A 72,089-nucleotide genomic window follows, 5' to 3' on the forward strand; every position below is an offset into this window, starting at 1 on the left:
AAAATTACTATAGGTTGAAGTTCCATTTTTTGGATCTTTCAGGAAATACAGTACCATTTTTTTAGTTATGGGTTCAACTTTTAGAGTTTGAATCTTTAGGATTTCTTGTTGCTACTGTAGATTGCGCCCCTGGAATCTGAATGACCGGGATGGATTTCATACGGAATCTGGGACGAAATCTGCAAGTGGAGAGGAAGAGATTTCGACAACATAATTTTCTCCAACTTCACAGAAATGTACATGCATTTCTTAGAAATGTTAGTTCAAACATTTTAACAAAAATGCGTGTACAACTAAAAAAGGTGTTCACGTATATATAAAAAAAATACCCATGTAGAACTAAAAATGTTCATTTAATTAAAATGTGTTCATCTATTTTGAATAAAATACATGTACTTTAAAGAAATATTCACATATTTTATGAAGTGCTCATATACTTTCAAAACATGTTCATGCATTTCCTATGCAAACGATCATGTTATTAATGAAAGTATTCGTCCATTAGAGAAACTGTTAATGTAATTAAAAAGTTTTTCACCCATTTGAAAAGTATTCATGTAATTTTAAAATAGTGTGATATTCATGTATTTTTAAAATTCCATATTTTCTATATCTTAGTGTATTTTCAAAATAAAAAATGAAACTTAAAATATAACAGAAAAAGGACAACCAAACACGAAAATGAAAAGGAATGAAACACAAAACAAAAAAGAAACAAAAAATAGGAAAAAAGAAGAAGAGGTAAAACCAGCACAAAAAAAACGACAAAAGAAAGTAGGAAAAAGCAACTGAAACCGGTCCGCTCCACAGAAGTTTGCCATAGCTGGTATGAATCACTCTTCTCATTTGAGTAGTGTTTTTGGAAACCTTTGGTTACTTAAAATTGCAGTATCACAGATCTACAATTTCAATTGAATGTCCGTGTAATTTTTATTGGAGAAACATCACAGTACATTCGATTTGATTTCGTAGCATGCATCCAATATTGCAGATGCGAAGGCTGCAAGTCACACGGGCATACAAAACCTGAAAAGGCCAATGAAGCTTTCTTGGTTGATATAGCCAGGGGAGGCGTTTTGGCTCCGGGTGCATTTGCACCAGTGTAGCAAGGATGATTGACAATTTTCATGCGAAGCGGGGCAGCAGTGTTTCGTCAGTGAAAAAACAAATTTAATTGTGACATTTTGGGGTATCACTTGATGTTCTGTTTTTTTTTTGCATGGGCCAAATGCTTTACATTTTTGCCTAAAAATTTTCAAGTAGCATTTGAATGTGACAAAGAACACGTGATGTTCTTACTGGCATCATGCAATGCTAAAACTCGAGAAGCAGCTAAAGAAATGTAGCAGCAACAGAACGTGCTAATGCGAGGCAGGCTTCTATCATCCCAGTACAGCCTAAGATTATTTCACTTCACCTTTGAACCACTTTCCAGTACAGACGAAGTCACCACCAACGAATTTCGACAGAACTAAGTTGGAACCGATTTCACCGAGCATCTTAACCATCTTCTGCTACCGCCTAGCTAAACTGGTGGTCCACTGACATCCCAGCGTTTTTACCCCTGGTGTGGGGTGGGTTTATATACACAATCTGGGCTATGAAACAACAGGAACCAGGATTCATCGTTTTACAAGGCGGACGTGAGCGCGCATGCGCAACTGTGCGAGGTAATTCAGCCATGCCTGATGGACCAACCCAGCATTTCCCCTGCCATCATCATCGTAAGTGCAAGAAGAGCTAGTTGGATGGAGGTCCAGATCCACCCATGCGCCTCCTGAGCCGGCCCCGAGTCAACCGAATAGCCTCCTGGATGAGCGTCTCCTCGTCTTCAGGCATTGTTGGGCGGAGTGGCACGTTGCTTGTCGATGGCCCAGATTGATCAACCAGCATGTCTTCACTGTTTGGGGGGCTGTTGCCGGTGACAGGCCCAGGACCGGAAGGTGTTTGTTGCTGCACAGGAGGCACTGCGCCAGGAGGGGCAACTGGAACTGGGCCCTTATCTTGCACCTGCATCCTTGGTGGAGTAGGAGGAACTTGGGCGGGCTGTGGTGGCATCGGTGGTGCCGTTGGTGCAGGAACAGGTGGTGGTGCAGGATTCGCCATCCGAGTCCGTGGAGGTGGTGGACGCTGCTGCTGTTGCTGTGCCTGTATAGAGAGAGACCGTAAAGTAAGTACATGAGACATACAGCTGACACTGACACCCACCCACCCACAAGCACACAATACTAGATAAGTCATAAGTTAATGAGTTCAAAAAAACCATCTGACCCTGAATCCTACAACTGCAAACAGAAAGCCCATACTGCACTCTCAGAAAATGCACGCAGAACTTCTGGACATGAATAATCCTAACCCTTCCTAACAAATGGTATGACGAAATGGTGCAGCAGTTGTCACATTCCAATATGGAAATTATATATTATACGTGCTTCTCAGGACACTAACTCTAACAAAGGATGTAACAAGAAAGGAAGTGCTATTCATGCAAGGTGATACAAACTATGTGGAACTATAGATCAAACTTCGCTAGAAGTACAAGGGGCATGGGGCAAAACAAAATTGTAGGTCGCCAACTTGATCACTGTCAGTTCAGTAAACGATCAAATATCTATGCTGTCTTCAACAAGATATGTAGAGCATCAAGCATGACAAGGTAATTCTAGACAAGTTTGCTTTTGTATGTGTGCCCAAACGAATAAGAGCTTAGCAACCTAGAGGTCGAGGACACCATGAATAATCCTATTGTGATAATTCTTGCAAGAAAATTGGTACAGAAGTATGGTAGATGAATGACATGATACTACAAAATCATTGTTAGCTAACTTTGTCCACGCAAATGCCACAATTAACCACAACTCAGGCTCCTAAGCTGTAAAATAAACTAGAGAAACAAATGCATTTCCTACCAAGTACCAACAGAGATTACTGAATACTGATAAATCCAGGTACAATCGTAAGCCAGTTTGACTTGGTAGAACAATTGGGTTTGACTAAACTGCGTCCTAACTGATGAAAGGAAAAAAGGGATAGTGTTATAATGCAACTAGATGGTGATGAGTTGATGACATGGCAGAACTTGTGCGACACACAAATTCTTCCAAAGGGTGCAACCAGGACATACACACAAATTCTTACAGAGAGTGCACACAAGCAAGGTAGAATATTCAACTGAACACTAGGGGAAAATATTTCTAGAATTTCACAATCTGGTGTGAAAACACTCTTCAGTAGTAGTGCTCCTAGAAGACCAGAGCAAATTTCCCAACCTATCGATAATTCTCAGAAATTCTCAAAACTAGGAAAAATTAGATGCATATTCTCTCTATTATAAATGGAAGGTAAATGCATATGCCAAAATTTTGGAGCAATATATGATCTCTGAGCGCCATACTATATTTCTTTTACCCAAACATAGGAGTATTATTTAACTCCAATTGTAACTACAAAAAAAAATCAGAGATGAGAGGCTGGATGTAAAAAGAAGTGTTGCGTAAAGGAACATAGAAATGGGTATTATTCATGTTTTTCTAACTTCCACTAGAAATCAGGACATCAATGTGAATTTAAGAACATTTTAACATAAAGAAACATGTGGTGGTAGGATGCAATACATGCACCGTTATCAATACAACATGTGAATAAATTCATGGCCTAGCATTTAAAATTCTACTACAGCCTACAACATTGGGCTCAAATAGAAGAAAATCCAAATAGCACTACCATTATGGAACAAGCCACCAGATTATATCATATACAAACTATATAAGTTCAGTACATCATATAGTGGGTAGTGTTACACTTCTTGCTAAAATGGACATCATAGCAGCACAAAAAGACTATCAAGCAAGCTTTAAAGTTTTGGAAGTACCTGAGAACGAGATCTTTGTGATTGAGAAGCAACATATTGCAAGATCTCATGGAACCTTGACTGGCTGTAGTCTGCAACCTTGTGGAAGTAAGTAACAGCCATATCACTAGCCCTTGTCCTCAACTCAAGAAGATTGCGATCAATCTCAGATTCATGTTTTGCGATATACGGCTTGAAGAACGACTCATACACATATGAAGTCCCCTGGAATAACCCTTTGTTAGAGACAAGCCATAAGACATAACATGTTAGGGCAACACAAAAAGCAGGAAACCAAACCTGTGTCTTAGGATACCACAAATACACAATAAAAGCCAGCTTTGCTTCACTATACATTGGCAACCTGTATGAAAATGGAACTATCAACCATCAAGCAGATGAAGTCCCCCAACTGTAATCACCCCAAATCCTAATTCAAATAAGTCACATTACCATGATATGAAATTATCCCCAACTCTCTCGAAAACAGTAAGCATTGCAAGTAAAATCCTGCAAAACCATGGTCATGCATGTGAGACCAAGCAAAAACAAAGAATGATAGCCCAAATAAAATGGAATGGTGTCAAGGACATACCAGTACTGACACCAGAACCGCAACTGCTCAATCTCAGGCCTATTCAGCTCCACTGTCTTGTAACAATCATAAGCCGGATATGCATATCCAAGAACAAGTCTGCAAAACAGATAAATAACAGAAACATTGTGAATGTAAACAAGAAAATCACATCATTTCTGTGATTAAATAAGAACTGGGTTCCTGCTTACATCAAAGCTCTGGTAATGAATGATCCAACAACCATCTTGACCCCTACACCACAGAAAACAATTACATATGTTGTCAATTGCCAAAAGCAACATTGATAAATGTCCTATGAGGGTCAAATCACAACATGCTAGCAGCCATTATGCCATAGCCTTCCACAAGCTCCTTCACATCAGCAAAACAAGACATAAAAAGATGGAAATAGGTACTGCATGCCAAATTAAGCCTTTATCTTGCTGATTACTTCAGCCATCGAACATCTAAAAAGCGTTATCCAAACATGCTAGCACCATAAGTTCATAGGTGATACCAAACCATGTTGCTATAGTTCGGTTTTGTTATAACAGAGGCTACACTAGAGGAAACCTAACGACTACCTATTCTGGCCAGACCAAACAAAACTTCTGTTAAAGTTGGGTCTAGATAAGAACAGGGGGCACATCAAGCATCATAAGTTCATGTGAGTCCGTTTTGCTAGAGTTTGATTTTTTCACAACAAACACTACACAGAATAGGGGGGAATCCAAACAATTACTTGTTCCCAGTCAGACCAAACAATTTACTGTTACATTTCGGCTTTAGTATATGATATCAGAAGGTAGACCTCCTCTGCTCTAAGAAAATGACCAAGCAACTCAATCTGAACATGAACTGGGAATAAAACTGAATGGAGGCACCCGATACGGATCAATTCAGACGAGCAGCCAAAAGTACGCCTATGCTCTCAGAAGAAGACCAACCAGATTAATCTAAACATGAACTTGGGAAGCAAAAAAATAAAAATAAACGGAGGCACCAGGTACAAAATCAATTCATACAAGCAGCCGAAAGCACCTCGCGGAAACCCAACCAGATCAGTCTCAACCTACCACGAAACTAAAATTAACACGGCACAGGGGAACCGCTACATCCGACTCGCAAATCCCTCCAAATGCGAGCGGCCCGCAACCCCTGGGCGCCACGCACCGCGCGGTTGCGGCCCCCGAACGGCACCGCGAGCAGCAGCGGCAGCGCGGAGAATCGAACGGGGCACGGGACGCGACAACCGCAGCCTAATCCATACCCGAAACAACCTAACAGCATATCCGTAGCGCGTGCGGGGAGAAGGGCACCCCTGGCGGAGACGAAACGGGGAGGGGGCGGCGCCGCTGCTGCCGCCCCTGCAGAAGGACCAAATCGAAGCAAAGCGGGGCGGGGAACGAATACCTTTCCTCCCGCTGCAAGCAACGGGCCGAGAGCGCGAGGTGCTGGTGGCTGCTGCGGCGGCGGCGACGCGGGCTCTCGCCGGAGCAGGGGAGGGAGCCGCGGAAGCTTCCAGAAGGTTCCGGGAGGGAGGGGGAGGGGGGCCTCCGTCCCGGGCCGGGTCGGCGGCGAGGCGGCCGAGGGGAAGGGGAGGGAGGGAATTCAAAAGAGGGGTTTGCCTTCGGGTTTGGGGATAGAAAGGGGCGTGGAAATCACCGGGGGAAACCGCCGCATAGCGTCCCACGCTCACGGTGGGGCCTACCCGTATGCTACGCTGATAGATGGGCCCGGTGGTGGGCTGGTCCTACCTGTCTACTGGGCTTAGCTTGCTGCTGTCGGCTAGGGTGGGTGGAAGCGGCCTGGAGGTGTGCGGTGCCGTTTTGCCGTTCTGGTCTGCGGGGGTGTGCGGGGGTGTGCGGCGCACGCGTCGGCTCTTGTACCCGTGCGGAGTCGGGTTAGCTCGGGTGCGGTGGGCCGCAGTGTCAGTGGGTGGCGTCGGGTGGATAAGAGCGCGCGGAGGTTAAGTAAAGAATTGTGCTGCGTTTGGGTGCGAGGGGCAAGGAATATGTGCACGCCGGGAGGAGGGGATGGGATCCCGGCCCGTCTGACAACCCCCCCTCTCTCTCTCCCTTCGACAAGCTTCTCAAGTGTTGCAGCATCTTTTTAATTTTCCAATGTATTGAAAAAAATATACTCCACAATTCATAACAAGTGTTGCAGTTTTGAACTCAGATTAGGAGTATTTATCGTGCTCGCTCCAGCTACAAAGAGGGCATAAATTATGTGTTGATCGCTTATGAATGCTTTCATTCCATAAAGAAGCGAACACATGGCTCAAATGGTATTTCTGCGGTTAAGCTGGACATGCTGAAAGCATATGACAGAGTAGAATGGGAATTCATGCGGCGGATGATGATGAGGATGGGGTTTCATGCACAATGGATTGAGCTTATCATGGAGTGCGTCTCTTTGGTCAAATATCAGATCAGATTTAATGATACAGAGACAGACGAATTTACACCAACTAGGGGCCTAAGACAGGGTGATCCCCTATCTCCTTATCTCTTTTTGATCTGTTCTGAAGGATTATCAAGCATGTTGTCTCATGAAGAAGAAGTTGGTGGTATTCAAGGAATAAAGGTGTCAAGGAATGCTCCCTCGATATCTCACCTTTTGTTTGCGGATGATTCTTTGATCCTCATGAGAGCTACGGTACAGAATGCAAGTACATTGAAGAGGGTCCTAGATACATATTGTGAGAGTTCAGGGCAGCGTGTAAGTACTCCAAAATCCAGTATCTTCTTCAGTCCTAATACTAGAGTAAATGAAAGGGAGAATGTATGTGGAATGTTGAATATACTAACAGAAGCTTTATCTGACAAGTATTTGGGGCTACAACTATTGTCGGTGTTGATCGTAGTGACTGTTTTCAACATCTTGTTGATAGAGTTTGTCAGAGATTGAAGGGGTGGAAGCAAAAATTTCTATCAGTCCAAGGTAAAGAAATCCTTTTAAAGGCAGTAGCTCAGGCAATTCCATCTTATGCTATGTCTGTTTTTAAGTTACCAAAAGGGATATGCAAGTCAATCACTGATGAAATATCGAGCTTCTGGTGGGGTGATGGAGAGGAGAAAAGGAAAATGCATTGGTTTGCATGGTGGAAGATGCGTGTTCCGAAGAAGAAGGGAGGTATGAGATTTAGAGACCTTCATAGCTTTAACCTTGCTATATTAGCAAAGCAGTGTTGGCGACTGATCCAGAATCCTGACTCTTTGTGTGCACGTGTTCTAAGTGCAAAATACTATCCTGATGGTAATGTTCTGAGAGCTGCCCAGAGAAAGGCTCCTCGTTTACATGGCAAAGTTGGGTTGCTGGGATACAAACTTTCAAGAGGGGATGTATTTGGCGAGTGGGCACTGGTTCACAGATTAACATTTTGGATGATCCATGGCTCCCATCAAGTCCAACAAGGAAGATTATCACCCCTAGAGGTGGAATCATGTTGTCAAAAGTGCAAGATATAATTGACCCTCATACGGGTCAGTGGGACGAGGCACTAATTCAGAGCGTGTTCTCACCAGTTGATGTACGCAGAATACTACAAATTCCACTACATGTTGCAGCACTAGAAGATTTTGTGGCATGGCACTATACAAAGTATGGAACCACTACAAAAAAAGACACATCCATGACATTTTGGGCCGAACGAATTTTTTTTCTGTCATACATATGACACTTCTATGACGATAATTGTGACAAAACCCGGTATCATCATAGATGTGGTGGGCTCCTACTTCTATGACAAAAAATCATGACAGAAAATGGGCTTTTCGTCCTGGGCGGGCCGGAGATGCAGCTGCATGACATTCTTTGGACCGTCCATGACGGAAAAACCGTGGTAGAAGCGAGGGGGAGGAAAATTTCGGGGAGTTCCCGGTTATGGTGGGAGGTCAGGGGCCGAGCGATGCGCGCTTCTCTCGTACACGTACGCGCGTGTGTGCGAGGCATTGGCTCTAAATGAACCCGAGCGAGGCGTTGGGCTCTAACTGAACCCGAGCGATTGCACTGCAGGCTACGCGTTACTGAACCCGGGCGATCGATCGATGGCTGTTAACTGAACCCGATCGAGCGATTCCTTCGCTACTGCTGCTAACTGAAGCCGATCGATACTACCTCTGGATGAACAGTGAGCATTGCCGGGGGGGTTTGGATGAACAGTTCCCGGTGGGGGTGGATGAACAGGACCCCGTGGTGTTGCCTCTGGATGAACAGGACCCCGATCGATCGAGCCGGTTGGGGCTGGATGAACAGGACCCCATGGAGGGCTGGATGAACAGGACCACCCCATGGAGGGCTGGATGAACAGTAGACGGTGGAGGGCAGGATGAACAGTAGCCCGTGGAGGGGTGGTTGAACAGGAGCCCGTGGAGAGGGCTGGTTGAATAGTAGCTGGTGGAGTAGCGCGCGGTGGAGGCTAGATGAACAGGAGCCCGTGGATGAACAGTCGCAGGTGGAGGCTGGAGGAGGTCGACGGTGGATGAACAATAGCTCGTGGAGGCTGGAGGGGGTCGATGGTGGAGATGAACAGTATCACGTGGAGTCCCGTTTTGCGGTACGCCACACCCCTCCCGATGAACAGGACCCCCGTTTCGACCGTAGCGCTCCAACACAAGTCTGTTTCCTCCGTTTTGCGGTACGCCACACCCCTCCCGATGAACAAGACCCCCGTTTCGACCATAGGAGGTCCGTTTCCTCCGTTTTGCGGTACGCCAGACCCCTCCCGATCAATAGGATCCCGTTTCAAACGTGGCCGGTAAAACACAAGGACGTTTCCTCCGTTCTGCGATATGCCAGGCCTCGTTTCCATCATCTGTTCCGTCCAAGCCCTCCCGATGAACACGACGCATTCCGTTGCCTCCCGATGAACACGACGCATTCCGTTGCCTCCACATGAACACGACGCATTCCGTTGCCTCCTCATGAACACGACGAAGATGCTGTTTCTCCATTTCGACCCAGCCATGTACATGAGCCCTGGCCGTACGTATGCGCGAGTAGGCGTTCGAGACCCCGCCCGTATGTACACATACGTGGCCGTATTTTCTTTCTTGCACCCTGGCCGCTGTACGTACGTGTACATGCTACGTGCGCGCCTCTACTACGACACGTGCACGCCTCTACATCCACCAGTATATATATACATACACGTTCATGACCAGAATGACAACGCTACGTATGCTTCGACCAGGTGGGTCCCGACTGTCAGGCACTTCCTTGCGTGCGAAGATATAGCTGGTGGGTCCCAGCAGTCAGGGGCAAACGTTTTTTTCGTGAAATACGGTGGCCCGTCAGGTGGGTCCCCGCTGTCAGGTGGAGGAATAATTATTTTGCACGTAATAAGGAGGCACTTCCTTGCTGCGGCCGTGGACCCAGCTGTCAGCCTCTCCACATACAGTCCACGTCTGATGGAAGCCGTTTCTTGACTGTTGGGGAACGTTGCAGAAAACAAAAAAAATTCCTACGTTTCGCCAAGATCAATCTATGAGTTCATCTAGCAACGAGTGATCGGATGCATCTACATACCTTTGTAGATCGCGAGCGGAAGCGTTCAAAGAACGGGGATGAGGGAGTCGCACTCGTCGTGATCCAAATCACCGGAGATCCTAGCGCCGAACGGACGGCACCTCCACGTTCAACACACGTACGGTCAGCGTGACGTCTCCTCCTTCTTGATCCAGCAAGGGGGAAGGAGAGGTTGATGAAGATCCAGCAGCACGACGGCGTGGTGGTGGATGCAGCAATCACCGCAGCAGGGCTTCGCCAAGCTTCTGCAAGAGGGAGAGGTGTAGCAGGGGAGAGGGAGGCGCCAAGGCTTGAGGTGCGGCTGCCCTCCCTTCCCCCTTTATATAGGCCCCATAGGGGGGTGCGCCGGCCCTAGGAGATGGGATCTCCTAGGGGGGGCGGCCAAGGGGGTGGAGTAGCCCCCAAGGCAAGTGGAGGCGCCCCCTCCCCTAGGGTTCCCAACCCTAGGCGCATGGGGGGCCCAAGGGGGGTGCACCAGCCCACTATGGGCTGGTTCCCCTCCCCACTTCAGCCCATGGGGCCCTCTGGGATGGGTGGCCCCACCCGGTGGACCCCTGGGACCCATCCGATGGTCCCGGTACAATACCGGTGACCCCGAAACTTTCCTGATGGCCGAAACTACACTTCCTATATATAATTCTTCACCTCCGTACAATTACGGAACTCCTCGTGACGTCCAGGATCTCATCCGGGACTCCGAACAACTTTCGGATTACTGCATACTCATATCTATACAACCCTAGCGTCACCGAACCTTAAGTGTGTAGACCCTATGGGTTCGGGAGACATGTAGACATGACCGAGACGATTTTTCGGTCAATAACCAACAGCGGGATCTGGATACCCATGTTGGCTCCCACATGCTCCTCGATGATCTCATCGGATGAACCACCATGTCGAGGATTCAAGCAACCCCGTATACAATTCCCTTTGTCAATCGGTACGTTACTTGCCCGAGATTCGATCGTCGGTATCCCAATACCTCGTTCAATCTCGTTACCGTAAAGTCACTTTACTCGTACCGTAATGCATGATCCCGTGACCAGACACTTGGTCACTTTGAGCTCATTATGATGATGCATTACCGAGTGGGCCCAGAGATACCTCTCCGTCATACGGAGTGACAAATCCCAGTCTCGATTCGTGCCAACCCAACAGACACTTCCGGAGATACCTGCAATGTACCTTTATAGTCACCCAGTTACTTTGTGACGTTTGGTACACCCAAAGCACTCCTACGGTATCCGGGAGTTACACGATCTCATGGTCTAAGGAAAAGATACTTGACATTGGAAAAACTCTAGCAAACGAACTATACGATCTTGTGCTATGTTTAGGATTGGGTCTTGTCCATCACATCATTCTCCTAATGATGTGATCTCGTTATCAATGACATCCAATGTCCATAGTTAGGAAACCATGACTATCTGTTGATCAACGAGCTAGTCAACTAGAGGCTTACTAGGGACATGTTGGTGTCTATGTATTCACACATGTATTACGATTTTCGGATAACACAATTATAGCATGAATGAAAGACAATTATCATGAACAAGGAAATATAATAATAATCCTTTTATTATTGCCTCTAGGGCATATTTCCAACATTGACCACGTTGACCACGCCGCGCCGAGAGCACCAGGGCGGTGGACGATCGCGAGGCCTAGGAAGGGGACGACACGGAGCCGGGGAAGACGCGGAAGTGGATGCCCACGCGGAGAGGAGTACGAGGGTTCACTGGTTCGGCTGCGCTGCCATCGCCGCAGAACAACAGGGGGTGTGGGTGAGTGGAGTGGAGGGATGGCCTGGCCAGCGGCGGGAGTAGTATGGGGGCGGTGAGGCCTCCGCGGCAGCACAGCCGGCCACGGGAGGCAGGAGCAGGCGGCACGACCGGCGCTGCTTTGGGCGGCTGGAGCAAGAAGACCAGAGGTTGAAGAAGCACTACGGCCGTTGGATGGACATCGTACGATCAATCGAGCTAGAATCGTGCATATTGACTAAGTTGACAAAGCCCTTCGTCCCCGTCAACTTAGTAGGCCCACTATACTGGGTCCCAGCTAGCAGGGGGAGTATTCATTTTTTTGTGCGTAATAAGGAGACACTTCCTTGCGTGTGAAGATATAGCTGGTGGGTCCGAGCTGTCAGCGGTGGTAACATTTTTTTCACGAAATACAGAGGCCGTTCGGTGGGTCCCAGATGTCAGGTGAAGGAAATCATTATTTTATGTGTAATAAGAAGGCATTTCCTTGCGTGCGGCCGTGGACCCAGCTGTCAGCCTCTCCACGTACAGTCCACTTCAGATGCATGTTGGTCGTTGACCATGCTGACCACGCCACGCCGAGAGCACCAGGGTGGTGGACGACGGCGAGGCCTAGGAAGGAAACGACATGGAGGCAGGGAAGACTCGGCCATTGTTTTTATTTCCCACGCGGAGGGGAGTACGACCGTACGAGGGTTTACTAGTTCGTCTACTGTCGCCGGAGAATAACAGCAGGTGTGGTGAGTAGAGGGATGGCTAGGCCAGCGATGGGAGTACGGTGGGGCGGTGAGGCCTGCACGGCAGCACAGCCGACCGCGGGGAGGGAGCAGGCAGTCCCGCCGGCACTTGTTTGAGCGGCTGGAGCAGGAAGAGCAGAGATTGAAGAAGCACGACGGCTGTTGGATGGACATGCAACAGTATAGAGGCCATCTGTGGAAAGCCTCAAATCTGTGGAAAATAGCATACAGCCCATCTGCCATTATTTCAAATAATTTAGAGCCCATTTGCTAATTCTTACGGGTTTTTTGAAGCTCATATTCTTTATGTTAGCATTACAGCCCATACTGTGGCCACGGTTAAAAAATTATACGAAATTTTGTATATGTCGGTGCAGTCTGCACTGTTTTTAATTCCGAAATTTCGAGTCACATTCAGACTGATTTTAAAAATAAATGTATATCAATATAAAATCCAATAAATTGTCCACGCATAAAAATCAATGTAATTTAAAATCTCGAAATGAAAAAAAGATATTTGAAAATAATTGCCGGTTTGATGTGTTTTAAAAATGTACAGCCCATTTCTCATTACTGATAGGCCATTTTCTCGGCCAGCCGAATGAAGCTCTCCTCGTCTTGAAAGATTTGCAGCCCAACACGCCTGATAAAACAGCTTACTTGACAAATCACAAAAGAACTGGGCTAGCCATTTTCAGAAAGAAAAAAAAAACTACTGGGCTGGTCTGTGGTAAACATAAAAGAAAAGGCTATCTAGACAGGCCAGAGTGTCCCACACAGCCCAGTTGACACACTGCTTCCATCTCAAAAACAAATTAGATAAATGCCAATCCAATTATGGCGATTCATAAAAATGCCACTGCAAGTTCCAAAATTTGAAAAATGCCACTGCAATTTTTGCAAACTTTGAAAAACACCACTGCAGTTTGCAAACTTTGAAAAATGCCACTCCAGACTTCGAAAAATGCCACTAGAAATGGCATGAAATGGCATTTTTCAAAGTTTGGAAATTGCAGTGGCATTTCTCGGATACACCAGATTTGGAGTGGCATTTATCAAATTAACCCAAAACAAAAATAACTGGGCGAGCTGCTGGGTCCCTGGTGTCAGCCGCTCGTTGTGCAATTCTCTCGTTTATTGACTACGTTGACAATGGCATGGGACCCAGATGTCAGAAATCCACTAGGAGGGGACATTTTTTATTGGCTTGAAATAAGGAGGCACTTGTTTGCGTACTGCCATGACCTTGGCGGGTCCCTGCTGTCATCCTCTCCACGTACAGTGCCAGTTAGTCGTGCTTCAAAACTGATCGGCACGCCATTAAAAAAATAAAGGTCGATAACTAATGCGGCACCTCGGGCCAACGTGGCCAGATCGCATTTTGCACGAGAAATTACACACCATGTTTCGTTGACATGTGGTCCCGTTTCAACATATCAGTGAGACGACGGCGAGTAGTAGGAGTATTTCCGAACGGACGTGTAGGCCGGGGCGCCTCTTCGTGAACCGTGGCAAACTCGCAACCGTCCACCGACTCTTCGCCTTTCCCTCTCGATTTGGAACTGCTGTCGCACGCTCTTCCTCTCCCTGCTCCATTTTCCTTCAGCCCTTCACCCTTTCTTCTGCCATTGTTCGATCGTCTTCTTCATGGAGGGAATAGGCCGGAAACGACCCCGTTATTCTTGCCACGATCTGAAAGATGATGTGGTGGAGGAACTCATTGATCGGTGCGACGTCATCAGCTCGGCTAGCATGGCAGGTTCGTTCAAGCCCATTCTTGACTCAACTAATAACATCATTGCAAGGAACCCAAGAGTCAATGAGCGGTTTGATCTCCCCTATCTTCTTCGCCGTGACCCTGATGACTGGCGCCGGCACGACGGAGGCCTCGCCCTGTGCAAGTTGATGCCGCTTGATAATGATACGTATGATGTTAAGATGCCATCGCTTGAGGGCAAGGCTTGGGCGGGCGCAAATGGAGATTGGGTTGTTTACATTTGGTCCAACTGCGAGTGGGAACTTGTGAATGTGTACACTCGTCACCGGGTTCCACTTCCAAAAATCTCAGCACACTGCCCAGAGGTTGAGCACACCGGTAATGTACGCACGTTCAAATACGATCATGGTGACTGTCTTCTACGGAAGATAGCAATTTGTCGAGTTCCCAACCGCTCTTGGAATTACAACAACTATCAAGTTGTTGCTATCTTCGACAAGCTTGTTGCCGTCCTTCGTGGTTCGACTCGATGGATATTGCTCAAAAATCAGTTTCTGTACACGGATGAGTACTGTGATGCAATTCAATACGAGGGCCTTGTGTTTGCTGCCACCACGTGTCACTGTTTTTGCATGGCATCCTAGTAGTTTCGGTATGTTTGTCTTCCATCGTAATTATAATTGTTTCATCCACATGCATGCGGGTTAGCAAGTTTCCCTTTACTAATTAACCTTCTTCTTGTGTTTCCAAGGTCCTGTGAATATCCCACCACCTATACTTACAAAAATTTATAACCAAGGGGGAGATGCCGATGGTGATGATCACGAGCAGCGCCCATATACTCTGTGGCGCCTGGCAACTAATTCCGATGGATCACCTCTTCTTGTGTGTATACAGCCCACTAATGATGTTACTGCTAAGGAAGCAGGTGTCTCCCATGGTCGCACTCTCCGGACCTATTCCAACACCCGTTGCATGGTATTCGGGATGGATACTAGTGTGCTAGCACCAACTCCTTCTCCCTGGCACAGAATTGATAGTCTTGGAGAAAACTCGCTCTTCCTTGGACAAAACTATCCGATGATGGTGAAAGGCGATCCAACTATTGTTGACACATTTATGAGAAGCAACTGTGTCTATACCTCGGAATTTGGGTGGTTCCCTACCCTGGTACTGATATAATAGGCCGCTTCAGCCTGGATGATTAGTCCTGCGTTGGTCTCCAGATCGACAACGGATGGCCCGTCCCAGAGAATCACTTGTGGTTCAAAGCAAGCGTTTCCAACGCCGCGGAATGGTTGAGTTGAAGTTCATTTCATGGCTTGTTATTTGTTGTGTGGTGAAAACTTTAGTATTTATAATGTATCCTCGTTTTTGATGTGGGTTGATGACCTGTTGTATGTAATAAAATGATATGCCTATGATAAACTTACTAAATTTATGAATGGATTTCGATTCGCTTCTCTGAGTGAGTGGTGCGACGAGGCAAAAAAGTATTTTCCGAATACATAATTGTACGTGCATTGCAACAGGTTATCGGATGAGTCCAATCAACAATAGTACACGCCACTACCACGACATCCATCTGACACCATATTATTTCTTGGAGTCCGTGCTAGAGCAATCTCTTCAACCTCGTCGTTTCTCTAACTTCAGCCATCGCGCGGTGGGCGAGGTGGGGGTTTGCCGATAGTCGGTTTCCTTAACTGTGGTCCCACTTGTAAGGCCAACTCCAACGCACGACCCCAAATGCACCTCCGTTTTGCACGAACTCCAATGATAATTTTGACTAGAAAAGCAAGACCAAAGAAAACAAGAACCACAAGAATACATTTTACTACTCCTGTAAGTTGGATTAGTGCCTTCTCGATGCATTCATTGTTGATCTGCGGAGGCTCGATCTTGCGTCTGTGCTAGCTAAAAGTTGATAGAACATCTCCTAAATTGCGTTCTATCAATATATGGATGTACTCTTCTTCCCAATACAAAAACTTGCATCCATTCTACTCCCTCTGTTGCACAATACATGCCTTCTATTTGTCAAAATATATATGTATCTAGACATGTCTTAGTATATAGGTACATCCATTTTTGGACAAATGGAAGTCAAGTATTTTAGAACGGAGGGAGTACACAATAAAATTTTTAAGTTAGCACAACTAGTCTAATTCGAGAGCAGAACCGAAGATTTGGTCAGGTTCTTCCTCCTTTTGCCGACTCGTGGGACATCCAGCATCCAGATCGTGTCATGAAAGAAAATAGAGTGGTAGTTGAAGCCACGAGATGTGCATCTTGGGTTAAACTGTAAATAGAATCTTACTACTCTTGAGTAACTCCAAAAGCGGCCACCGAAGATCTTTATTGGATTTGTTTTTCATCACCAGCACGTCGAGGTGAAAGATGTGCAGGTTCAGTGGGTCCTCTTGCGTTTTCACTGACATGTGGGGCCGCATGTGAGCAAACAGACGATGGGCTCCGCGCATCCGCTGACTGGCTGAGAAGAGAGATAGAGGAGGGCTGAGCACGGACTGCGGGAATTTTTTTACGTACCTCGATATAGGCTCGATATAGTGGGGTGGCATGGGCCATAACTAGCATTCACGTCTAGCAGTACGGCACACGCCACCCACACGAGTCCCATCCGACACCAATTTTCTTGGAGTCCGTGCTACAGCCATCTCTTCTCCCTCCTGTTTTCTCAGCCATCGAGTGGTGGGCAGGGTGGGGGTTTGCCGATAGTCGGTTTGCTCAACTGCGGTCCCACTTGTAAGTGAAAATGCAACACCGCACGCATTCCCGCTTGAGCGGCGTGCCGGACCAATCGTGTGGGGGTGCGACGCGAACACGGCAGACTTTTCCTTTTAAACTCGTAACTTGTAAAATTTGGTTCTGCTCCATGGCGCGACCGATAGATAGAAAATAACGATCTTGCCTAGAGTAATGAGAAGTTTGGTTCTGGCGCCGTTCATGCATGGAGTACATACGAAAATTATGAAGTTGATGCGAAAGGTAAGATAATTATTGTAGTATCATATACTACTACATGGATTTGACGGAAAGATAAAAATACATACGGATCCATCAACGTTCAACAACATCCTCACGCCCTACTGCGCTGGGTCACCAACCGACGTGTGAGGAGCAGCGGTGTTGGCAGCGAGCTCAACGTGCTTCTGAACAGTGCCGTCCAAGGTTGCCCTGCGCTCCAAGAAGGCCAGCATCCCATCGTCCTCCTCTTGCATGTAGTAGTCCTTGTGGATGATTTGCGCGTAGACGTGGGTGATTATGTCGATGGTGTCTTGCTGCGCCAGGCGCTGCGCAGCGAGCGCGACCTGAGGTGGACATTCTCCGGCGCGACAGCGGGCAGTCGCAGGGACACCAGTGCGTCGAAGAGGTTGTTACCATAGTGGCCGTTGAGGGTGGCGGGCATCGCAGAGCCTGGGCGCATCGGCTAGAGGCTTACGTCAAAGTCGTCCGCAAGCTTCTTGACGACGGTGAACTTGTCGAGGAAACCGACGAGGATCTCGTCAAACAAGGAGACGAAGCTGTCGTCCAAGCGGCCCCTCGCCCTGGTGGCCTCAAGCAATACTACCTGGAGACGTTCCTTAGTGCCGGGCTGCAGGCCGGCATCGTGGACCATCTGGCACAGCCGGCTGATGCTCGCGCTCATCGCCTCCCTGGGTCTAGCGTAGCTTCTAGTCAACTGATCTTGCGATTCGAGTGATCACTCGACCCTTGGTTAGCGTGCGTAGGTGCATAGGATTTCGTACTACTCCTCGGCCCTCTACTGCACCTGCCTTTGGCTGTATGATAGGTGGGCCAGCCAGCCCCTGGGGCCACGTGTCATTCACCCAAAGGCAGTTGTCGTAAGTCAATGAAGCTGCGTCTCCCTCTGTGCTGGTGCAGTATAGTCATCTTACCGGACCTCTAGTTGGGGCCAAACGAGAGAAGTTTGATATTTACTGGTTTATTGGTCCCCTTTGCATTTTGCGCCAAGTTTTGACCTTTGATTTAACTAATAAAATGTTAATGCATGTAAACAAAAATGTTGTGTAAGTCACCTTACGAAAACCAAATAATCCCAAAATACTTAGGCACGGTGCATTAACTCCCTCCTTGTTTCTTATTTCGTGACATATCAACCAATGAGAGATGTGGGCCGTGCATGCTTTCAATGACTTGAGACTACCAAATATGACATGCAGTGTTTAGTTCATTGCATGTAATCCTATTAGTACTCTAGTTAGGAGTAGCAAAAAAACATTAAGTTCTCTCGCCGATAGGAATAAAACACCATGTATTTATTTACAGAGGGAGTAGTACATTTTTGGTGACATGCATTACTAGATATTGCTAGTCAAATACTAAAATCCAGATGGACATGGTAGTACTCCTAAATCCAGACGGTGGTGCTACTAGTACTAGTAGTAGTACTACCAATGTAGTAGTAGGAGTACTAGCAGTGTACTACCCGTTGGTCAAATTATTACGTGCTGCTCCTCACAGTGAAGTGACAAGACCCTGCACCGGAGATGACACCTGAGTATAGGCGCCGTGTTCGGCATACCATAGTCAGCCCCACCGTCTGCAATCACTATCATCATGGCTGTAGAGCTAGCCTGCTTACAACTAGCCCTGTTCGACATAATTTCCCGTGCGTAAATGCCCGTGCATTGCACGGAACACCAAGATTGGGGGTGGACGGCTCCGGCAGCGGCCATTGCGCCAGATTTTTCCACGGTCTTCTACTCCTAGATGTGGTGGGGAGGAGATGAGGCTGATTGTGAGAGACAAGGAGTTGTTTGTAAATAGGGAACAAGTGCGGGCATCTTTTTGCAAAAATGGAGAAGCTTGGTTTGTATGCGTCAGATCTAGATCCGACGGCTATTGGTGAAAGATGGGAGGCACAACATCATCACCAACTCAGGACCTGTTTGATTCGTAGGATTTTGAAAACGCAGGAATAGGACACGGCAATATTATAAGTTTCAAACTGATATTACAAATGTTAGGAGTAATGCTGCACCTACGAAGAGGGAATTACTAGGAAGTTTACGTAAGAATTTTCGTTACTTTAGGTGGATGCAGAATTATCGTACAAACTAAAATCCACCGCCCTGGCAAGTCACTAATGGGCAAATAAGTTTTCGAGTCTCTGGCCACTTGATGTTTCAAAAAAAAATTCAGCTTCTGCGGAGAAATGAGCTCCACCGTGTACCCGCGCGGGTGTGGCTGGGCACGAAGCGTGAGTACGTGCATGGTGCACCTATTCTCTTCTTGTATACATACACCACCTACGTGGGGTTGTGTGAGAGAGATACAAACCTAGAGAGATATAGTGTGTGGGTTCTTGAGAGTTTTTTTTTGTGTGGGGGGGGGTCAATCAAAAAATTTAACATATGCAATGTGTGTGAAATAGAGTCCTGGATATAACATATATATAGAGGGGCGATCCATGAGAAGAGAGTGGAGGTATCATCGGCTTGAGGTGTCCATAGAATCGACGAGAGGGATGATGTGTGTGTGTGCGCGCGCGCAATCGATAAAGAGTGCCATCGAATTTGTGTGTGCCCACGTCAAAGATATAGAGTGGCTGGCCTACTGGAACGTGAGATGGGACATGTGCAGTTTGTCTCTGTGGCATGGATACCTACCTGCAACGCTCGACTATCGGTGTGTGGTGGGGGAAGAGGGTGGCCCAATTAACTATAGAGGTACAATGGCTGGTATATGTGTGGAGGAGGAGAGAGGCCTACCTCATGTATTAAGGAGATCGATTTGCCTCATGTATTAAGGGAGATTGATCGGCATCCATGCATATGTGCAGGAGATGAATAAGGTTGGGAGAGAGACAGAGCTAGAGTGTTGAAGGGGGTGGTAGTGGAGTTGCTTCTAACAAATGGTGGGATAGGCTTGCTAGACAAACGGAGGGCACGCCCGCAATATCAATAAGAGAGGAGATGGCTGCTTGTTGTTTGTGCATGTGCGTGTGAGAGACGGGTCAGGAGGCATGCATGAATGATGAGGGGGGACGATGTGGCTGTGGTAAGCAGACGTAACTACATAGGAAGATCAATCGTCCTTTGTAAGAGAAAGGAGAGACATAACTTGTGAGGTAGGTCGATCGATGGGGGGGGGTAGTTAAAGTCGATCTAGGTATATGTTGGGAGATCGATCGATATACATGCATGTGTGTGTTAGAAGCAAATGAGGCACGAGGAGAAGGATAGAGAGAGAGGGATGCATGTAGGAGGTGGTACGAGAGGCATACTATATCGAGGGGAAGGAGTGTGCGAGTACGAGAACGATGAAAAGAGTGGTGGGAGTGAGGCATGGACGATGACAAGAGAAGAGGGGAAGCTTGTGTTTGTGCTAGGCACACCTGGCTAGAGAGGCATATCGATCGATGTGTGCCATAAAGAAGGAGCTGGGGGGGCCTACACACACCGTGGGTGAACGACCTAAAGTGAAAAGACGAATTTGCGCGATGGAGCTAGAGAATGCTGAGGGAGGGTGAGAGGGATGCGGGCGTGTGCATGCACAAGAGAAAGTTAGCGCTACCTACAAAGATAAGAGGGTTGTGTAGGTGTAAAAGACAAATCATATATACTTCATTATAAAAAACGAATTCGGATATTTGAAGAATTTATCATAGTGTTTCAAACCGACGGATGTGTGACTATATATAACGGTGATACACATGGTGTGGTTATGAACATGGTATACTACATTTAATATATTTTATCTCTACTCTTATAAAAAATGGAGTTGTTGATGATGGTGTGCCTGCCATCCTGCATTATAGGCCGTCTGATTTATATCTGGCGGATAGCAAGGAAACTATGATGGTTGAAGTTGGCAACAATCATGATTGTAGATTCTTATTGAAATAGAGAAAGGAATTCAAATTTAATTCGAATTGCAGCGGTAGTATAGACATTTGGAATGCACTAAAATGTTGGTATGAGTAGATTACATGCATTATATTGCAAGCGAAAAAATTTATTCGGACATAACATGGATTCATACTCCCTCCTTCCATCTATATAGGGCGTAATGAGATTTTTAAGACCGCCTTTGACTATTGACAAGATTAATAGTACATGACATGCATAATGTGAAAATTATATCATTGAAAGAACCTTCCATAGACGAATTTAACGGTGTGATTTGTGTAAGTTGCATGTCATATATCATTGCTCTAATATTTGGTCAACGTTAGCATCGAAAAATGCATTAGGCCCTGTATAGATGGAAGGAGGGAGTAGCTTCGAATAGCATTTGTATAGTAAAACGGGGCAAGACTCTCTCTTTGTGTGGTGTGAATAGTTTTATTTTTTTCGTTTTCTTTTTGGTTGAGGGAAGTGCGAATTGATTTGGTACGTACAAGTACAATATTACTACACATTAGGCTTGTCCCTAAAATTCAACCCGTGTCTTGTTATATCCCGAAAATTCAGATATCGTGCTCCCAAAACTGGCGCCTTCACAACCCGCGCCTTGCTATCCCGAAATTACAACGCGCGCGAAAACTCCCTCCAGCTGCCAAATCCCGACACGCGAAATCCCCTTCTAACCCTGAGCCGAAAGGGCCGCTAGTTCAGATCGGTGGGGGGTACTTTTGTAACACACCCTACATTTTGGACAAACGCGTTCCTAAGTCATGCTTCACCCCCTCCCATCGCCCCCTTTTCGCCATTCGAAATCCCAGGCCGCCATAACCTCTCCGCTCCAGCCGCAAAACCCCACCCTCCTCCGTCCGCCACGTCACCGCTGCCCAGCCGGAGCTTCTTCCCCGACGATGTCGTCCACCGCAACAGCTCGACGTCCCTCGTCCACCTTCCCGGATGAGGATCCGTCGTCCATCTCGCCGTCTCGCCGGTTCAGCCGCCCCGTCCTCCACCTCCAAGGAGCTGCGCCGACGATCGCCTCATCTATCGCGGTTGCTCCATCCCCACAGCGCCGCCTTAACCTGCTCCACCGGAACCGCAGCATCCTCACCGACTCCTCGGATGAAGCCGAGGCCTACTCGGCGTCACCAAAGAGGTTGTACACTCATCGCATCGCACCTTCTCCTTAACTCGACCTCCCGGCGCCGACGGTGCTCCATCCCGCACCCCCATGGAGCCTTGAAGCCGTCGCTGCGGGCGACATCTCCACGACGGCTCTCCCCCAGTGCGAGGCCCCTTCGGCGGCGACGGCCATACCAGCCGGATCTGCTGCTACTCCTCCGGCTCTCGCTCGATTGCTCGCTCGCCCAACTGCTGCTGCTGCTCTCCCCCTCGCTCGTGCTGCTGCTCTGCTCCGATTAAGCCACACTTCAGTCGACTGAATCGACTTTTGGGTAAGTCGATTTGCAGGGGTTGGGGGGCTCGCCAGAGTTAAGGAAGAACCACCCGCAGCAGGGACGGGGGCTCGCCGGAGAGGTACCCCACTATCTATCTTAGGGTTCAGGGTGGGGGAGAGGGGCCTAGAGGGCTGGCCGGGGCGGCAGTGGCGAGTTGTTCGGGGCGGCGAGGCGGCGCTGGGGCCGGCGGTTCGGCCAGTGGTGGCTGGCGACTCAGGGGGGTGCAGGTTGAAGATGAACTGCAGGCCCTTCCTAAACTACATGTCAAGTGCCTCTCTGCTACCATTGCGTTCAGTTTCGACAGTAGCATTCAGATTCCATAGTAAATTTCAGTTTCGACAGTTAAGTTTAGAGTCAACAATTTTTACCTCATCTGTTGTAGTCAGGTGGTTTTTGGTGATGTTAATTTTACATCCATTTTACATCATCTATTGGAGATGCTATTAGAATCCCACTTGAGATTGACGATGTCTGTCTTGTACTGCTTCAGCCTTGACGTCTTATGGCTCACCGGAGCTGCTCCAACGGCAGAACGATCCATCACAACAGAGAAGTGCCCTGGACGCCGTCTACAGATTCCTCAGATCTTCCTCCACACCTCCGACAGCCACCTCTGCCTCAACTGCTTCAGCGACCAACCCAATGATGCTGAGGTCGACACGGCTACGGCAAAGAGGTTGTACACTTGTTGCATCACTTATTACTATACATTCACGTCGATCCATTAGGGCTATTTTGGTTCAACGAAAAAACATTGATCCACTGGTTGTTATCATCACTCTAAATTTCTGCATGCTCTCCTTACATAATCTCACCATATTTTTTTCGTATGCATGTCAGATATTGTACACAGTCATGTTGAACATGTAGATAAAAAGAGAAGAGTTTTGCGCGGCAATACAATGTCATGCAGACATCGCTCCATGGTGGGTTCAATGGAAAACCCTCCCCACCCCTCTCCAGATTGTAATCCAGAGGAAGATATCTGTTCTGAGGCGGATTCGGACGCCGCTGACCACTCCTATTTACCCCCAAGGTGTTTGCTCTACCTTGGCATGATGATGTTAGTCATATCATGCATATGTTGCCTTGCAGTGCCTACGTTTGACATCATATATGTCATCTGCTTAGTTTAGACATGTTCTGTAATGCCACCTGTTTAGTTTCTATATCATATATGAGAATTATGTAGTCTCATGTCTTTTAGCCAGCCATAATATATGTGAAATGTGCAATGCCATCCTGTTTAATCAGGCATCATATATTTGAATGATATCTTGCCCATCCTTTTCTTCATTATATTTCCATTTGTCGACAATGTTTGTACATTAAACTACTCTTCCTGTGAATCAGCCATTTGGGTGGGAGATGGGAAAATCTAGAGTGAAAACAAGGCCTTCAGAGCAGACAGTGCTACCTGTCGAAGCAGATCTCTTGTTGGGTCCCGATAGCTCCTCAGAGATAGATTCAGAGACAGATGACCAGTCATATTCCCCCACTGAGGTGTATGCTCTAACTTGGCACGGTTATACTGCTCATATCATGCATACGATGTCTTGCATTACATAATTTAGACATCATACACACAATATTCAACACCATGTTCTTAGTTCAGACATCATATCGAATGCCCTCTGTTTAGCATATAAATCACATATGTGAATTAAATGATGCGATCCTGATTACTTAGATAACATGTAAGTGAATTATGTCATGCGATCCTGTTTAGTTATTCATCATATCTTTGAATTATGTTATGCTATGCTATCCAGTTTAGATAGACATCATATATGTGAAATTATGTCATGCTATCCGTTTTAGTTAAACAATATACATGTCAACTATTTCATGCCCTCTTTTTTCCACACTATCTATTGCATCTGTCTCTCATACAATGTTTGTACATTCAACTATGTTTCCTGTTTATCGACCATTTGAATTGGAGCGGGTGATGCCAGTATCTAGCGGACTAAAAACACGGTCTTCAAATAAAACAGTGCTACCCCGGTTGTACATGCACAAGAACCAGCCCTACCACACATAACCCAAACTCTCGCAGATTGTACCCCTACTACGATGGATAGAGAACCAGCTTCACCCAATCTAACCCCAACCCCAGCCGATAGTAACCCAGTTCCTGTTGACACAACACCATCTCCACCACAGAGCTCCCAAACAAGAGCAGTTAGTAAGGCAGCTCCAGTGCCCAAAGGGCCAGTACTATCACGGCGAACCCCAACTCCACCAGTTAGTACGCCTATTCCTGTGGAGGAAACACAACCAGCTAGTCGTAGTTTAGCATCTATCGCATTTGATGTTGTTAAATCGTATGTGCGTATCTTCCCATCTTGGAAATATTATACTGAAGATGAAGGAAAATGCCAGTTGCAGGTGTTTGTCCAGGAGTTATGTGTAAGTAATGTTATTCATGGCAATTACTTTCCTTCGTCCCATACATCCTACCTCCATGATGGTTATAATACAGCAAATTTTCCCATTTTTCTCTGTAGAGAAGGACCGATTTGGAAACTCAGGATGAGGTAACCTGTGCTAATACCTCTGCTATCTTCAAGAAGGTTTGGTGGTAGTATCGGAATTACCTGAAGAAAACGTACTTCACCGGCAAAGAAACTCATCAAATTCCCTTACGTTCTCCTGAGACACATTTACTGGACGATGACTGGGAACGGCTTGTTCTGTACTGGTCCCAAACCAAGAATGTGGTAAGGTCTATGAGCTCATTTTCTAATTTTAAGTATTATATTCTTGCGTCTTACTGTACTCTGTTCATGTAGAACAAGTGCCTAAACCTGAAGAACAACTGTTCTAATTTAAGATTCCATTGCTACCATAGGACATAGATATATGTTTGTTTGATGCTTTTATTATGTACTAGTACTTGGCAATAGAAGACTTGGTAGTTTAATCCTGTCCACCTTACTAATGAACTGGTTCACCGAAATGAGTTTCATATACTAGTACATGCTAAACTTGTTATGTGTCTGCTTGTTTCTTCTTTTAGAATGCTGACAGAATATTGGGGAAGAGTGCCTTATTAAGCAACGGTAAAGGAAGTAATGCAGATAAGGTTCAGGATAGTGACACATCCTGTCTTGGTTTAGTGTTGGAGTTACTGGCTACTACCGCTTGCACAAGCTATTCAAACTCACTGTCTGAATCAGTTCGGTTTCTTGAGTCTCAACTACAAGCTGAAAGACATCGATCAGCTGTGTTGTGACAAGAAGCGGAAGGACCGCGGAAGTCCCTGGAGCATTCAGATGCATACTTTCTGGTGCAACAGCAAGCGTTGGAGGATTTTAGCGCCAAACAGGACAAAGCTAATCAGCTTGCTAAGCTTATTGCCAGCATGGTGGATACCCAGGATAACGTTTCTTGAGCTCTTCTGAAGTTGTTTCAGTTATGCTCTTGTTTTGCTGCCGCATTTATTTGCACTGGTGGCCAATTTTGACGGCCAGTGTATATGATATGCTGCTTTGTTCCCTATATTTGCATTGGTGGCGAACTTTGATGCCCAGTGGATGTAATACGTGTAATAGCCGTGATAGCCTAGCGTTAGTTGCTTGCTTATTTATTTCCTTGTTGTCTTGTTTATTTGTTTGCTTGTAGTCATTGCAGTTCTTTTTCCGCGGTTAACTAGTGGCTGCAATAACCTATTTTTTAAAACTAGGCTACAATAACTATGGGCTAATATTTACTGTAGTGACACTGGGCCTCCTACGGGCCATAGAAACAGTGGGCCTTCTATGGGCTGTAGAAACAGTAGGCCTTCTACGGGCCGCAGAAACAATGGGCCTTCTACGGGCCATATCATCAATGGGCCTTATAAGGGCCGTATGATCGATTGGCCAAACATGGGCCAATAACAGGCCGCATTATGGCTGTAAACGGGCTAGAGTTGGAATCGTCCATTCATGGGCCGACCGTAACGGGCCATCGTTAATAGGCCGTATTGATGATGCTATGAAAATGGCCCAACGTATTAGCGGACCACAAACGGGCCGACTGTAACCACAGGCTGAATTTGGCCCACAAGCAGAAAATGACAGTAACGGGCCGTAAGTAAACGAATGCTGGAAATGAGCCCAGGAATAAATGGGCTCTGAGAAGGCCGAAAGATAACATGGGCTGGAAACGGCCCAACGGAATAACGGGCCGTTAATGGGTATAAAGTGATACACTGTTCATTACGGGCCAGTTTCACCATATGCCGTTAATGGGTGTAAAGTGATACACTGTTCATTACGGGCAAGTTTCACCACGGGCCGTTAATAGGCCAAGAGTTACATAGGGCCTCATATGGGCCGAAAGACGTCATGGGCCATACATGGGCCAGAAGTGAAAATGGGCTGGAATCATATTGGATGGCCCAGATGTGGGGGAACGTTGCAGAAAACAAAATTTTTCCTACTCGTTTCACCAAGATCATCTAGGAGTTCATCTAGAAACGAGTCATTGGATGCATCTACATACCTTTGTAGATCGCGCACGGAAGCGTTCAAAGAACGGTGATGATGTAGTCGAACACGACGTGATCCAAATCACCGATGACCAAGCGCCGAATGGACGGCACCTCCGCGTTCAACACACGTACGGGACGGGAGACGTCTCCTCCTTCTTGATCCATCAAGGGGAAGGAGAGGTTGATGAAGATCCAGCAGCTCGATGGCGTGGTGGTGGATGCAGGGCGTCACAGTAGCAGGGCTTCGCCTATACTACGAGGGAGAGACGTAACAGGGGGGAGAGGGAGGCGCCAGGGGCTGGTGTCTCAAGTCCCTCCTCTCCCCCACTATATATAGGAGGGCCAAGGGGGGTGGTGCGCAGCCTAGGAGATCTGATCTCCTAGGTGCGCCGGCCAGGGGGAGGATTCCCTCCCCCCCAAGGCACCTTAGAGGTGCCTTCCACCACTTGGACTCCTCCCCCATGGAAACCCTAGGCGCATGGGCCTAGTGGGGCTGGTGCCCTTGGCCCATGCAGGCCAAGGCGCACCCCCTACAGCCCATGTGGCCCCCCGGGACAGGTGGCCCCACCCGGTGGGCCCCCGGGACCCCTCCGGTGGTCCCGATACAATACCGATAACCCCGAAACTTGTCCCGATGGCCGAAACAGCATTTCCTATATATAATTCTTTACCTCCGGACCATTCCGGAACTCCTCGTGACGTCCGAGATCTCATCCGGGACTCCAAACAACATTCGGGTTACTGCATATACTTATCTTCACAACCCTAGCGTCACCGAACCTTAAGTGTGTAGACCCTACGGGTTCGGGAGACAAGCAGACATGACCGAGACGACTCTCCGGTCAATAACCAACAGCGGGATCTGGATACCCATGTCGGCTCCCACATGCTCCACGACGATTTCATCGGATGAACCACGATGTCGAGGATTCAATCAACCCCGTATGCAATTCCCTTTGTCAATCGATATGTTACTTGCCCGAGATTCGATCGTCGGTATCCCAATACCTCGTTCAATCTCGTTACCGGCAAGTCACTTTACTCGTACCGTAATGCATGATCCCGTGACCAGACACTTGGTCACTTTGAGCTCATTATGATGATGCATTACCGAGTGGGCCCAGTGATACCTCTCCGTCATATGGAGTGACAAATCCCAGTCTTGATCCATGTCAACCCAACAGACACTTTCGGAGATACCCGTAGTCTACCTTTATAGTCACCCAGTTACGTTGTGACGTTTGGTATACCCAAAGCACTCCTACGGTATCCGGGAGTTACACGATCTCATGGTCTAAGGAAAAGATACTTTGACATTGGAAAACTCTAGCAAACGAACTATACGATCTTGTGCTATGTTTAGGATTGGGTCTTGTCCATCACATCATTCTCCTAATGATGTGATCTCGTTATCAATGACATCCAATGTCCATAGTCAGGAAACCATGACTATCTGTTGATCAACGAGCTAGTCAACTAGAGGCTTACTAGGGACATGTTGGCGTCTGTTATTCACACATGTATTACGATTTCCGGATAACACAATTATAGCATGAATAAAGACAATTATCATGAACAAGGAAATATAATAATAATGCTTTTATTATTGCCTCTAGGGCATATTTCCAACAGTCTCCCACTTGCACTAGAGTCAATAATCTAGTTACATTGTGATGAATCGAACACCCATGGAATTCTGGTGTTGATCATGTTTTGCCCTAGGGAGAGGTTTAGTCAACGGATCTGCTACATTCAGGTCCGTATGTACTTTACAAATCTCTATGTCTCCATTTTGAACATTTTCACGAATGGAGTTGAAGCGACGCTTGATGTGCCTTGTCTTCTTGTGAAACCTGGGCTCCTTGGCAAGTGCAATAGCTCCAGTGTTGTCACAAAAGAGTTTGATTGGCCCCGACGCATTGGGTATGACTCCTAGGTCGGTGATGAACTCCTTCACCCATATTGCTTCATGTGCTGCCTCCGAGGCTGCCATGTACTCCGCTTCACATGTAGATCCCGCCACGACGCTCTGCTTGCAGCTGCACCAGCTCACTGCTCCACCATTCAACATATACACGTATCCGGTTTGTGACTTAGAGTCATCCAGATCTGTGTCGAAGCTAGCGTCGACGTAACCCTTTACGACGAGCTCTTCGTCACCTCCATAAACGAGAAACATTTCCTTAGTCCTTTTCAGGTACTTCAGGATATTCTTGACCGCTGTCCAGTGTTCCTTGCCGGGATTACTTTGGTATCTGCCTACCAAACTTATGGCAAGGTTTACATTAGGTCTGGTACACAGCATGGCATACATAATAGAACCTATGGCTGAGGCATAGGGGATGCCACTCATCTCTTCTATTTCTTCTGCCGTGGTCGGACATTGAGCTGAGCTCAATTTCACACCTTGTAACACAGGTAAGAACCCCTTCTTAGAATGATCCATATTGAACTTCTTCAATATCTTATCAAGGTATGTGCTTTGTGAAAGACCTATGAGGCGTCTTGATCTATCTCTATAGATTTTGATGCCTAATATATAAGCAGCTTCTCCAAGGTCCTTCATTGAAAAACTCTTATTCAAGTAGGCCTTGATGCTGTCCAAGAGTTCTATATCATTTCCCATCAACAGTATGTCATCTACATATAATATGAGAAATGCTACAGAGCTCCCACTCACTTTCTTGTAAACGCAGGCTTCTCCATAAGTCTGCGTAAACCCAAACGCTTTGATCATCTCATCAAAGCGAATGTTCCAACTCCGAGATGCTTGCACCAGCCCATAAATCGAGCGTTGGAGCTTGCACACCTTGTCAGCATTCTTAGGATCGACAAAACCTTCCGGCTGCATCATATACAATTCTTCCTTAAGGAAACCATTAAGGAATGCCGTTTTGACGTCCATTTGCCAAATTTCATAATCATAAAATGCGGCAATTGCTAACATGATTCGGACGGACTTTAGCTTCGCTACCGGTGAGAAAGTCTCATCGTAGTCAACTCCTTGAACTTGTCGATAACCCTTAGCAACAAGTCGAGCTTTATAGATGGTCACATTACCATCCGCGTCTGTCTTCTTCTTAAAGATCCATTTATTTTCTATGGCTCGCCGTTCAACGGGCAAGTCAGTCAAAGTCCATACTTCATTTTCATACATGGATCCTATCTCGGATTTCATGGCTTCTAGCCATTTGTCGGAATCCGGGCCCGCCATCGCTTCTTCATAGTTCGAAGGTTCACCGTTGTCTAACAACATGATTTCCAAGACAGGGTTGCCGTACCACTCTGGTGCGGAACGTGTCCTTGTGGACCTTCGAATTTCAGTAGGAGCTTGATCAGAAGTATCTTGATCATTATCATTAACTTCCTCTCTAGTCGGTGCAGGCACCTCAGGAACATTTTCTTGAGTTGCGCCATTTTCCGGTTCAAGAGGTAATACTTCATCAAGCTCTACTTTCCTCCCACTTACTTCTTTCGAGAGAAACTCTTTCTCTAGAAAGGACCCATTCTTGGCAACAAAGATCTTGCCTTCGGATCTGAGGTAGAAGGTGTACCCAATAGTTTCTTTTGGGTATCCTATGAAGACGCATTTTTCCGACTTGGGTTCGAGCTTCTCAGGTTGAAGTTTCTTCACATAAGCATCGCATCCCCAAACTTTTAGAAACGACAGCTTAGGTTTCTTCCCAAACCATAATTCATACGGTGTCGTCTCAACGGATTTCGACGGAGCCCTATTTAAAGTGAATGCGGCAGTCTCTAAAGCATAGCCCCAAAAAGATAGCGGTAAATCGGTAAGAGACATCATAGATCGCACCATATCTAATAGAGTGCGATTACGACGTTCGGACACACCGTTACGCTGAGGTGTTCCAGGCGGCGTGAGTTGTGAAACTATTCCACATTTTCTTAAGTGTGTGCCAAACTCGTGACTCAAGTATTCTCCTCCACGATCCGATCGTAGAAACTTGATTTTCCTGTCACGTTGATTCTCAACCTCACTCTGAAATTCCTTGAACTTTTCAAAGGTTTCAGACTTGTGTTTCATCAAGTAGACATACCCATATCTACTCAAGTCATCAGTGAGGGTGAGAACATAACGATAGCCACCGCGAGCCTCAACACTCATTGGACCGCACACATCAGTATGTATGATTTCCAATAAGTTGGTTGCTCGCTCCATTGTTCCTGAGAACGGAGTCTTGGTCATTTTACCCATGAGGCATGGTTCACATGTGTCAAATGATTCATAATCAAGAGACTCTAAAAGTCCATCTGCATGGAGCTTCTTCATGCGTTTGACACCTATGTGACCAAGGCGGCAGTACCACAAGTATGTGGTACTATCATTATCAACTTTACTCCTTTTGGTACTCACATTATGAACATGTGTAACATTACGTTCGAGATTCATAAAGAATAAACCATTCACCATCGGAGCATGACCATAAAACATATCTCTCATATAAATAGAACAACCATTATTCTCAGATTTAAATGAGTAGCCATCTCGAATTAAACGAGATCCCGATACAATGTTCATGCTCAAAATTGGCACTAAATAACAATTATTGAGGTTTAAAACTAATCCCGTAGGTAAATGTAGAGGCAGCGTGCCGACGGCGATCACATCGACCTTGGAACCATTCCCGACGCGCATCGTCACCTCGTCCTTCGCCAGTCTCCGCTTATTCCGCAGCTCCTGCTGTGAGTTACAAATATGAGCAACTGCACCGGTATCAAATACCCAGGAGTCACTACGAGTACTGGTAAGGTACACATCAATCACATGTATATCACATATACCTTTTGTTTTGCCGGCCTTCTTGTCCGCTAAGTATTTAGGGAGGTTCCGCTTCCAGTGACCGCTTCCCTTGCAATAAAAGCAATCAGTCTCGGGCTTGGGTCCATTCTTTGGCTTCTTCCCGGCAGCTTGCTTGCTGGGCGCGGCAACTTCCTTGCCATCTTTCTTGAAGTTCTTTTTACCCTTGCCCTTCTTGAACTTAGTGGTTTTATTGACCATCAACACTTGATGTTCCTTCTTGACTTCTACCTCTGCTGATTTCAGCATAGCAAATACTTCAGGAATGGTCTTTTCCATCCCCTGCATATTGAAGTTCATCACAAAGCTCTTGTAGCTTGGTGGAAGCGACTGGAGAATTCTGTCAATGACCGCATCATCCGGGAGATTAACTCCCAGCTGAGTCAAGCGGTTATGCAACCCAGACATAGTGAGTATGTGCTCACTGACAGAACTATTTTCCTCCATCTTACAGCTGAAGAATTTGTCGGAGACTTCATATCTCTCGACCCGAGCATGAGCTTGGAAAACCATTTTCAGCTCTTCGAACATCTCATATGCTCCATGTCTCTCAAAACGTTTTTGGAGCCTCGGCTCTAGGCTGTAAAGCATGCCGCACTGAACGAGGGAGTAGTCATCGGTACGTGCCTGCCAAGCGTTCATAACGTCTTGTTCTGCAGGGAGAACAGGTGCGTCACCTAGCGGTGCTTGTAGGACATAATCTTTCTTGGCAGCTATGAGGATGATCCTCAGGTTCCGGACCCAGTCCATATAGTTGCTGCCATTGTCTTTCAGCTTGGTTTTCTCTAGGAATGCGTTGAAGTTGAGGACTACATTGGCCATTTGATCTACAAGACATATTGTAAAGTTTTAGACTAAGTTCATGATAATTAAGTTCATTTAATCAAAATATTAATGAACTCCCACTTAGATTAGACATCCCTCTAGTCATCTAAGTATTACATGATCCGAGTTAACTAGACCGTGTCCGATCATCACGTGAGACGGACTAGTCAACGTCGGTGAACATCTTCATGTTGATCGTATCTTCTATACGACTCATGCTCGACCTTTCGGTCTTCTGTGTTCCGAGGCCATGTCTGTACATGCTAGGCTCATCAAGTTAACCCTAAGTGATTTTCATGTGTTCCAAGGCCATGTCTGTACATGCTAGGCTCGTCAACACCCGTTGTATGTGAACGTAAGGATCCATCACACCCGATCATCACGGCATGCTTAGAAACGACGAACTGTAGCAACGGTGCACAGTTAGGGGAGAACACTTCTTGAAATTGTTATGAGGGATCATCTTATTTACTACCGTCGTTCTAAGTAAACAAGATGCAAAAACATGATAAACATCACATGCAATCAAATAATAATAGTGACATGATATGGCCAATATCACACAGCTCCTTTGATCTCCATCTTGGGGCTCCATGATCATCTTGTCACCGGCTTGACACCATGATCTCCATCATCGTGTCTCCATGAAGTTGCTCGCCAACTATTACTTCTACTACTATGGCTAACGCGTTTAGCAATAAAGTAAAGTAATTTACATGGCGTTTCTCAATGACACGTAGGTCATATAAAAGAATAAAGACAACTCCTATGGCTCCTGCCGGTTGTCATACTCATCGACATGCAAGTCGTGATTCCTATTACAATAGCATGAACATCTCATACATCACATATAGATCATTCATCATTCATCACAACTTTGGCCATATCATATCACAAACCACTTGCTGCAAAAACAAGTTAGACGTCCTCTAATTGTTGTTGCAAGTTTTACGTGGCTGAATTAGGGTTCTAGCAAGAACGTCTTCTTACCTACGTTAAAGCCACAACGTGATTTGTCAACTTCTATTTACCCTTCATAAGGACCCTGTTCATCGAATCCGCTCCAACTAAAGTGGGAGAGACAGACACCCGCCAGCCACCTTATGCAACTAGTGCATGTTAGTCGGTGGAACCGATCTCACGTAAGCGTACGTGTAAGGTTGGTCCGGGCCGCTTCATCCCACAATACCGCTGAAGCAAGAAAAGACTAGTAACGGCAAGAAGGTTGACAAATCTACGCCCACAACAAATTGTGTTCTACTCGCGCAAGAAGAACTACGCATAGACCTAGCTCATGATGCCACTGTTGGGGGAACGTTGCAGAAAACAAAATTTTTCCTACTCGTTTCACCAAGATCATCTAGGAGTTCATCTAGAAACGAGTCATTGGATGCATCTACATACCTTTGTAGATCGCGCACGGAAGCGTTCAAAGAACGGTGATGATGTAGTCGAACACGACGTGATCCAAATCACCGATGACCAAGCGCCGAACAGACGGCACCTCCGCGTTCAACACACGTACGGGACGGGAGACGTCTCCTCCTTGATCCAGCAAGGGGAAGGAGAGGTTGATGAAGATCCAGCAGCACGACAGCGTGGTGGTGGATGCAGGGCGTCACAGTAGCAGGGCTTCGCCTATACTACGAGGGAGAGACGTAACGGGGGGGAGAGGGAGGCGCCAGGGGCTGGTGTCTCAAGTCCCTCCTCTCCCCCACTATATATAGGAGGGCCAAGGGGGGGTGGTGCGCAGCCTAGGAGATCTGATCTCCTAGGTGCGCCGGCCAGGGGGAGGATTCCCTCCCCCCCAAGGCACCTTAGAGGTGCCTTCCACCACTTGGACTCCTCCCCCATGGAAACCCTAGGCGCATGGGCCTAGTGGGGCTGGTGCCCTTGGCCCATGAAGGCCAAGGAGCACCCCCTACAGCCCATGTGCCCCCCCGGGACAGGTGGCCCCACCCGGTGGGCCCCCGGGACCCCTCCGGTGGTCCCGATACAATACCGATAACCCCGAAACTTGTCCCGATGGCCGAAACAGCATTTCCTATATATAATTCTTTACCTCCGGACCATTCCGGAACTCCTCGTGACGTCCGGGATCTCATCCGGGACTCCGAACAACATTCGGGTTACTGCATATACTTATCTTCACAACCCTAGCGTCACCGAACCTTAAGTGTGTAGACCCTATGGGTTCGGGAGACAAGCAGACATGACCGAGACGACTCTCCGGTCAATAACAAACAGCGGGATCTGGATATCCATGTCGGCTCCCACATGCTCCACGATGATTTCATCGGATGAACCACGATGTCGAGGATTCAATCAACCCCGTATGCAATTCCCTTTGTCAATCGATATGTTACTTGCCCGAGATTCGATCGTCGGTATCCCAATACCTCGTTCAATCTCGTTACCGGCAAGTCACTTTACTCGTACCGTAATGCATGATCCCGTGACCAGACACTTGGTCACTTTGAGCTCATTATGATGATGCATTACCGAGTGGGCCCAGTGATACCTCTCCGTCATACAGAGTGACAAATCTCAGTCTTGATCCATGTCAACCCAACAGACACTTTCGGAGATACCCGTAGTCTATCTTTATATTCACCCAGTTACGTTGTGATGTTTGGTATACCCAAAGCACTCCTACGGTATCCGGGAGTTACACGATCTCATGGTCTAAGGAAAAGATACTTTGACATTGGAAAACTCTAGCAAACGAACTATACGATCTTGTGCTATGTTTAGGATTGGGTCTTGTCCATCACATCATTCTCCTAATGATGTGATCTCGTCATCAATGACATCCAATGTCCATAGTCAGGAAACCATGACTATCTGTTGATCAACGAGCTAGTCAACTAGAGGCTTACTAGGGACATGTTGGCGTCTGTTATTCACACATGTATTACGATTTCCGGATAACACAATTATAGCATGAATAAAGACAATTATCATGAACAAGGAAATATAATAATAATGCTTTTATTATTGCCTCTAGGGCATATTTCCAACACCAGATGACGCTACTGGGCCTAATTCGGATAGGGCGTAACGGGCCTTGGGTTAGCGGGATGTAAATGGGCTATATGCGAACAGGCCGTTAACAGGCTTTCCATGGGCCAGCCCGCCACCTTTTGACCAAGTCATACGGGCCGGCCTTTTCACAGGAATGGGCCTCTATTGGGCTGTGCCACGTGTCGACGTATCATAGGCGCCTATCTGACCCACTGACGAGCTGACACGTGTTTCGTCCGGCCAATAAGAATTTTACACGTGGAAATTTCCCATTGGTCGGGGCTGTTAACGGGTTATCGGATCCAAAACCCGACCCGATAGCTTAACAGTGTTCCGTTACGGTGGATGCCACGTGTCGGTCACCCTTTGACGAAAGCACTTCTGTGACGCACGATTTATCGTCATGGAAGTGGACACTTCCGTGATGATAATTTTGGTAATGTCATGGAACACTTCTACGACAGCACAGGTATGACTATCTTGATTTTGTCATAAATTTGTCATGGATGTACATGCATGACAAAAAACGCGACCTACTGTGATAAACACGTATCATCACGGAAGTGTATTTTTTTGTAGTGAAGCTTCTCAGTACGCTCGGCATATCACTTAGAATTTGACCACCAGTTCGGTCGCCAGTATGCAAATTCGAACAGTCCGGGGAGTGCTCAACTTAGCGGGGTTTGGAAGGAACTATGGCATCTTCGTTTATCGAGAAAGATCAAGCACTTTGGTTGGAAAGTACTTAAGGGAGTACTTCCATGCTACGGTGTACTCGCGGGCAGACACATACCCTTGATCCCGTAATGCCCGATATGCAAAGTTGGTTTGGAAGACATTCAACATTGTCTGTTCACATGTGATAGAGCAACGCAAGTGTGGTCATCACTAGGGTTAACTGAGGACATCGACTGAGCAGTTGTGCAGGACCGATCCGGGTCTATCACTTTGGACATTTTGATCCGCCTGCATATGACTACACATGATATTCCCACTGCCGAGCTCATCCTGGTGCCCATGTGGTTTATATGGTGGCAAAGGAGGCAAGTTGCGAAGGGGGAGACTGTCCCAACTCCAGAGCAATCAGCAATCTCAATTCGGGTGCTTGCTACCAATTTTGTCCATGTAAATACTCCAAACCAGCCCATCTGCAAGAATGATCAAGTGTGGAAGAAGCCAAGTAGGGGAGTTATAAAGGTGAATGTTGATGCATCATTTCATGAGGAGAACCTCAGTGGAGCTTGTGGAGTTGTCGCCCGTGACGACCAGGGCAAATTTCTGGGAGCGGCAACATTAGCATTACCTCATGTCTCAAGCGCGGGATCAGCTGAGCTAATGGACATCCGTTCTGGACTATACTTGGCATCAAATCTGGGATGCACAAATCTCATCATTGAGTCGGATTGTATGAACGCTTTGGAAGCTATATCTGACCCGGATGCTTATATGGGAGTGGATGTTCCTGTGGTGGCAGAGTGCTCCCTCTTGGCAATGGAGTTTGCACGTATTAGCTATGAGTTATGTAGCAGAGAGGCAAATATGCTAGCGGATGGATTAGCAAAGCATTGTTTTAGCAATAGTACTTCTGAGGTTTGGGAGACTTTCGTCCCTGATTTTATTCTTCACAACTATGTAAATGACCTTGCTATTATCTGAGGAATAAAGTTATTACGATCAAAAAAAAGAGGGCATAAATTATGTGCCGTATCTCGTAAAAGAGAATGTACACTACTTAGGGCATCTCTAACAGAATCACCATCATATAACTTTTTAAATGCTCTCTCAAATCTTAACTCCTAAAAAATGAGAAGTTAAGAAAACGGAGAGACTCAACCGAACTCCTATATTTAACTCCTTATAAAAAGATATTTGCTATTTAGCTATCTTAGATGCTACATGTTCTAGATCCAATGACTGTGATTATTCTACTGTGTGCCCGTCGTTGAAGGAGGGAGTGAGCGGATGAGCAGAGGTCGGATCTTGTTGTGGCCCAGTGGATGCATGACGGGGCAGTGGTGGCTTGCACCATCGGCCATGGACCTGAGCATGCTGCCGCTGAGGCATTCCAGACGACTATGAGAAGGGGAAGGTCGTGGTGCTCCACGGTTGGGTGGCCAAACGCGGTGGGGGTGAGTCCCACCTGGACTGGCTGGAGTCAGAGGGACGCTTGGCGCCCTATCGTTGCTCGATTTGGAGCGGGCACCACCTCGCGTGGGTGCGGGAGGAGCCATGCGCACGTCGTCTAGCCACGGATACACGCCCGAGTTTTTCCCCCACGTCTCATTGACTTACCAAATAAAATCATGTTGCTTTGGTGAGCCAATAAGTACTGATCCATTTAATAGCTAATGTCTATTTTTAAGTTAATAATAAAGTTATATGTAAATCACGGTCATTGCATACATTTTATGTGTGCTTTTGTTGCACTGCACATGCAATTATCCAATGGACTGAAATTAAGGTCTATGCTTTCTAGGATAAATTTGTGTTTCTTTTTGGGCTGAGAGTCAACAACAAGAATGCAACCCTTAGTTATATGTTGATGCAAGTTTTAATTTTGTGTTGCACCTATTGGTGAGAATGAGTCTTAGTACTGGATGATAACATCACATGGCCCTTGCTCTGTTTTCTATGAACCAATCAAGACATGGAAGCCATTTGTCAACCAATGATTTTTCTTTTTCCCATTCATATGTGAAATTTGCGTGCTATTTTCTTGTTCTTATGTCCAGGTAAATTTGTATCTATACCTAATCTCCACTACTATTAAACAATCGAACAAGAACTTTCTTACGTGCACCCCGCAATTAGCCCCACAACATTGTGCAAACCAATCAACACCGCACGATTAGTCTCACATATCTCAATCTAACAGTCACCCTTGATCTAATAAATCTATGCTGTGTACTTAATAATTTGCAATGGCTGACCGTACTCCACCATCCCGTAAGCCTTCCCTCGAACACCCAGTCCCATGTCCCCTGCAATCACGCACCCGCATTCTCAACCCCTCCTCCAATCACACAAGACACGTAGAAAAAAGAAAAGGAAAGGGATCCCCTCCACACAGACTGCTCCATCTCCGACGCCCTTGACGGGTGTCTCTTCCGCCCAACCCCTGCTCCACTCTCAACGGGCTAGCGCCAGCCAAAGGTTGTGTTTCGGCTAGAGCGGTTGCCCAGGCGCAGGCGAGCTATGCGGTCAACGGGGGGTGGCGGCGACAGCTCGATGTAGGGAACAATGATGGCCAAGGCGTGCACTCCGGTGGGGCTGCGTGGATCTGGAGGAAGGCAGCCGGATCGGGTCGACGATGGGCGGCGCCGGCGAGTCGGAGGGATGGCGGCTGAGCTCCTCCATGGACTGCTGCGTTTCCAGGAGATAGAGAAGGATGGAAGGAAGGGAGAGGAGGAAGGGCAGGGGTGCGGCGGCCTCGACGGTGAACATCCGGTGGCGACGGTCTCCGGCGAGAGGTAGTGCACGACGCCGGCGCGAGCCTATGGGGCGGATGCGGCGGCTGCTTGGAGCTGCGGGACATCGGGCATTTTGGATACTTTGGATGGCAAGCCAAAGATTGTGCATATTCGGTATGTATGGACCGCTATCAAACCTGGCCTTACAAAGTATTGGCATGATTTATCCCGCTGTTGGCTATATATCTGAGTATTACGTACCAAACCGATGATTGTTTGTGTTTTCAGGCCACATGCATGATGGTTCGGTCAACACATTGGGATCTTGTAGGTAGAACCATAAGAAGAAGACTGATCACTGTAGGCCTTCAAAACCCATTTAGGAATTATAGGACACACTAGCTATGTTTTGCTTACCAGCTGCTGGAGTTAATTCCAAAAGTCTAGAATCTGAATGCTATACAGTTTTCATCCTCCTGGAAACGGCAGCTCCTCGACGCCGGCATCCACTTCTTGCAAGATTCATATTGGTTCGTCTTGGTTCGAGCCATATAAGCCCTTGGATCGACCCGGTGGTGCTGAATCTGAAGCACTGGATAGGGAGACACCCCTTCGTGTATGCCTGGATAGCGATGCACCACCAGAGATAGAGTATTATGACCTGTCCCATGAGTTCGACGTGAAGATGTTGCACCCGGTCAGGGACGACGACCTGCAGGTGTTCTCCGTGAGATTCAACAAGGTCTTTGGCAAATGCTAGGGCCTGGGCAATGTCTGCTTCCTACATGGCATCTCGATGCGGAATGGGAGGGTATGATATTTTCTGACAGAGACTTGCTATTGGGTTGCCTGTGAATGAATCAATGAAGATGTTATTGTGGCTCAGTTTTGTTTCGTGTATTTCAGCTTTGTGTAGCGATGAGGTTTTCCGAAGGATCCATCGGGGATAGGATGGCTCAACTTAAAGGTGGAAGGCTCCCTTTGTCAGATGTTTTAAGGTATGGTGGATGTCTCCACATTTTAGTACATATTTGATGTTCTGAATACTGAATGTTGGTCGGATTATCATAAGGATGCATTTTTCTGCAGATGCAAATATACCCATTTTTAGATAAGAGTCACCTAAGCATGCAGTTTGCAACTTTCTACCGCCCGCCACTCCTCTGCTCAACCATCGTGCTACCTCTTTTAGCACTACGTTGGTTTTCCCCGAAGAGGAAGGGATGATGCAGCAAAGTAGCGTAAGTATTTTCCTCAGTTTTTGAGAACCAAGGTATCAATCCAGTAGGAGGCTACGCGCAAGTCCCTCATACCTGCACAAAACAAATAAATCCTCGCAACCAACGCAAATAGGGGTTGTCAATCCCTATGAGGCCACTTACGAGAGTGAGATCTGATAGATATGATAAAGATAATATTTTTGGTATTTTTATGATAAAGATGCAAAGTAAAATAAAGGCAAAGTAAATAGCAAAGTAGTAGGAGAATAATATGATGAAGATAGACCCGGGGGCCATAGGTTTCACTAGTGGCTTCTCTCGAGAGCATAAGTATTCTACGGCGGGTGAACAAATTACTGTTGAGCAATTGACAGAATTGAGCATAGTTATGAGAATATCTAGACATGATCATGTATATATGCATCACGTCCGAAACAAGTAGACCAACTCCTTCCTGCATCTACTACTATTACTCCACTCATCGACCGCTATCCAGTATGCATCTAGAGTATTAAGTTAAAAACAGAGTAACACTTTAAGCAAGATGACATGATGTAGAGGGATAGACTCATGCAATATGAAGAAAACCCCATCTTGTTATCCTCGATGGCAACAATACAATACGTGTCTTGCTGCCCTTACTGTCACCGGGAAAGGACACCGCAAGATTGAACCCAAAGCTAAGCACTTCTCCCATTGCAAGAAAGATCAATCTAGTAGGCCAAACCAAACTGATAATTCGAAGAGACTTGCAAAGATAACAAATCATACATAAAATAATTCAGAGAAGATTCAAATATTATTCATAGACAGACTTGATCACAAACCCACAATTCATCGGTCTCAACAAACACACTGCAAAAAGAAGATTACATCGAATAGATCTCCACAAGAGAGGGGGAGAACATTTTATTGAGATCCAAAAAGAGAGAAGAAGCCATCTAGCTACTAACTATGGACCCGTAGGTCTGAGATAAACTACTCACACTTCATCGGAGGGGCTATGGTGTTGATGTAGAAGCCCTTCGTGATTGATACCCCCTCCGGCGGAGCTCCGGAACAGGCCCAAGATGGGATCTTGTGGATACAGAAAGTTACAGCGGTGGAATTAGGGTTTTGGCTCCTGTTCTGATCGTTTGGGGGTACGTGGATATATATAGGAGGAAGAAATATGTCGGTGGAGCAACAGGGGGCCCACGAGGGTGGGGGCGTGCCTGGTAGGGTAGGGCGCGCACCCTACCTCGTGGCCTCCTGTTACGTGCCTTGACATAGGGTCCAAGTCTCCTGAGTTGTACTCGATGAGAAAATCACGTTCCCGAAGGTTTCATTCCGTTTGGACTCCGTTTGATATTCCTTTTCTTCAAAACCCTAAAACAGGCAAAAAACAACAATTCTGGGCTGGGCCTCCGGTTAATAGGTTAGTCCCAAAAATAATATAAAAGTGGATAATAAAGCCCAGTAATGTTTGAAACAGTAGATAATATAGCATGGAGCAATCAAAAATTATAGATACGTTGGAGACGTATCAAGCATCCCCAAGCTTAATTCCTGCTCTTCCTCGAGTAGGTAAATGATAAAAACAGAATTTTTGATGCGGAGTGCTACTTGGCATAATTTTTAATGTAATTCTTCTTAATTGTGGTATGAATATTCAGATCCGAAAGATTCAAGACAAAAGTTCATATTGACATAAAAATAATAATACTTCAAGCATACTAACTAAGCAATTATGTCTTCTCAAAATAACATGGCCAAATAAAGTTATCCCTACAAAATCATATAGTCTGGCTATGCTCCATCTTCATCACACAAAATATTTAATCATGCACAACCCCGATGACAAGCCAAGCAATTGTTTCATACTTTTGACATTCTCAAAACTTTTTCAATTTTCACGCAATACATGAGTGTGAGGCATGGACATAGCACTATAGGTGGAATAGAGTGGTGGTTGTGGAGAAGACAAAAAAGGGAGAAGATAGTCTCACATCAACTAGGCGTATCAACGGGCTATGGAGATGCCCATCAATAGATATCAATGTGAGTGAGTAGGGATTGCCATGCAACGGATGCACTAGAGCTATAAGTATATGAAAGCTCAAAAAGAAACTAAGTGGGTGTGCATCCAACTTGCTTGCTTATGAAGACCTAGGGCATTTTGAGGAAGCCCATCATTGCAATATACAAGCCAAGTTCTATAATGAAAAATTCCCACTAGTATATGAAAGTGATAACATGAGAGACTCTATACTATGAAGATCATGGTGCTACTTTGAAGCACAAGTGTGGTAAAAGGATAGTAGCATTGCCCCTTCTTTCTTTTTCTCTCATTTTTTTATTTTTTTATTTGGGCCTTTTCCCTTTTTTATGGCCTCTTTTCTTTTCTTTTTTTTATTTTTCGTCCGGAGTCTCATCCCGACTTGTGGGGGAATCATAGTCTCCATCATCCTTTCCTCACTGGGACAATGCTCTAATAATGATGATCGTCACACTTTTATTTTTCTTACAACTCAAGAATTACAACTCGATTCTTAGAACAAAATATGACTCTATATGAATGCCTCCGGCGGTGTACCGGGATATGCAATGATGCACGAGTGACATGTATGAAAGAATTATGAACGGTGGCTTTGCCACAAATACGATGTCGACTACATGATCATGCTAAGCAATATGACAATGATGGAGTGTGTCATAACAAACGGAACGGTGGAAAGTTGCATGGCAATATATCTCGGAATGGCTATGGAAATGTCATAATAGGTAGGTATGGTGGCTGTTTTGAGGAAGGTATATGGTGGGTGTATGATACCGGCGAAAGGTGTGCGGTATTAGAGAGGCTAGCAAAGGTGGAAGGGTGAGAGTGCGTATGATCCATAGACTCAACATTAGTCATAAAGAACTCATATACTTATTGCAAAAATTTACAAGTTATCAAAGCAAAGTATTACGTGCATGCTCCTAGGGGGATAGATTGGTAGGAAAATACCATCGCTCGTCCCCGACCGTCACTCATAAGGAAGACAATCAAAAATAAATCATGCTCCGACTTCATCACATAACGGTTCACCATACGTGCATGCTACGGAAATCACAAACCTCAACACAAGTATTTCTCAAATTCACAACTACTCAACTAGCACAACTTTAATATCACCATCTTCGTATCTCAAAACAATTATCAAGTATCAAACTTATCGTAGTATTCAACACACTCATAAGAAAGTTTTATTATTAATCTTGTATACCAAGCATATTAGGATTTTAAGCAAATTACCATGCTATTTGAGACTCTCAAAATAATCTAAGTGAAGCATGAGAGAACAATAGTTTCTATAAAACAAATCCACCACCATGCTCTAAAAGATATAAGTGAAGCACTAGAGCAAAATTATATGACTCAAAAGATATAATCGAAGCACATAGAGTATTCTAACAAATTCCAAATTATGTATGGCTCTCTCAAAAGGTGTGTACAACAAGGATGATTGTGGTAAACTTACAAATAAAGACTCAAATAATACAAGACGCTCCAAGCAAAACACATATCATGTGGCGAATAAAAATATAGCTCCAAGTAAAGTTACCGATAGAAGTAGACGGAAGAGGGGATGGATGCCTTCCGGGGCATCCCCAAGCTTTGGTTTTTAGGTGTCCTTAGATTATCTCGGGGGTTCCATGGGCATCCCCAAGCTTAGGCACTTGCCACTCCTTGTTCCATAATCCATCAAATCTTCACCCAAAACTTGAAAACTTCACAACACAAAACTTAAAGTAGAAAATCTCGTGAGCTCCGTTAGCGAAGGAAAACAAAAGACCACTTCAAGGTACTGTAATGAACTCATTCTTTATTTATATTGGTGTTATACCTACTATATTACAACTTCTCTATGGTTTATAAACTATTTTACTAGCCATAGATTCATCAAAATAAGCAAACAACACACGAAAAACAGAATCTGTCAAAAACAGAGCAGTCCGTAGTAATCTGTAGCTAGCGCAATATCTGGAACCCCAAAAATTCCAAAATAAATTGCTGGACGTGAGGAATTTATCTATTAATCCACTACAAGAAATATGTCAACTAGTGACCTTCTGTCAGTGACCCTGGAAGAAATGGTCATAGATCTATGACCATTTCAGACCAATTGGTCAAAAGCTGTTCAGGGGGCTCCAAACCCTAAACCATTGCGACCATTTTGGTCAGAAAGGTCGTAATTTCCTTACACGAAATGGTCATAAAGCAAACAGCGCTAGTCCGCTGCCTTATTTCTAGTTGTTAACGACCAATATAGATGGTCATAGCCTTGTAAATTGTGGTGGGTTGTGATGACTAGGCGCCATCTCATCAGTTTTGCCTATTTGTCATGTCCATGTGGCAGTTTTTGCCCTAGGTTGTGAAGCAACCTATATTTCTGTCATTACCAAAATTCCCAAAAAATCTCATAAATTCTTTGGGTCATATCTTCGTCAAATATGTAAAAACCTTCTTTGCCTAGTTCAAAAATAATTCAAAAATATTCATTTGCCTATTCTGTTCAGAATAACAGTTTGTGAAGGAAGTATCACTTTGGCATGTCCAAATAGTATCCATTTTCTACAGTGGTTTCCTATGCCCAAATAACCATCCTCCACCTAATGACAGCTCAATCCATTCATTATTTTGAGCCGAGCTTCAACATTCGTAGTTATGTCCTGTGTGGTAGTTTGCAAAGCAAGTACCGCCTAGGCTCCTCCTTTTGAGCTGAAAATTTATGAAGCCGGTCTTCTTAGTAACTGATCATCCTCAGCCAAAACTCACGCCCATTAGCCATGTACATTTCCCATACCGCTAATCAAACACTTGGCTGCTAATTCATGTTTGAGCATCGATCGGTCTCCTTGTGAGAATCTTATGTTGTAATTTTCTTCCTAGAACCAACCTGGGGAGTGCCCAACCCACTAGACATGCATAGGCCGCCCAGAACACATGGTAACGCCACGGTCACGCGGTGACCACGCGGCGGGCATGCGAGTTTACGCGCTCTAGAGTTGGGGCCCTCGGCCACCGCCCAAACCTCGACGTATCGCCACCAAACCATGTATTTATGATTAAATAGGTCCTTATGTAACTAGAAATGATTTTTGGAAAAAATAAATAGCAAACTATGAGGCAGCTGCAGTTCAAATTTGACCCGCTTCCAACTGAATCGGCGGAAATTTGTCTTTTTCACGAGAGGTGGATCAAAAAAATTTACACCCAACCATTTTGTCAATTGTGCATTAAATATGGCCTAGTATTTTATAAAAATGATTTGGTCCAATTTTGCAACAATTATTTGGAAGGTTCTTCACAAAAAAAACCTTCTTTCGGGCACTCAAAAAATGGAAAATGGTTTTTTCGTCCAAAGAAAATGAAAACTTCCTTAGGAAACATTGTTTGCCATTCCAATATGCACCCTTGTGCACAATATGATATCATTTGAACAAACTATGCCATGAATGTGGCCATAAGATTGATCATTTGGCTTGAAAGCCATTGATCTCCACACGTGATAGCTCGTTTCTGAGAACATTTTTTATAATAATTGTTGTATTACAAGTTTGTTATTTTTCCTGGGAACTTGGCCACATATGATGACACAATGCGAAGGTTTCCCAATTTTTTGATTTTTTTTGAATTTTTTATGCCTGTTTCAAAATGCGGTCAAAACGGCAGGCTTGACCGTTCCTAGCTAGTGGTTGAATCTTGGAAAAATTTTGATGTTTATCTAATTAAATAGATACTTATGTACCTAGAAATGATTTTTGGAAAAAATAAAGAGCACACTATGAGGCGGCTGCAGTTCAAATTTGACCCGCTTCCAACTGAATCGGCGAAAATTTGTCTTTTTCACCAGAGGTGGATCAAAACTTTTTACACCCAACCATTTGGTCAATTGTGCATTAAATATGGCCTAGTATTATATAAAAATGACTTGGTCCAATTTTTCAAGAATTATTTGGTAGGTCCTTCACAAAAAACCTCGTTTGGGGCACTCGGAAAATGGAAAATGAATTTTCCGTGCACAGAAAAGGAAAACTTCCTTAGGCAACATTGTTTGCCATTCCAAGATGCACCCTTTTGCACAATATGAGATCATTTGAACAAACTATGCCATGAATGTGGCCATAAGATTGATCATTTGGCTTGAAAGCCATGAATCTTCACGCGTGACAGCTCATTTCTGAGAACACTTTTCAAAAATAATTTCCATATTACAAGTTTATTATTTTTCCTAGAAACTTGGTCACATATAATGACACAATGCGAAGGTTTTCCATTTTTTAATTTTTTTTTGAATTTTTCATGCCCGTTTCAACATGCGGTCAAAACGGCGGGCATGACCGTTTCTAGCTAGTGGTTGAATCTTGAATTTTTTATGTTTCTCTTATTAAATAGATACTTGTGTACCTAAAAATGATTTTTGGAAAAAATAAAGAACAAACTATGAGGCAGCTGCAGTTCAAATTTGACCCACTTCCTACTAAATCAGCGGAAATTTGTCTTTTTCACGAGAGGTAGATCAAAACTTTTGATACCCAACCATTTGGTTAATTGTGCATTAAATATGTCCTACTATTTTAGACAAATGATTTGGTACAATTTTTCAACAAATATATGGTAGTTCCTTCACAAAAAAAACCTCATTTCGAGCACTCGAAAAATGGAAAATTAATTTTCCGTGCAAAGAAAATGAAAACTCCCTTAGGCAACATTCTTTGGAATTCCAAGATGCACCCTTGTGCACAATATGAGATCATTTGAACAAACTATGCCATGAATGTGACCATAAGATTGATCATTTGGCTTCAAAGCCATGAATCTTCATGCATGATAGGTCATTTCTGTGAATAATTTTTTAAAATAATTGCCGTATTACAAGTTTATTATTTTTCCTGAAAACTTGGTCACATATATTGACACAATGCGAAGGTTTTCCAATTTTTTGATTTTTTTGAATTATTTATGCCCGTTTCAAAATGCGGTCAAAACGGCGGGCTTGACCGTTCCTAGCTAGTGGTTGAATCTTGGAAAACTTTTGGTGTTTCTCTGATTAAATAGATACTTTTGTACCTACAAATGATTTTTGTAAAAAATAAAAAGCAAACTATGAGGCAGCTGCAGTTCAAATTTGACCCGCTTCCAACTGAATCGGTAGAAATTTGTCTTTTTTCACGAGAGGTGGGTCAAAACTTTTTACACCCAACCATTTGGTCAATTGTGCATTAAATATGGCCTAGTATTTTAGAAAATTGATTTGGTACAATTTTGCAACAATTATTTGGTAGGTCCTTCACTAAAAAGCTCATTTTAGGCGCTCGAAAAATGGAAAATGAATTATTCGTGCAAAGAAAATGAAAAATTTCTTAGTCAACATTGTTTGTCATTCAAGATACAAACTTGTGCACAATGTGAGACTGTTTATATTTATTTTTTTTCATGTGTAAAAGTAGAAGAAAAACAAAAGAAAAAACACAATTATATGTGCTCTATTCTTATTGGTTGGTTAGTTGTCACACGGATTGATGACATGGCCGCCCATCCATCCGTCCAACTCTCCACCTCTCCATCCAGCCATCCATCCGCAGCCCAAACCCTAACCCGCACCCATCCACCTCTCCTCCCTCAGCTCCTTGCCGCCGCCACCTCCTCCCAGATCCCCCTCTCCCCTCTGCCCGACCTCCCTCTCTCCCCCATCCCCATCGCCACGACCTCCTCATCACCCCCAGCACCGGCCATCCTCCCTTACACACCGCCGGTGACCACAACTATGGCCTCCACCTCCCTCCCCTCCCCTCACTGGCCAGAGATCCACTCAATTCCTCTCCCTCCCCTGATTCCTCTCCAGTCCCCCCGCTGGCCAGAGATCCACCATGCCTCACTCAACAGCGGCTGAATCCCAACGCTCCTCCGCCTTCCCACCTCGCCTCACTCAACCCCGTGGCTCTCGCTCACTCGACTCCTCCCCTCCCCGCACCAATCCTCGCCGCCCTTTCCCCAAACCCTACCTTCGTGAAGCTTCCATGAACGTGGAGCGCCTGCCAACGGAGCGCCACGGGCACCGGTATGAGCGGATGCAGCCGGAGACGGCCCCCGAGGGGGACGCGTCGGCCTCATCCTCGTCCTCACTGTCGGCGTCGGCTCACTTCTCCCAGGTAAAGGTAAGCTCGCCCACGACCGCCGCGGATCCAAACCATCTCCTCCTCTGTTCCCCGCCTCGCTTCTCCCCGTCGCTAACGTGGGTTGTGGCTTCTACTGGTTGTGCAGGGGAAAGGTTCGCCCATGGATCCATCGCAGCCCAAGTCGGGCCTCTTCATGGGCATCAACAAGGGCCACGTCGTCACCAAGCACGAGCTACCGCCGCGCCCGTTCGAACGCAAGGGGGTAAGCGTCTTCCACCCTTGTTGTGCTTGTGCCTGTGCTGTTACCGCAAGGGTGATACAGATGACGCTGGTGCTGTTGTGCTTGTGCCTGTGCTGATATCCGAGACACATCTTGCATACAGATGACGCTGGTGCTGTTGTGCTTGTGCATGTGTTGTTCTGTTGATCTGTGCGGGTTTCAAGCATTAGGCTCGATTTCTTGTTGGTAGATTGTGTGGCGTGGTAGCTTCCTTGCTTCGATATGGACCAACGGCAAGTCTTCCGTAGATCATGGCTTGCTGCTGGTTTTGGTGGATCTAAAGTGTGCGGTCGTTTCTATCTTTCCTTTCGAGTGATCTAGGAAAGCTAGTTGGTTAATCTACGCATGCCTTGTTCTTAAGTGTGGAGTGTCAACTATTTCAGCAGCATCACATATTGCAAGTAACCTCTTTCTGTTTATGGAGTGTAAACAAAATAAGAGCCCACATACACTTGCATCTTTTCTGAACATTCAGCCCGTCTTGTTTAGTCGAACGAAGAAAAAATGCAAGGACACCAAAAGGTGTGTAGATACACAGATAACAAATATGTGGTTCCATACTAGTTGGAACACTTTTCGCTTAAATGATGTGCATGACAGATTTATCCAGCCGCTGCACTTTACTGAACAGTTGTTTCCTAGACATGTTGGGTTTTTCAAACCTTCTCTTGGGAGTAATTATACTTGTTAACTGCTGTCCTTTTGCAAGAAAAAGAAAAGTTGCTGTCCTGAATGAATGTAAAAATACTATAACAAGCCCTTCTTTGTTGCATTTAGGGGCATTGCAAGGCACTGCAATTACCTCGGAGATCTACTCTTGGTGCTGATTAGCTACAGAACCAGAAGGCCATGCTGTATTGTTATTGTAGACCGTCATGATCATGCAGAACTAAATGGCAAGTTCTTGTGTACATTGTTCTTTGATATCCAGTTTTGAATTGAAGTTGCATCGATTTCTAGCTTTCACGCCGCATTGTGATCTAATCTGGTGCGTGCAGGCGCTGCGGGCCAAGGACCTGAACGAGATGTTCCCGGTGGTGGACGTAGAGGCGGCGCCCATGGAGGACGCCCCTCCACCACTGCTCCGACGCCATCTAGGTCTTCTTACCTTCAGTTTCTTCTTCTTCCCTTACCCTCCATTCCTTTGACTGAGATGTGATGTGGTTTCCTGCCATGAATGAGCAGTTGTCGCCGGATGGATGTAGGACGACCGACCATGGATGAGCAGCAGCAACACCCCCATGGTGAGCCCCTCCACCCCTTTGTTCCCCTCTGCTTTCTGTGATGCTAGAGTTTGGCCTCAGTTCCATGGTTGATTACTTGCTGTACGCCACGTCGAGGACTGAGTGTTTGAGCTGATTTGTGTTGTTGGTGGTCATCTAGCTACTGATTTTCTGCTGCAAGTTAGAATGCCTGCTGTTCTGTGCTGTAGAAGACTACTAAATTATCTAGTTTGCATCCCTTTGATGTCATGTATGCTACTGATTTGTTGCAGGTAATTAGAATGTTGTAGGTTCAGTACTAACATGGCATAATCCATTGGAATAAATTAGATGGGAATATATCTAGTTTGTTAGTATAAATCTGATTAGTATGTTTGCTGCCATTTTGTATAAATTAGATGGGAATAATCTATAACAAGCCCTAATTGAATGAATCAATCTGATTAGTATGTTTGCTGCCATTTTGTTAGTCTGCAGAAGCATATCTAGTTTGTTAGTCAGCCACTTTTTTGCTAGAACCATAAATCCTGATGCATGCTGATTATGGTCTGGTTTGTTAGATATGTTCCGCTGTTGCTTAAAATTTGACTGGATTCTGAATGTGTATCTATTGTTGCCTGGATTCTGAATGAACATGTCAGTATACTATATACCCAAAAAACATGCTTACAGTTCTTTTCATGTCTATGATCAATTTAGTTAGAGTTGCACATGTCAGTATACTATATACCAAAAAAAATCCTAGCTAGTGAGAACATTTGTCACTCCATGAACACATACTGGTTAGTGTTAGTCATACTATTTATCTACATGGCATTTGATGTCAATTCTTGCTTATAAGTTATTGGATCACTCCATGAACACATTCTTATTCTTATATTTTCATTCTTATTCTTTGCACAGTTGAAGTGTGAATCCAAGGCCGAAGTTGTGAATCATATCAACAAAGAGGAGCATATTATGTGTTGTAATTGTACGCATATCTGGGTTGTAGTATACTGAATTGTAATAGACTAATGTAGTCTTGTTTTGGACGAATTTCATTTGCTCTAGTCTGTTCAAAACAATGATTGTGTATGTGATTTGAATACCCGTGAAATGGAAACCTGACAAGAGGGTCCAAGTTATAATGGTTGTTTGACAAATTTCAAAATTTCTGACATGTGGGACATATTTTGAGATAAGCATGACATGTGGGGCTGGCTTACTAGTGGTACCCCAATGTATAATGGCTGAAACTAGAAAAATCAATGGACTAAAAATGCTACGGCCCAAAAATAAAGTGGCTTAAATGTTGGGCCTGGCCCATGTAGTTGACCAAAATTAATCAAGAAAAAATATATAAAAAGGCCGAATTGTTGGGCTAGGCCCATGTAGAAAACCGAATTGGACCGGGCTCAATCTTGTGCCACATCAGCTTGCCACGCTGGATGCCTACGTGGCCTGGGGAGGTTGCTAGTGACCAAAACGAAACAGTAGGCATATTTTGGTCGTAAACGTCCATGACCTTCTCACAGAGAAGGTCGTTAATGTCAGTTTACAACCGCCAGCTTTTGACTTTCTGCTTTTGGTCAAAAAAGGTAGCAAATGAAAAACAATGACCTTTTAGTGACCAATAGTCAAGTTCACAAGTTGACATATTTCTTGTAGTGATCATATGCAAAAAGAATTAACTAAATATCACTTTCCAAATAAAAATGGCAGAAGTTCTCGTGAGCGCTAAAGTTTCTGTTTTTTATAGCAAGTTCAACAAGACTTTCCCCAAGTCTTCCCAATGGTTCTACTTGGCACAAACACTAATTAAACACAAAAAACACAACCAAAACAGAGGCTAGATAATTTATTTATTACTAAACAAGAGCAAAAAGTAAGGAATAAAAAAAATTGGATTGCCTCCCAACAAGCGCTATCGTTTAACGCCCCTAGCTAGGCATAACAAGGAAGAATAGATCTAGGTATTGCCATCTTTGGTAGGCAATCCATAAGTGGCTCTCATAATAGATTCATAAGGTAATTTAATCTTTTTTCTAGGAAAGTGTTCCATGCCTTTCCTTAATGGAAATTGGAATCTAATATTTCCTTCCTTCATATCAATAATTGCACCAATCGTTCTAAGGAAAGGTCTACCAAGAATAATAGGACATGAAGGATTGCAATCTATGTCAAGAACAATAAAATCTACGGGCACATAATTCCTATTTGCAACAATAAGAACATCATTAATTCTTCCCATAGGTTTCTTAATAGTGGAATCCGCAAGGTGCAAGTTTAGAGAGCAATCATCAAAATCACGGAAACCTAACAAATCACACAAAGTCTTTGGAATCGTGGAAACACTAGCACCCAAATCACATAAAGCATAGCATTCATGATCTTCAGTTTTAATTTTAATATTTGGTTCCCACTCATCATAAAGTTTTCTAGGGATAGAAACTTCCAATTCAAGTTTTTCTTCATAAGATTGCATTAAGGCATCAACGATATGTTTAGTAAACGCTTTATTTTGACTATAAGCATGAGGAGAATTTATCACAGATTGCAACAAGGAAATAGAATCAATCAAAGAGCAATTTTCATATTTAAATTCCTTGAAATCCATAATAGTGGGTTTAGCAACATCTAGGGTTTTAATTTCTTCAATCCCACTTTTATCAAATTTAGCATCAAGATCAACAAATTCCGAATTCTCAGAACGCCTTCTAGGTAAAGGCAGATCATAATCAATCCCATCATTATCAAGATTAATATTGAAAAACAAAGATTTAATAGGGGACACATCAATAACTTTTAGATCTTCATCATTATTTTCATAGCAACTAGAAGAACACGCTTTTATAAAGGCATCTTTTTTAGCACGCATCCTAGCGGTTCTTTCTTTGCACTCATCAATTGAAATTCTCATGGCTTTGAGAGACTCATTGATATCATGCTTAGGTGGAATAGATCTAAGTTTCAAAGAATCAACATCAAGAGAAATTCTATCAACGTTCCTAGCCAAATCATCAATCTTAAGCAATTTTTCTTCAATCATAGCATTAAAATTATTTTGCAAAGTAATAAATTCTTTAATATTAGATTCAAAATCAGAGGGCATCTTATTATAATTTCCATAAGAATTGTTGTAGGAATTACCATCATTATTAGAGGGATTACTAGGATAAGGCCTAGGATTAAAATTTCCTCTATACGCGTTGTTACCAAAATTGTTCCTACCAACAAAATTCACATCCATAGATTCATTATTATTCTCAATCAAAGTAGACAAGGGCATATCATTAGGATCAGAAGAAACACTCTTGTTAGCAAATAATTTCATAAGTTCATCCATCTTTCCACTCAAAACATTAATTTCTTCTATCGCATGCACCTTTTTATTAGTAGATCTTTCAGTTTGCCATTGAGAATAATTAACCATAATATTATCTAGGAGTTTAGTAGCTTCTCCTAAAGTGATTTCCATAAAAGTGCCTCCCGCGGCCGAATCTAAAAGATTTCTAGAAGCAACATTCAATCCGGCATAAATTTTTTGAACAATCATCCACAGATTTAAACCATGAGTAGGGCAATTACGTATAATTAATTTCATTCTCTCCCAAGCTTGTGCAACATGTTCATGATCAAGTTGCTTAAAGTTCATAATATCGTTTCTAAGAGAGATGATCTTAGCGGGAGGAAAATACTTAGAGATAAAAGCATCTTCGCACTTGTTCCATGAATCAATACTATTTTTAGGCAAAGACGAAAACCAAGCCTTAGCACGATCTCTAAGCGAAAAAGGAAATAGCTTCAATTTAAGAATATCATTATCCACATCTTTCTTCTTTTGCATGTCACACAAATCAACGAAGCTATTAAGATGGGTAGCGGCATCTTCACTAGGAAGGCCGGAAAATAGATATTTCATGACAAGATTCAGCAAAGAAGTATTAATTTCACAAGATTTAGCATCGGTAAGAGGAGCAATCGGAGTGCTAATAAAAGCATTGTTGTTGGTATTGGTGAAGTCACACAATTTAGTATTATCTTGAGCCATCGTGACAAGCAAACAAACTAACACACAAGCAAACAAAAAAGCAAACGGGCAAAAAGAGGCAAATAGAGAAAGAGAGGGAGGATAGAGAGAGAGAGGGCGAATAAAACGGTAAGGGTGAAGTGGGGGGGGAGTAAAACGAGAGGCCAATGGCAAATAATGTAATGCGGGAGATAAGGGTATGTGATGTGTACTTGGTATGTTGACTTTTGCGAAGACCTCCCCGGCAACGGCGCCAGAAATCCTTCTTGCTACCTCTTTTAGCACTGCGTTGGTTTTCCCCGAAGAGGAAGGGATGATGCAGCAAAGTAGCGTAAGTATTTCCCTTAGTTTTTGAGAACCAAGGTATCAGTCCAGTAGGAGGCTACGCGCAAGTCCCTCGTACCTGCACAAAACAAATAAATCCTCGCAACCAACGCAAATAGGGGTTGTCAATCCCTATGAGGCCACTTACGAGAGTGAGATCTGATAGATATGATAAAGATAAATTTTTTGGTATTTTTATGATAAAGATGCAAAGTAAAATAAAGCAAAGTAAATAGCAAAGTAGTAGGAGAACAATATGATGAAGATAGACCCGGGGGCCATAGGTTTCACTAGTGGCTTCTCTCGAGAGCATAAGTATTCTACGGTGGGTGAACAAATTACTGTTGAGCAATTGACAGAATTGAGCATAGTTATGAGAATATCTAGGCATGATCATATATATAGGCATCACGTCCGGAACAAGTAGACCGACTCCTGCATGCATCTACTACTATTACTCCACTCATCGACCGCTATCCAGCATGCATCTAGAGTATTAAGTTAAAAACAGAGTAACGCCTTAAGCAAGATGACATGATGTAGAGGGATAGACTCATGCAATATGAAGAAAACCCCATCTTGTTATCCTCGATGGCAAAAATACAATACGTGCCTTGTTGCCCTTACTGTCACCGGGAAAGGACACCGCAAGATTGAACCCAAAGCTAAGCACTTCTCCCATTGCAAGAAAGATCAATCTAGTAGTCCAAACCAAACTGATAATTCGAAGAGACTTGCAAAGATAACCAATCATACATAAAAGAATTCAGAGAAGATTCAAATATTATTCATAGATAGACTTGATCATAAACCCACAATTCATCGGTCTCAACAAACACACCGCAAAAAGAAGATTACATCGAATAGATCTCCACAAGAGAGGGGGAGAACATTGTATTGAGATCCAGAAAGAGAGAAGAAGCCATCTAGCCACTAACTATGGACCCGTAGGTCTGAGATAAACTACTCACACTTCATCGGAGGGGCTATGGTGTTGATGTAGAAGCCCTCAGTGATCGATGCCCCCTCCGGCGGAGCTCCGGAACAGGCCCCAAGATGGGATCTCGTGGATACAGAAAGTTACGGCAGTGGAATTAGAGTTTTGGCTCCTGTTCTGATCGTTTGGGGGTACATGGATATATATAGGAGGAAGAAGTACGTCAGTGGAGCAATAGGGGGCCCACGAGGGTGGGGGCGCGCCTGGTAGGGTAGGGCGCGCCCCCTACCTCATGGCCTCCTGTTACGTGCCTTTACGTAGGGTCCAAGTCTCCTGAGTTGTATTCGATGAGAAAATCACGTTCCCGAAGGTTTCGTTCCGTTTGGACTCCGTTTGATATTCCTTTTCTTCGAAACCCTAAAACAGGCAAAAAACAGCAATTCTGGGCTGGGCCTCCGGTTAATAGGTTAGTCCCAAAAATAATATAAAAGTGGATAATAAATTCCAATAATATTTAAAACAGTAGATAATATAGCATGGAGCAATCAAAAATTATAGATACGTTGGAGACGTATCACACCGCTGCCGGCACATTGAGGCCCTCGCCACCAAGCGGCATGCTTTCCTGTGAGCTAGCTTCTTCAATAAATGCTTCTCTGAATTTTTACAAGCTAAATTACTACATGTTTTTTGATTGTTGGCCTGCCAATTGGTATTGGGTTCTTGTATGTTATGATTTGCCCAATCTACTCTTCCTACACCCTTGGATAGGACAAGAAAAATAATTAGAAAGCATGAAAGATGCCAATCAATACTTTCTGCTGGATATACCAATTGTTGTAGCTCTTCGTACACCCAAGCGCCACATTCTAAAATCTGAAGGCTCCGGCTCGAATTCTGGTCCGTTCATACGTTGCAATATGTCTGATACTGGGTCTTTTCATTTTCAATCGCCTTGCATTTTCCTCATGATCTGGTGCATGTGCACATAATTTGTAACACACCAATTCATATTTTCGTTGAGCTTGAATTTGCTTCTTTTATAATGGTTGGAGATGTGGTGTAGGAGGATCAGCAGAATGGCAAACGTGCCAGCGAGCCCCGAGCGCGGTGGCTCGTGCAACATGAAGAAGACCATCCGGACAAAGGGCGGGTACACAAATAGCCAAGAACGCAAGGAGACGTGCAGGTTTGCGTTTCCGAGTTATCTCTTTTAGCACTAGGGATTAAATGGTCTGGAGTTGGTCGGGCGTGCTTGCCTAAAATGTACTTTGGTAGTTGCCAGAGCCATGCTAGCTTCATATGTTGTTTTTGCAGCCTCAACTAGCTAATTTTATTTGAAGGAAATGTTGCCTATCCTTCCAATTACTCTTATTCAGATCTTTTTTTGGTCATTCAGAGTACAAATGTTATGAAAATTTCAGGAATTTTGATTTTATGTTCAGAAAAGCCTACTTTAAAGCTGTGTAAATCCATTATTTCCTTTGAGTTTGCCATGGAGGTGAGTTGGGAACCTTATTTTTAACTTGGTGGATGCATTGTTGTAGTGACGGAGAGTTGCCTGAATGTTGTTTTCCTCCGTGTGAAGTGCTTAGAATTCTCAAAGGCGTCAACAAGTCCCGAAGGAGATTGACAAGGTGCAGGCAAGACTGCTGATCTCAAGTTCATTGATGTCTTTTTCTGTCTGAACATTTTCTTATTTGGGCTTGCGTCCCGTTTATGGTGTATCAACCGAATTGGCTTAGGATGTATTGTAGTTGGTTTGGTTGCATCAACCAACAAGGCTTATTATGTATTGCAGTTCGTTTGGTACCATCAGCCGACTGGCCAGTTAGAAAACCAGCGGGGGAAACATCTATTGTGAGCTCCCCTCACATTCAGAGTTTAGAGCTTGACGAGCCATGTTGTGTGAGCTTGTTGATGATCTGCTATTTTTCACAAAATTGGGACATGTCGGATGGTCAATGTGAGGTTCTCTATGTAAAAAAATTCCTCATTTGTCCATTCTGATAGTATGATGGATTTTATTGATAAAAACCTACAGTTTCTTTAGTAAGTTTGGGTTAGGAGTTCCTTATATATGCGCCAAGAAAGTATGTAGGGAAATCATGATATGCTTTTTTTTGAAGTGCCAACACTAAAAATGTAAAGTGTGTCATGCATGACTTTTATATATGTTTTAGGATTTGGTGGATAGCTCTATAAAAAAAAAATCCTTATTCTGCACTTCTATGCTTTGCTTGTCAGGAAGGAAGAGCGAAGGCATTGTTTGCATGACAATATCCTCAATGGGCTGGAGATAGCAGGGATCATTGATCGGAGATATGTAAATGTTGATACTTGATTTTCTCACCTGGCAGCTTCTCACTTCTGTGGAAGACACTTAATTTTATCATAGTAATAGTTATTTATTATTGTTGATACATAAATGGTTATTTACTGAATGGACCTTGTATGTGTATATGGAGAGTGGTGATTAACCTTTTAAATAATCCATTGTCCAACAAGGTGATTCTAATTTCTGATTAGATTATACTATAACATTATGATTAGCAAAATTCAAATGGTTGTATATTTGACACATACTGCAATGGGCCGAAGACCGCCTAGATATTTTGTTCAAATACTGAAATTCATTTACAGGAGATTATAATCATTTGGGCACTATGCATTGAGAAAGTGTGCATTTAGATAACAGATTATATCATTAACGCAAAGATGTGCGATATTTGTTTCAACAAGAATGTTGATCATGAAGAATGATAATCAAATTACTTGTATGAGTCGAGAATTAGGTATTATGCACTTTGTATGAAATTTCAAAAATTTCAAGAAATCTATCTATATTTTGTTAGAATTTTTCGTATTTGATACGTGCGTTGCACGTGCACGATTACTAGTAATAAAGAGAATATTGTTTCTGGCGGCACGTCATCGAAATTGCCTTCAAAATTGCAAAACATTACCCATCGATGTCACCCATAAGGGATAAAAAACGTTTCACACAGGGGAATCCCCGTCTGGACCGGCCCATGCGGTAGGAACTTACTATACTACGCTTTGCGCTGCGAGAAGACATAGCGTGACTGTATGGCCAGCCCATACCCAGGCGTGTTTCTTTTATTTTGTTTTTATTTTTCTGTTTTCCTTTTCTTTCTTCATTTTTTATTCTTTAAATAATTTGGGATTTCAAACAAGTTACAATTTTTTTATTTTTTTGAAATTAAGTGTTTATTAATTCATAAATGTTTGTGCAATCACAAAATGTTCTCAATTTAAAAACAGATGTTTACATATTTAAAAAATGTTTGAAATTTTAAAAACAAATGCTCAGGAAATAAAAAATGTTCATGATGTTTTAAGAACTCCGTGTATTAAAAAAATGTAATGAAATTGAACAAAATTTCATGAATTCAAAAAATGTTCATAAATTGAAAAATATCCTAAAAATTTAAAAAATGTTCATGAATTACAAAATAGTTTATTGATTCTTAAAATGTTCACGGATTCAAAAAATGATCATGCATTTCAAAAAATGTTCATTAAATTAAAAAAATGTGAATTTCAAAATTTCTTCCACCAATTTCTAAAAAAAATCATCGATTCTAGAAATATTTGCCTATTCAAGAAAAATGTTTTTAAAATGTTCATTAATTCAACTTTTGTCATGATTTTAGAAAATGTTTGAAAATCTGTAAAAGTGTTCATGAATTAGAAACATGTTCATCATTTCAGGTATGTTCACGAGTTTTAAAAAATGTCATGATTTTCGCAAATTGTTCATGCTTTCACGAAAATGAGAGTGATAGTGTCTCTCGGTGATGCAGCAAAATGTGGTCATGGCCGTTGGAGATTATGATTTTTTTTTTTGCTCCTGTTGCAGCGCATAACCATTTTGCTAGTGTTTTACTAATATATGGTAGATATACTTGTGAAAATCATACATAAATATCGCATATATATAATCTCTAATTTCATATAATCCACATGGCAATACCAAAATCAATTTTCATATGTCTCAATCACATTTATTTCAGGGAACATGTCCTTGTACATCATCAGCTAGATCCATCTGTTTGTTGGAGGGGTGTACTCTGCTTATTAGCGTATATGCATATTGTGCACTCACACCCAAAGGGAACACACTTGGCACTGGCGTTGCACGCGCAGTTTGGAGGGCAGTGAAACTTCAAGAGCTCTTGACCCACTTGATTCTGGCATTCACTTAAATCACAATCATGACCACCGGGCTGTGGGATGACCTTTCTCTTGCAATCTTTATATGATGTCGCACCTGCAAGATATCAGCATGAAAAGAACACGGGTCACACATCATGGCCATAATTTGATAAATGAGTTTGTGAGATATGCACTATAGAGAAGAAAATGGGCACCATATGTTAGCAGAAGGAAGCCGAGGACCAGGAGTTGCGTCACAGTACTTCTCCTCATTTTCGCCGTATATGGCGTTGATATCTACTGTTGTTGGTGATTATGAAACTTTAGAGTAGTGAAGGAGAACAAATAAGATGGCAATCCTTTTATAGAGGACTTCATATCAATACCATTACCATTATTTGGAAAGGCATTTATTAGTGGATACTGTATACCAAAAAAATTATGGAGTATCAAATAAGTAATAATTACTACCATTATTTGAAAACGCAATATTATTGGATATCAATACCATTAATATTATTTGAAAAACACATTATTATTGGATACCAATACCATTAACATTATTTTCAAACACATTATTATTGGAGTACCATTATTTTGAAACACGCTACTATCGCACAATGCACCTGCCAAGAAAAACTTACACCACCCACCCACAGCTATCGAGCCCGTTGGTGATTGAGCCCGGCCGGCACAGGCATCGCCGGGCGAGCACCACCGCAAAAGGGAATTGTGCGCGGTAATTATACACAAAGTTATCTATCTCTCTCTTTCTCTCCTTCCCTAAATATACTAAACCAAAGCTTTGTTTGGTGAAACACATGATCAATTGCATGAGGGGCAAGATGGGAGGTTGGACAGTTCCGCGTCACCCCGGTCACCACACCTCTGCCCTGCGCCAATCAAAGTGACCAAAGATGTGCAGTGAACCAGTTATACTTTTTTTCTTGAGAGTAGAAAATAAAACCACTGCAAACAAAATGCTTGACTACCATGAATCAAGTTTCTAGTAGTGAACTATTTTTGCTACCATAGTATAAACAAAATTTTGGCTTCAGAACAAAAACTGTAAGTTGGTGAACAGTATACTTAACTATCATGAACAAAAAAATATGTGAGTGTGAATACATTCTTTAAGTAGAGTGGACAAAATTTCAACATGAAAAGAAAAGGAAATAAAACTATGAAGAACGGAAGGTTGGACTGCAGCGGACAAATTTTTTCTTACTGCAATGAACCAAAATTTTAAGTGTAGTGGACACATTCTTTAAGTAGGCCAAACCAAAATTTTGCCTTCAACACCAAATTAAAATCATGATGAACAAAAACTATAACCGCGCTATGAACAACAAACTTTAGGATCTGCATGTTGTACCACGCAGCAGGCGCAATTAATGCAGACACTCCACAACCCATGACTCAACACATTTCACAAGGGCGCATCACATCAGGCCATGTCAAGAGACAGACGAGCCGAATTGGACGACATGAAAATCTCATAAATTATAAGTCTAGTGAATATGTTCTTTAAGCATGCACGTTGAGCAAATTCTTGTCCTGTAAACAAAATTAAAAATTATGGAGAACAAAATTCGACTACAATGAACAAAAATATGCATATCAAAATCATTCAAAATGTTCATACAAATATTTCAAATTAATATAAGGTTGTTGAGGTCCAAAAAACCTATTATTTAAGAAGTTGGTGCATACACAACAATAGTTGACGGGAAGTATTTTGAAATCTGAAAGTGTAAATAGTGAACTGTCTAATACATTGCCACGACCAGTAACTTGGGCCTCAGTCCGTGGGCCGAGGGACCGGCCCAGCGACTCAGTTATATAGCGTTGCGTGTGTAGGTGTGTGGGGTACGAATGAGTTGTAGCAAATCCAGATCTTCTCTCTGAGCTTCTTCTTCCCCAAGTCTCTCCCTCTCTCTGTAATCCTCCCTGTAATTCTCCTTGAACCCTTGAGATCTATGAACCATACCCTCGCCATGGCAGGGAATGCTATCTGTATCGTAGCATACATAAACGATCACTTGGCTACCACTAGGGGCCCCAGTTCCGCCGCCACAGCCAGTAGCTCCTCGACAGTTGCCGAATCAGTCGTAACTAGTAATCGTGTACGTGCAAATGCACGTATCTAAAACTGATCCTTAATTAGTTTTTACGCTGGTAATAAATCTAAACAAGAACATCACTAAATAACATATATCCTTTATTCAAAATTGTTTCCACACCCCAGAAATGCAAAGAAAACAAAATTCCAATTATCATTTGCATGCAAGCCACATATCGATCAAAGCAAATAGTGGAAAAAATATTTCAAGCACAGGAAACTTGTAGTTTTTGTATGCACAATTTTATCCGACCAAGTACAGTTTTATAATTTATAAATATAAGTCTTCACTTTCCAGATTTAAATATTAAGGAATCCTGCTACTATAGAGATCTTATTTGAAGATGAGACCATTCAAATATGTTCACACAGATTTTTTTTGTTACAGCAATATGTTCACATGGTTCACAACAAACAGCAATAACGAACTCTTTATATTAGTATTTGAATTATACATCGGAAAAATGAATTCAGGTCTATGCCTATATGATCGGCTTACAATTCCATGCATGACTCGATTCCATTGTTTGATGCTCCATCCAGCTCTAACTCTTCCATATAACAAGACATACTTTGTATCACTCTTCACATCTTCTCATTGATGGCAAAAACATGACTATTGTGGCAACTACGCCACCGCTTCATATCCAAACACAAGATGAAATGGATGGAAGATGGGAAGTACCTGTCAGCATCTCCATTACTCCCAAGATTATGCTTCCGCCTCTCTTTTCCCCCTTCTCCTGATTCTTTTTGTCAAACAAACAACATGAGTTGAAACTCAACCAAGCAAAACAGAAAAACAAAGAAAATATAAAAACATGAGTAAACCTTATATCACTTAAATGCAAATCAGGGATATCGTGGGTGCCCTGCCGCTGATTATATTGCACTTGTTGGACAGCTCAACCTGCACACCATGTGAAATTACCTAGAAGGTTCAGAGCTCTGGTGGTTCTGCAAGCAAATATCTTGTCTGGATATAATAGTTCTTGGGACAAACCTGAAAACTTTATTAGGTGCCTCTATGCACTATGAGGCCTTGCAGTTTTAGCTCGCCCCAACAGTATGGACATGGAAATCAGGTATCAACATGAAATTATGCAGGAAGATTCTATATATTTTTGTAGGTGGAAGAAGAAATTTCGATTAGTAGTTGCTACAGGTATATATGTACCGAATCATTGTACATACAGTATTATATATCAATCCAGTAAAAGTGGCGACAAGGCTATCCATATTGCAACGTTGTACAAATACTAAGATATTTGGTCAAGATAACACATCGATTCACAAAACCATGTCCCCAAAAGTGAGATCATCCTTCTGCATATTTGCACGGCAGCACATTATAGTCAGACATATAGAAGAATTATTTGCATGCTGAAATCATACCATTAGAATCCGTCAATATGAAGAAATATATACTTTTCTAATGTACTTCAATCATCAAAAGCATACTGGTTAAGAAATAGGAGTTAATCTGAAGCATGTGTCTTGTTCTTAACTTCTCTGATCTGGCTGTTGCTCACTCCTCCTTCCAGTATTATACTCTGTGTGACATCCTCTTTCAGAAACACATTCAGTCATGGGGCAGCAGCATCATGATCATAAGGCTTTGTATATTGCTAGAAAGAATCACATAACAGTCATTCATGGGGCAGCAACAGCCTGATCTGTTCAATACCAATTTGGACGCATTCACAACCTAAAAAAACACGGTTGGTGATCTGCAGGTGTGTTTGTGTAACAAGAAATACCAAGAAATGCTATCAGTACATCACAAATGAAATATTTGGTTGCTTTCTTTGACGTTGAACAATCAAATGTTTTGATGTCACCAGACATATAAGCATCTAACTTTTCACGCAATAGTAAACTTGAATAGAGACGGCGAAAATGCTTGAGCAATTAATATGTACACGAACAATACCTTGCTCAAAAGGATTTATGAGGTAACATTGGATGATAATTAAGAAAATCAAATCATCAACCTATCTGTAGGTGAACAAAATGATATGGCATCTGTAGGTGTAGGCTCGCCTCTCCTAAACTATAGCTTGGAGATGAGTTCTTATATCTGCATCAAATCACATGATAAAAGAAACCGAAACCAAAACTACGAGGAAATGCATACATGAACGTTTACCTCTATGTTTCTGGTGTAAACTTTGTAATTCCAATTCTCCGTGTCCCTTTCCTCCAATAGAGACACAATAAAGTGCCACATCCTAATTGAATCACTGACATCGTGAGAGATGGAGTGTTGTGCGGGAAAGCTACCTCCTGGGCTCTTCCCTGCATTGAAATGTCAACCCATCAAACATATAACACTGGTCTTCTATTACAAAGAAGGATTATGCTAGATTGCAGGAAGTCATAAAAGATGCAAGTTCTGCTCAAAGTAAGTAGAATTGGTTGGTGATTTTTTTCAGTAGAACATAAACTGCAGAAAATAAAGAATAATAAAACAGAGAGATTTCTTGTTCATCATAATCACCTCAATCTTCTAGAGACAGCCGGAGGCCTTATCCGCTCCGTATCCCACCCATTATGTCCACTTGATTGTTGGTGTTGCTGCGGTCAGTTGATGTGGCTGCCCTGGCGGCGGCGGCGGCCGTGGCCGTGAACTCACGGCTCAATTGCCATGAACTGCTCCTAGGAGGAAACAAAGCGGTGAATGCTGGCAGTTTCCTACGCGATCGACACATCGAACGCGGTATTTGTTCAGGGTGTGAATAGCGGTTTGGGGCTTGGGCAGCGGCTTCAGAGGGTGGATATCCCAGATCCAGCGACCCTGAAGTCGTGGAACATGGCGTTGGTGATGCTGACATCGGCTTCCTCGTCTACCCAGCAGAGGGAGACGGTGGTAGAGGGTGTGACGACGGCATACGTGTGGCAGCGGTTGAGCAGAGGACCGTCCAGTGGCCTTCCTGCGCGTAAGAAGAGGCCGGCGTCTAGAAGAGTTAATTGCACAAAAGTATCATAATTGGGACATCACATGCAAATTAGTACCATAATTTGCAAATTTTTACATGTCAGTACCAACATTGGTCCAGATTTATTTTTGCAAAAAGGTTTAAATCAAAAATCCCGAGCGAGGAGGATTCGAACCCAAGACATGCAGGACTACAGCCGCGCGCTCTAGCCAGGACGCCACGGAGACTCGCGCGACGGATATGAGGCGAGATACCTTTTATAAGCACTTTAAGACGTTGGGCAGTAAGTTGGTCTTACTGAGACTGCGCATGGCCCAAATTTTATGTCTCTTCACTCAGGCCCAATACACAGTTTTTTTTTGTTACTCGTGTATTAATTGTATTTTCTTCAATGCGCAGTTACTTGTTTCTCAAAAATAATAATTTCAATGCGCAGTTACTTGAAAAGTAGACAAAATGTATTAAAAATAATTTTGTAATCATAATAAATATTAGAAATGCATCAAAACTGTTCAAAATTTATTTAAAAAATCAACGTGTTTCTTAGAATCAACGTGTTCAAATATATTTTGAAAAAAATCGTCGATTTTCCAAAGAACCTCATTGATTTTGATAAATTCACTGGTTGTGAAGAAGTTAATTGATTTGTCAAAAAGTTCATTAATTTTGAAACAAATTCAAAATAATGCTTGTGATTAAATGCAAATTGAATGTTTTTGTAATATATCTTGATATTGTTAAAATATGATGAACATTTTCATAATGCGCGGTGCACTTTTTGTAATTTATGGTGAACATTTTCTTAATACACGATGTGTTTCAAGAACTTTTTGCCTGGTTTCTTAATGATTCTTGCATTCAATGCATTTAAAGATGAACATATAATTTTAAATGCATTAAATTTTAGAAACATGGCGCGGAACTTGTATTAAAAATAATTTTGTAATCACAATAAATTTTAGAAACATGGCGTAGAACTGTGAGTGGCTGGTCGCGGGATCGATTCCCGTCAGCGCGGGATTTTTCTTTTTATTTATATATTTTTTCAAGTGGCGGCAATTTTCAAACCAGTCCGACTCGGTGTTGGAAATTGCGAACAGAAGAAAATCCTCCCAGAAGTTTTTTTCCCGCAAAAAAAATCAACACTTTTGTTATTAAATACAAAGCAAGGGGGTTTACTGAACGTTTTTTGAAATACAAAAATTTCACCATGTATTAAGAAAATATTCACTATAAATTAAAAAGTTCATCAATTTGGAAATAATGCTTGTGATTTTGAAAACAAGTTATCAGATTTTGGAAAACAGCTCGCGAATCTAAATAAAGAAAAATATTAAAAGAAACGAAAAAAGAACGAAGAGTAAAAGGGCAGCAAGTGTGTAACTGAACGAAAAAAAAACATATTGCAGGCTTTGCTTGGCCCAGCTGCCGGACCAGCATGTGCTTTCTAGTATAATCAAAGTATCGCCTATATCCTGTCAACAGTGACGCTGTCCGTGGAAAACTTGCGAATGAAAAAAACCCCTCTCAGTACGCGCGTTTCTTTTCGTTACTGTTATTTATATGTTCAATTCGGTGGAAACTTTCATACAAGTCCGTGGAAACCTTGCGAATGAAAAAAATCCCTCTCAGTACTGGTTTTACCGCGAAAATAATGGGCATTTACGTGATTACATATAAAGCTAGGGTTTTCTGAAAAAAAAACTGCCACATAGGCATCTGACAGGCGGGCCCCCTCAGTCAGATACACTGTCAATACGTATTTATATGCGATTTAGACCTTTTTGCAAAAATCTGGACCAATATTAGTACTGACATGTAAAAATTAGCAATCATGGTACCAACCTGCATGTGATGTCTCAATTGTGGTACTTCTGTACAATTAACTCCGTCTAGAAGGATGTGGCGAAGGCGTGCGCATGGCGGCGGCCGGGTGCGTCAGCCTGTCGGGACATGCGGCGGGGAGGAGGAGCAATTTTCTAATGGAGCGGCGGCCCTGCGGGCGGCGCCCCCGCGTTCGTGCATAGACGCGGCGTTGAGGGGAGCAGTTTTCTAATGGAGCCACGAATGGGCACGAGATTAGCAGCGGCGGTGAGCGGTTCTGGACGTGGACGAATCGTTATGAAGGTGTGGGTCGATTGGTTGGACTGATGGCTTGTTAGCGTTAAACATAGAAAGACCGTGGATCATTAGATCGTGTGATTAGGCGGCGGAGATGATTTGGATCTGCTCCTCTCGTGCTTTTATAATGATAGTAGATAACCATGTTTTATTTAATTTCAGCTTGCTTTGGTTAATTTCATTCACTAAGATAAAGGAAAATGAAACAAGTCACTGTCTTGTACATGCTTCAGATTGTAGCTATGCCTTTTCTAGTGCAGTACTTTGTGGGTATCCAAGCACTCCCCCACTGATTGCCTCTCCCAAAACTGAAGCACTTATAAGCTCCTGATGTAAAACCTGAAACTGATTTCTCAGGGTTCTTGTCTGCAAGTACATCCTGATCCTAGCATAGCACACCAGTAAATTGGATGATTCAGGAAACTGAACTATAGGACTCTGTATATTACCAAATTACTAAGGTTAAGGAACAAGTGACCTTGCTGATCTCTCAACCAGAGTACTTGCACTGCATACTATGAAAGAATAATAATGAGAGAAAAGCTAATATTGAGGAGGTTGCAGTTATTATTTAAGCTATTCACTTTTATTAAAATTAGTTGCTCTGTAAACTACGTACAGGCCAGAGTTTTCCCCCTTTCTGAAAAAAACGCTACTCTGTAAAATTTTGGGTCAACATCAAACCATCACCATCCCAATTTCCAGCAACCTACATGCTATTTTCACACAGAGTTTACAACGTAATAACTGATGCAATTATAGGTAACCACGATCTCCAGAAACTCTACTAATCTAGGCAAGTGGCAAGTGACTAAAGGGGTTACAAACGTATAAAGACCAACAGGTCTTATTCGACAGGACCGTCCAAGCGCCATCTGCAAATGCCGATTCTTTCGATGAGATTATCAGGCATCTTCATGACATCCGAGCATGCCCCGGTGCAGGGGTCGTATAGTTGCAACACCAGTGATGTTCTGTGAGTAGCGCAACCACTGATACAGTGCAAGAGCAGCTTTCCATCATCACGTATCATCAATGGCGTGTAAAAGCACGTCGAGTAAGCCATCGGGATGGTGTACGCCTTGATCCAGGAGCCCGCATCGGGATTACTTAGAATCCATATGTTGGCGCGTGGGTGGACAGTCATCTGCAACAACGACTGAATCATGCAAAGGTCGCCGTTGAGCTCGGTTACACGTATCAAGGATGTCTTCTGCCACTCCTCGTCGGCAACCAATTTTCGTGGGCCTTCAATCAGCTGATCCTTCCATTGCTCGCCCTCGAGGTCAAAGCAGAGTAAAGAGTCTTCCTCAAGCTTCTTGCCTGCTAAAAAGTGCAGGACGCCGTTGATACAGACCGGAGAGCCCCGGTTATTCGGGACCATGACCGGGGGCGGATGCGCCTTCCTCCACCTGGAACCATCTCCTAATGTGAGGACCTCACAAGCCCCGTCGTCGGTGAGGCGCACCACCTTGTAAGCACGTGGCTGGCCGGCGGCCCGGCCTAAGCCGAAAGTCGTGAAGTAGGGCGTGATGATGTAGGGAGCCTTATCATGCGATCTCACTTCTACTTCGGAGCAGACCATGAGAGTTCTCCCCGTAACCGGGTCGAGCACGTGGGCGCCTCCGGAAGAACCGCCGGTGACGCAGATGAGGTCGTCAACGCTGGTGCACACGATCCCATTGCCACCCATGCCTTTGAACACCCTCACTACGTTGCCGTGAATGTCCATCAGGCGCAGGTCATGGTGTTTGATGGCCGGTGGATCTTCTTCTTTTTCCCCCTCCTCCTCCTTTTCTACTTCTACTACTGCTTCTTCCTCCTCCTCCTCCTCCTCTTCTTCCTGGATCGAGGATTTTTCTTCTTCTTCTTCTTCTTCTTGGAACATGGAGCTGGCAACGAGCATCAGCCCCCCGCGCGGCTGCCGATCCGCCGCCGCGGAGTCCGTCTCTGAGATTGACGAATGCTCCATGCCTCCGCCAGCTCCTGGTCCTCGCGAGGTTTAAGGTTTGGCGAGATGTTAGGGCTGATCGATCGCTATCTAAATCTAGAACACAACATATACGTACCGTACCCTAAAAAAACATATACGTACCGTACACGCTGTACGTGTCATGAGAATCAGACTTGTTTTTTTTAAGAATAGAAATCAGACTTCTTTACAACTGTGCAGAGTCCTATGCTAAAAAAAAACTGCGCAGAGTCCTAAGCCCTAATCTATGCAAAAAAGAAAAAAGAGTCAGCTAAGTCCTAACCGATCGAGCCCAATAATTATGCGATTTAGCGACTATAACCATCTGTGATAATGCAGCGGATATCCCTGCCATGCGATTTAGCGACGCTGAGCCTGTAAATCGTTGGAACGCCCGCCCGACGGGGACTTTGCAGATCTTTTCCTTCAAAGTCGCGACAATACCAGAGGGGCTACGGTGGCCATTGGATGTGTATGGCTTGATCGCGATAAGAGACCACCTAGACCGCAGCCGCAATATTATCTTTGCCCGCAGAAGGAATAACTGCCAAACAATCACATCCATGGTTCGTATAAACATCCAATGATTCAATTGCATGTGCTTATGGTCAATGTTGCTTGAAATAATTCAATTTAGTGTCTTCTAAGTTTTGTGTGCTCGATTTTCATATCTTTGGCACTAACACAAGCATAATTAACCTCTTTATTGCCATTTACTTATAAAAACATTTATATGTAGGTTGGCCATATTATTTCATCTTTTTTAATTAAAAAAGAACTATATTAGTTTACCATCCTTATTTTTACAATAGTAATATTTATGTAATTAATTATTACACTTGCAGGATCCATACTTAACACTAGCAGGTCCAACTCGTGCTCCAGTGTTGTCTCATGTGTCGGATACTGTGCGATTCGAGGTTGTGTTGAAAGTCAAGAACGGCACTTATGAAACTGGTGATAAAGATTTAAGTTTCTTAGCTGCAAAGTTCAGAACATTCAATCCGAATTATTCACGTGTGATTAAAAGGTTTGCCACTAGCAAGCTTTCAAGACTAGAGTGGGCATTCGTTTTTCTTGCTAAATCAGTGGAGGCTACAATCAGTATACAAGTTATTCATGGGTCTTGACCGGATGGTTGTCGAGGTATATTTAGTGCAAGCACGATTAGTCTAGATGGCAGGAAAGTCCCCTTTCTCTCTCTTGAAGATGGCAAGTTGCCAGTTACCGCTGATGGTATGATCAATCTTTCACGCAATGTTGCTTCTGTAGAAATTAATGGAAGGCTGAAAATTTCTGTTGCAATGGAATACACAAACGGGGAACAAGTTACTGCAGAAGATGAAGCTATTTTCAGGCCTAGGAAATTCGGTAGGAGTTGTGCTATCCTTATGGTTCGCTCATGTGAGATGAAAGTCATTGTTGTATGGTCACTTGTTACTACAAGTTAGACCTATTTTATAAGGTTACACAACTAATTTGTGATTCAATGATCATTGTTCCTATACAATACATGATGGTAGCTACTCCATTTTAAATGTAGATAGTCATTTAGAAAGCATGGGACCAAACTTCTTAAAGTTTGATCAATAATTAATAGATATAGAATTTACTTTCTATCTCAAACTTCTCAAACAATGAGGCTTGAACTAAGTTTTTACATGGGTTTTAACATAGAATATATTTTATAATGTTAATGTCTTATACTCCAGAAGATTCCTTTGACGACTGGTTGTTGAAAGTGCGTCTCTTAGATATCTCTATTGGGTTTTGTTGATTACTGAAAAATTACTGAGGTGACTAATATAAGATCCCCAAAACTAGTTTACTGATTTTTGGTGATGTTTTTAGCTCCCATCTTTTTCTTGTCTTTCCTTTGGTGTTTAGTGGAGGTGAAACTTGTAAACTTCTACCTCTATCAAGCTTTGCATATGTTGTACCCTCTCTGGTGGATGCATCAATCCACTAGTAGAAAACATGGCTTTGGTTGAGGCATGTGTTGGTGTCAAAACCGACAGATCTCGGGGTAGGGGGTCCCGAGCTGTGGATTCTCGGATCAATGGTAACATGAACGAAGGAGACGATGTTTTACCCAGGTTCGGACCCTCTTGATGGAGGTAAAACCCTATGTCATGCTCTTTTTTATATTGATTGAGTATCAAGTACAGAGTTGATCTACCTCGAGATCGTATGTTGTGGTCTAAAACCTGAGGGTATGATGAATAATGTCATAATGATCTATCGACTAGCCTGGCCTCGGCTTATATAATGTACCGGAGGCCTAGGATAACAAGAGTCCTAGTCGAATACGTTGGTGGAGAGGAGTCCTTGTCTTAATCACCAAGCCTTGTGGAATCTTCCTTGTGTGCAGCATGGGCTGCCTGAAGTGGAACCGCCATGGGGGTCCTCGGCCCGATCCAGCTGGTCGGGAGACGACGTGGTGAGTACCCCCTAGTCCAGGACACCGTCAGTAGCCCCCTGAACTGGTCTTCAAGTTGGGGACGTTCCTCGATTCTTCTGAACTGTTCTTCATCTTCGGTCGTCGGTCTTGAAAACCGGTTCAACAAATCTTCTTATCTTCGATCTTGAGGATCGCCGAAGTAAATTCGAAGAGTTTACACGTCGGGTATCCAAGGAGCCCCTTTAAGTTATCGGCCTTTATCAATGCCTTGTTATTTTTACGCCCACCTCGGGTTTGAAGTGTTTCCCGTGCGACGGTGTCCTCTCGCGTCCTGAGCCAAATTGTGATAGATTTATGGTATTTACTCGAACAAGACAAAGGAGAATAATCCAGCGAATAAGATAGAGATGTGGCGGGGCCCACGAGGACACGTGTCAACAGACTACGCGATTGATGCGGCTCGTTGGATCAATCGGGTGGAACAAAGTGTTTTTCTGGATTTAAAGTGTTTTCCATAGCAGAACACCCTCTCCCTTTGAGGAGAAGAACAAAGGGATCACTATATATCTGACGTCAGATATTTTGCTCGCTGGTGTGAACTGCCTCTGTGTTGTCCATTCCTCTATGTAGATCTCAGAGCAGAGGTGGAAGCCACGTTACTGTTTTTATTCATTCGCTACAACATAAAATGGGCTTGAACGTTTTCCTCACTGAACCCACGTGCCCATCAAATTGGCTAGTGCCTCTAGCTTCCTCTGGGAACCTGAGTTTGAATCCCACTTTATCCCCTTTTAAAAAAATCAACAGGGGGCAAGAAAATTTGCAACATTTTTTCCTTTTTCACAGATGGCAAAATATGCAAAAAAAGAAATAGTTTCACGTACATGACAAATTTCTTTCTTTTTTCACTTTTAAAATTTTTGCATGCAATTTTATTAATTATTTCCCATAGTTTACCATGGCAACTTTATATTATAGACCATGACAATTTTAGTTTTCGGCCATTGCAAATTGAATTATTTTGACCTTGGAAATTTAGTTTTTGGGCCATGGCATTTTATTTTTGGACCGTTGCAATTTTAGTTTCATAGCATGGCAAATTTACTATTTAGATCATGGCAAATTTCACAAAAAAA

The 72,089-nt window shown here is 43.7% G+C and overlaps 1 protein-coding gene, 2 long non-coding RNA genes and 1 pseudogene across 4 annotated transcripts; 1 reads left to right on the forward strand and 3 right to left on the reverse strand.

Annotated features, from left to right (window-relative positions):
• Positions 1 to 1,377: 1,377 nt before the first annotated feature.
• LOC125513431 (putative HVA22-like protein g) lies at positions 1,378 to 6,070 on the reverse strand. The gene is made up of 7 exons (XM_048678549.2): positions 5,841 to 6,070; positions 4,637 to 4,679; positions 4,446 to 4,544; positions 4,304 to 4,360; positions 4,151 to 4,214; positions 3,872 to 4,075; positions 1,378 to 2,148 (listed from the first exon to the last, which is right to left on the reverse strand). The coding sequence occupies exons 2-7, from the start codon at positions 4,669 to 4,671 to the stop codon at positions 1,741 to 1,743; spliced, it is 867 nt and encodes a 288-aa protein (XP_048534506.1). The 5' UTR covers positions 4,672 to 4,679; positions 5,841 to 6,070; the 3' UTR covers positions 1,378 to 1,740.
• A 53,151-nt stretch (positions 6,071 to 59,221) lies between these two features.
• On the reverse strand, positions 59,222 to 59,719 carry LOC147963808 (uncharacterized). The gene is made up of 2 exons (XR_015609433.1): positions 59,614 to 59,719; positions 59,222 to 59,513 (listed from the first exon to the last, which is right to left on the reverse strand). It is a non-coding gene; the product is annotated as an uncharacterized LOC147963808 (long non-coding RNA).
• A 1,463-nt stretch (positions 59,720 to 61,182) lies between these two features.
• Positions 61,183 to 64,454, reverse strand: LOC125531767 (uncharacterized). Of its 2 annotated transcripts, XR_007293513.2 has the most exons (5): positions 64,021 to 64,454; positions 63,670 to 63,818; positions 63,454 to 63,600; positions 62,352 to 63,228; positions 61,183 to 62,269 (listed from the first exon to the last, which is right to left on the reverse strand). It is a non-coding gene; the product is annotated as an uncharacterized LOC125531767 (long non-coding RNA). The 2 variants fall into 2 exon arrangements; XR_015608203.1 differs by having other exon boundaries at positions 62,352 to 63,600.
• Positions 64,455 to 68,597: 4,143 nt separating this feature from the next.
• LOC147963809 (uncharacterized) lies at positions 68,598 to 70,003 on the forward strand (annotated as a pseudogene).
• The last annotated feature ends 2,086 nt before the right edge of the window (positions 70,004 to 72,089 follow it).

Source organism: Triticum urartu, chromosome 6A, assembly GCF_056163025.1.
Source record: "Triticum urartu cultivar PI428250 chromosome 6A, HENAU_Tu73, whole genome shotgun sequence".
NCBI lineage: Eukaryota > Viridiplantae > Streptophyta > Magnoliopsida > Poales > Poaceae > Triticum > Triticum urartu.

What these genes read in the sequence shown, in the direction of transcription:
- LOC125513431 (XM_048678549.2), bottom strand. Translation starts at nt 4,671, where the DNA reads ATGGTTGTTGGATCATTCATTACCAGAGCTTTGAT. An exon ending in TGTGGTATCCTAAGACACAG is followed by an intron (nt 4,076 to 4,150) that starts GTTTGGTTTCCT and finishes GGGTTATTCCAG; the next exon opens with GGGACTTCATATGTGTATGA. An exon ending in CACAAAGATCTCGTTCTCAG is followed by an intron (nt 2,149 to 3,871) that starts GTACTTCCAAAA and finishes CTCTCTATACAG; the next exon opens with GCACAGCAACAGCAGCAGCG.